This window comes from Zonotrichia leucophrys, chromosome 3 (assembly GCF_028769735.1).
Source record: "Zonotrichia leucophrys gambelii isolate GWCS_2022_RI chromosome 3, RI_Zleu_2.0, whole genome shotgun sequence".
Classification (NCBI taxonomy): Eukaryota; Metazoa; Chordata; class Aves; order Passeriformes; family Passerellidae; genus Zonotrichia; species Zonotrichia leucophrys.
The window spans coordinates 82,734,011-82,806,099 of NC_088172.1; the positions used below are offsets into that span (position 1 = coordinate 82,734,011).

The 72,089-nt window shown below is 44.4% G+C and overlaps 1 protein-coding gene and 1 long non-coding RNA gene across 2 annotated transcripts; both read right to left on the reverse strand.

Annotated features, from left to right (window-relative positions):
• Positions 1-11,957: 11,957 nt before the first annotated feature.
• On the reverse strand, positions 11,958-47,730 carry PKDCC (protein kinase domain containing, cytoplasmic). The gene is made up of 7 exons (XM_064709010.1): positions 46,852-47,730; positions 32,851-32,973; positions 29,523-29,794; positions 25,669-25,748; positions 24,722-24,829; positions 14,695-14,868; positions 11,958-13,133 (listed from the first exon to the last, which is right to left on the reverse strand). Exons 1-7 carry the CDS (start codon positions 47,509-47,511, stop codon positions 13,048-13,050), a joined length of 1,503 nt encoding a protein of 500 aa, XP_064565080.1. The 5' UTR covers positions 47,512-47,730; the 3' UTR covers positions 11,958-13,047.
• Positions 47,731-53,073: 5,343 nt separating this feature from the next.
• Positions 53,074-70,799, reverse strand: LOC135444978 (uncharacterized). Its single transcript, XR_010439401.1, has 3 exons — positions 70,734-70,799; positions 68,921-69,079; positions 53,074-56,076 (listed from the first exon to the last, which is right to left on the reverse strand). It is a non-coding gene; the product is annotated as an uncharacterized LOC135444978 (long non-coding RNA).
• Positions 70,800-72,089: the final 1,290 nt, after the last annotated feature.

A 72,089-nucleotide genomic window follows, 5' to 3' on the forward strand; every position in this document is an offset into this window, starting at 1 on the left:
TGCAGCAAGCCCATAAGACTTGGATGAAATTTGCCTCTTTTCTCAATATATGCATTTCAGTCATAACTCACTCCACTCTCTCAGATACACTTTTAATTTTTGACTGGAGTCACTGACAAGTGCATTTGGGTTGTGCTGTGTAGAGATTGGTGAAAAGGCCTAAGGTTGATTTGGCTCTGCTTCAGCACTGAATCTGTGAACTAATACATCCAGAAGATATCATTTAAAGTGTAAGTCAAAATGTGTTTCCTCAAGTTTTCCAGTAATCCACTTTCTGCAGATATTTCAGATGGTCAAGTCTGATCATACAAACATGGAAAGCGAACACCAAACAGCTGTGAGCCAAATAAATCAATTTCAAATCCACGGAGGACACTTGCAGAATTCAATAGGAACCATTATCCTTAGTTCCCAAGGAAAAGGGATCTCAGTTTCTCTTGCTGAATGTGTATTATTTGGTGCAATTAACTAAGAAGTTGATGTATCAGGGATTTGAGGCCCAAATCCAGGATATACTGCAAGGGTGAATAGTGAGGAATGTTTCTATCTACTTAAGCTTGGCCTTAGCCTGCAGTGCAGTGCAGTCACATGGAACACTTTCTGTATGGCTGCTGTGCTGGATCTAGAACTGTTATACAATTATAAAATATCATACAATCATTTAAATGTGGGAGATTTAAACCAGACCTCCTGCATTGAGTACTACTTCCAATATTTTTCCATTTCTTTTTTTCTTCATTTCAACTTTATCAACTTATTTATTTTCTCTTTGGCTTCTGGAATGTAATCAGCTGGAAAACCAGGCACAGAGAAAACAGTGTTGTGGGGCTTGCAGCCAGGCCCAGCAGTGCCCCAGGAAACGCCAGGGCACCGTGACTTTGCCTGGTATCAGGAGGCACTCAGCACCTGCACAGCTGGCCAGTGTAAATGAATGCTGGCAGCAGACCTGGACTCTGGGACTAAAGGTGACACATATTTAGTCCATATGACTTCAGCTGATAATAAGTGCAGGTAACTGGCTGCATTCTGCTGGCCCAAATGGCTGTCACCATGCTCCGAGGGCACCCGTTATCTGCAGAGGTTTCACATTTCATTTCAAGCAAGGAGTTATCCATTAATAAAACCAGAAGGCCATTACACAAACGTGCTCTCGGCCGGGCTGCCTAGCAGAGCACATGCAGAGCTTTTCTGGCAGTGCCTCCCCGCTGAGCAGCACTGCCCCTGCGCCTCCCTCTGCAGCACAGCCAGGCACGGGAGGGGCGCCCAGGGAGTGGCAGGAACGCCTGAGTAATTCACTGTGGGCAAATGCAACAAGTAAATACTTGAACTGTGTTGTCCAGTGAAAAGGAAACAAGACCATCTTGCGGTGGGAGAAGGGGCATGAAAAGATGTTAATCGCATGAGCAGTAATCTCTTTGGCTGCTCAGTGTGCCACACTTGGGCTTTGTTTGCCTTTACTTATCTGGCTTATTTACCCCAATCCGTGTGATCGTGGAGGTGCTGGAGGGCCTCTTCAAGTGTGCACGAGATCAGCTACTGGGGTAGAGCAATGAAACATTAAAGAAGAAAGGTGCTACCACTAAAAAAGCAAACTTCAAGGCCACCTATCTTGACAAAAGGGCTCAGACCAGCAATAAATGCAGAAAATCATTGAGACAGCAATGAATTATGAAGGCTATTAAAACCCACAACTGAATTTACAGAATCAGCTTCCCCTGATGTATTATAAAAATGCTTTTCCCCAGGAACTGGAGATATCCAAATTTGTATTGCACATTAATTACAGCTTTATTTAGCAGTACTGCAGAGGGGGAGTTCGGCTCAGTCAAAATAGCGTGGGTGTTAATAGTGTTAAACTTTCTGAATCTCATATACTGCCAGGAAATCATTAACATTACATTTAACAATTTCAGGTACTTCTGGTTTTGAACTCCAATTTTATTATTTATGGAATTTTGATTGCAGAAAAAACATACCCAGCACTTGTATTTAGATTCTGTTTACAAAGGAGCTCTGTCTTCTCCCTGAAACTTACATAAGAACAGAAAAGTAGATTATGTGGTTTCTTAATAGTTCTTCACAAAGAGTCTTCTGTTTCTGACAAATGGTTTATGCAAATGTATTCTCTGAACTGCTTTAAGCTGTACTCATGCAAAAATGACATTTTGCAAGAGGGAACAATGAATATTCAATGCATCATTTCTTAGGTGAGCTAATGGACAGCTTGTATTCTGCAGCCACTGCCAATTTCTAATTTTGAAATTTTGACAGAGGGCAGAGAAGTATCAACAGGCAGTGGGAAGTGAAAAGCACTGGCTCTCAGACCTTCCATCAGAATTCCAATAAAGGCAATTCAGGATTTTAAATTACAGGCTGGAAACAAATTTTCAGTTTCCCCAAGTTCAGCTAAAGAGCTGTTTTACAAAGGGCAGTACAGAGAAAAAATCTATCTGCATCCTTGAAATCATAGCTACTGCTGGGCTGTGGAAGGGCAAGAGGGTGAAGGCTTCACAAAAGCCTCCCATAGATATTAATCCCTGGTGTGAATGGCACAAAAAAAGAGGCAATTTGGAATGTACAGGCTGTATCTTACAGGCCTTATTCACAAGAGCAGGCACGCTGAAGTCAAAACCTTTGTTTGTATTGGGCTGGGACTCGCCTGAGAGCAAAGGCTGCATGAGGAGCCAGCATTTTGCAGTCCTGCTCAGAAAGGGTGGGCTGCAGGAGGAATTTGACCTTTCTATGACAAAACCAATTTAAGTGATCAATTCACATGCAGCTCCAATTTAAGTCATCAATTCACATAAAACTGCTGTATAAAAATGATAGTGCTAATTTGATAGAGAGAAAGAAACCAAAAAGAGGAAGAAGAAAGGCAAGTTAAAGGAGCTGGAATATAAATGTCTTAAGCCTCCTTTGCCTCTCATGCACCTCACATGACAGAGGTAAGATTTTTGAGTAGAGTTCCACTAGGGAACACAACAGTTCAGGGAAAGTAGCAGGCTTTGCTCTCTCCTCCTCATCTCTTTTCTGCACCCCTGCAGTTTTTCACAAGTATTTTTCTGGTTTGGAGATAGGATGCAGGTTGTTCTCAAGGGTTGCTTTCAAGGGTAAGGATATTTCATCCAATTCCTTTGTATTTAGCTCTTAGTAGTCTTCTACATTTACCAGAAAGCTGGATAAGTTTATCTGTGAAACTTAGACATTTAGAGATAAAGAATTGTTTAGAAAATCTTCATCCAGATTGAAAAGAGGATCAGATCTCTTATGCTTATTTGCAGCAAAGGTATTCAGCATATGAAGCAGGGTAACTAATACCTTTGATTGCTGAGCTTCTCAAATTCATCTCATTAAGTGCAACTAGAGATTGGAAAACAATTTCATGTACATAAATGTGTTCTAGTAAGTCCCTTTAAATAGCAAGTGACCTCAAAAGAGAAATTTTTGAACATGCTTTTAAACTCGGCCTTCCAAACAAGGAATTTAACAACATTACTGTAAAAAACATATACACAGTAGACATTGCATTTCCACACAGTCATCTCAAATTTACAGTCCAAATTTAGGGTTCAGTTACCTCACCATAATTCCTGAATTAGTTCAACCTATAAGCCTATGCATTCAACAAGGTAATTGTGGAAAAAACCTCAAAAACTGAGATTGGAGATCCTGCACTACAGTGTTGGATCACACTGAATCTGCCTCAGCTGTTTTTACAAACTATGCTCAGAAAAATCAGAAATCCACTGCTTAGTCCAGGTCTTTATAATAGTAACATATGCCAAAAAGATTGCAGTATTGCACCCTTTTTTAGTTCCATTAGCAGAGGTGCTTTCAAAAACTTTCTGAAATAACTGTTGGGGGGAGCAATGAGCGATTCCAATCTGCCTGTAGAAATATCAACTGCTAGACATTGAAATTAATCTTCCAGGATGGTGAAAAACCCTACCTTCTTTGTGGGGAGGATGAGGTTTTGTTAAACAAATGTTTCGAATGGCTTTCTGTGGACTGTACCTGCTAGTTTCAAGATTCCAAGCTGAGCATGGTTTCCAACTTCCTCTGGACAGCATTTCTGGCTAACAGACAAACAAATTCTGAAAGTAATTCACAGAGGAAAAAAAAATTGCTGAAAACACCAAAGATGTGTTCCATTTGTAGATTTAATTAAGATATCATGCCAATAGAAAAGCACTAAGTCTTGGTGCATACACAGCAGAAAATTGTTCTTCTGAGACTAAGCTGAAGAGCTTCTTTTCAAAGTGGGAGATACTGGTCCTGCCATAGCTGCCAAGAGAAGTGATATAACACTCTTACAGACAATGTCTGGAGATGGTTTAATAATTTAAGCTCCTGGAAATCCTGATCGGCTGCTTGACAGAGAGGAGGAGACTGTGAGAGGAAAGGTCAGCTCTGTACTTACTCTTCCCCTCGAGGTCAATTGCTGGACACTGTCAGACACTGCAGCCAGGGGCACTGGCTGATTAGTCAGCCCCAGCAAGGCCAGTTTGGAGCAGATGAAAGTTGCCTGCATGACAGACTGTCAGTGTCACCACAGCTTTGCAGCTCAAACTTCACGTGACCTTTCAAAATGCAGGTGCTGCTTAGTGCAGGGCAAGGAGCTGGAGTTTGTGTTATCTGCCCAGTTTGCTTCCCTGGCACCACTCAGGACAAATCCAATGCACAGCTACATGTAATCCATGGGGCAAAGCTGGGCTCTCCTCACAGAGTGAAGCCATGGCTGAGAATCTGCGCTGCTCACTGTGGGTCACAGCTGGGAAAGGGACAGACATTAGAGAGAACAGAGTGGCTTGCATATTTTTAGCAAGTAAAAGGCCAGCTAGGATATTTTCAGCAAATAAAAATGAATCATTAGTTTCATTGGCAACTTTCAGGGACTGTTCCTTCTGACAAATAAATAAATAGGTACGAATGAATCTAAAATAGTAAATTAATGGCCTCAATTTGCCCACGTAATTGCATATCAAATTGCAGCTAAAATATCTCTCATCTCTCCATCAGGGTGCTTTGTTTGTTAAAAATAAAACCTTGATGCACACAAAGCCAGAAAACACCATGTCCCAGTAATTCTCCCCAGTTAGGCACAGATAGGTCTTACCATATATGTTTGCAAATCACATTTCTGACACAGAGACTATTGTGAAGAAAAAATGGCTTAAAACTTGACCTGAATCAATACTGAGACTGCAAAAGAAATTGGAGTGTAAACTCAGGCTCCTAATATTGTAACCTCAAAGTTTCTCTCGAATTCCTTCTTGGAAGTCATGCTTGCACTACTGAGAAAGATACTAAAATGCTTCTTATATAACTGCTCAGGAAAAGCTGTACGTGGGGAATAAACTACTGAGCTGGCATTAATTTAATTTTACTCTAGTGCTCTGCAATATGGTATATTTCACATCAGCTCCACTGTGTAAGGTTCTTCTATCTATCAACTTGAAGAGACAAGTTTGACATTAAATTTATTTCTTGGATAAATTACTGGATGCTTCTGAAGTCTACACTGAAGCATGAAGTGATAGTGTCTGCTGAAGCCATCAGTTCTTATTGACAAGTCTGGTTAAATTATCAGGTTGTATGTAATTTTATTTGAGTGTAGGAAAATGAAGGTTATAGCCAAGAACTTGGTGGGGTTTTCTTTCCTGAGATGATGATTTATTCATTTTGGCTTCAATAGCTATGGTGTCAGGCGTATTTTATATTTTTCCAACTTTGACACTTCAAACATTTGATTTCCCTTTGCAACTTCCAGCCTAAAACATGTTTCCCATTATATATATTCAAGTGACTGCCTTGCACATACTGACTCATGAGGCTGGTTTTTATTTTCACAAAATATATAACCCTATTTGAATAAAATACAGATGGTGTCCAATACATTAAACACAGCAAATTTGCCATTCCCTTCTCCATCCCCTCTGTGTTCCCCTCCCCAGATTTTCTGTAGCTGCATGAAATCTTATCAGCCTCAGCTTGGAAAGGACATGGCAACAGAAATTTGATGCCATTCATGTATGTTTTGCTGCAATAAACAATGTGCATTTTTTTAATCATTAGCATTTTTCTGTAGGATTGTGCATTTGGAGCTTTGCTTTAAAGCAAGCTTTGTGCCTCTTGGAAGGTACTGAACAGGCAGCTTCACATTGCCCTGTGGTAGAGTTTGAATAAAGGACGATCAACATGGCATATGGCACCAAGGTCCCAGGTGACAGCTGGAGCAGATTCAGCTGCATCTTACATCACCAAGCAGCTTAGAGGGGGGAAAAAAGGCCATATACAACTGTATAGGAAATTACCTAAGTAAATTAGTAAAAAACTGCTGAAATTAATTGCAGAAAAACCCGTTCTAGGTTTGCTCTGAAAGCATAATTATACTTCATAGTATGGACACATGTAACATTTACTTGGAATGCACAAGGTTTGTGGTTCTAAACAAGATTCTATCAGCATCACTAGATGGCATTGGAGGGTGCTTCATCTCAGCATAAGAAAACAGTCTGTAGTAATTTTTATCAGGAACACAAAGTTTACACACTGAATTTATCCCAGGCAAGCTGAAGGCATGCTCTATGGTGAGGGAATTGCAACATGAGGAAAGGACCAAGGCTGGCTGAGCAGTGACAGCATTGCTGAAGTTTCCTTCTGTCACACACAAGGAGCCCACCACCTCTGAGCAAAAATGGGATGACTGGAACCTGGAGAGAAATAAATTGCAAAGGATACTGAAGAAACTGTGAACTGGTATTACATGGGCTGGTGACTTTGGAGAGGTAAGAGTTAATCTCCCCCTGAGATGTAGGGTGGAATTTTTGGACTGCATATTTGGTTTTCCCTCACAGAAAATTATACAATTATTATAAAAATAGTATTTCTGTTTTTCTTACACCTTTTTTACTATATAGTACTCATGTCACTTTCCTATTACTTTTAGAATTAGACATGTTTGCCATCCAGTGATTTTTTATTTTTGTTAGCTTCAATATCCACTTTGGAATTATTGCTAACTTTAGCCACCAATTCTTCCCCATTGATTGTTACTGCACAGAAGCCATGTGGAGTCCACTGCTACTCTGATTTCTGAATTGCAAGGGTATTGTTATATTCATAGAGCTCTCTTTTACTCCTACTCTTTAGTAGCTGGTAAAAAGAGTAAAAGAGGAGTTTGTTCACCTATGAATACACAATTCCAGGAGCTCAGTCTCTAAGAAATGGGCTGTATATCACAATAATTAGAGGCTACGGAACATGTGTTGCAATGTAAGACCCCAAAATGGTGATTTCTTTTCACATCTGCCACTTCGACCCTCAATCCAAGTCATTAAACTTTTCAATTCTCCAGGAGACAGTGCAGAGTCTCTTCACAAATTCATGGCATGAATGAGCATTATTTTTTGCCTCTGTAATATTCTTGCTGCTTAAGAGCTGTCATTGGCCAAAGTTTTATAATGAATCACAGATCAGAGCCATGTACAAATCAATACCTGACATTTAACTGAATTAACTGACATTTCCATTCTCTAAAGAGGCTTTAGGTTTGTATCTCATGGGGTTTTAAGGACAGGATGGTAAAACATGTAGAAATAGTAGCACGCATGATGATCAACAGCTTGTGCCCAAGAATGAGGCAGTCCCTGCCAGTGAGTCATATGGGGATTTTTCTTAGGTCATGAACTTGCAAAAACCCAAGGTCTTGTATAAAACATTAAATGCACCCACTTGTAAAAGTGCCACTGTGTCCCTGGTCATCTATTTGTCTGACAGGCTGCTCTGCATTCCTTTAGCTCTATTTATGGAAAGCTGTAATTCATAATTACCAATTTGTACCATTATCTTCATACATGCCAGGTACTTGTAGTATTGGAAACTGGAATATGTTCTTAGGGCATACTTGAAGTTGGCAGAAGGATGATAAATAGTGATGGCATTATACCTATTAAACACTGAGTGTAAATGTGTAGAATTCATATTGCCTTCCTGACATTATTTATTAAATAATATGTCTTTAATTTTCTGTATCTTGTTAAAGCTGCCATCTAAAAGAAGGACAAGTTTTCATGTTGTCTTTGTTTAAATTTCAGAGGAACCTACATGTGCTCACATGGTCATGTACATATGGGAAAATCAGTGTATTTTTCCTCACTTATATGGCTCAAACATTTAGGTCCAAAAGGAAGGTTTTACTGAGTTCCTTCTTTGTTGAAAATGTAGCAGTCTGATACTGTTTTACGTGAACATAAATCAAAGCTTAACTGATCTACACTGGTAAAATCAAGCTAAGTAAGATCAGATTCTCATTTTATCATTTCAAGTAGCCACTGGATAGTTTAGTCTTCCTTCAGCGCCTCCCAGTCATTTGCTGAAAAACTGTGGTTAGCAGGGATTTTTTGTTTAAAAGGCACAATTTCCAATAAACACATTGTGTGCCCTCTGGCTTGACATCAAAGACAGTTTCCTAATGAGGGTGGCTCCTGCTGAATTATATTTCCCATCAGTTTGAAGAGAAGTGGGGCACCTTTTACACAAAGGCAATTGTTGACTGTACACAAGCACAAAGGGACAGCATCTTGTTTCCTTCACATTTTTTTTAAATGCACCTCTTCAAAGCATTCATTCCAATTAGAAAAAAACATCACTTGTACTTACTCGTAAGAAACCTACTTGTCAGAGCTCAAATGCCAAGGCCCATGTCTGGGCTGAAGGAAGGACAGGGACTCTGTGTGCCCTGGGAGCTCTAGAGGAGGGTAGCCCAACATGTTTTGGTCCTGCTTAAAACACAGAAAGAGGAAAAAAATATATTTTCATGACCAAAAAAACCGATTCAGTGATCACATCTCAAAAAACATTAAGCAGAGTATGACTGTGAAGTCTTTATACACTGCATTCTTTCCACCAATGTTCCTCTTCTTCTTTGAGTCCCATTTTCTGTTTCTGCAGTCGATTGATGAAAACTTTAGATGAGTCTTTTCAACCTATATCTGTTTGACTTCTTTCAACGCCATTTCACATTTTGACCAAAAGGTTAGGGATAAGTTTTCCTCTAAAAAACTTGTGAACAGTCTTGCCACTCCATTTTTTTGTTCCCCTTCCATCAATAGTAGTTTGTAGCTCACAGAATTTCATGCTAAAGAATACAATATAAGTTCTCCCTACTAAATCTGAACATCTGTGTTCACATCATCACTGTTCACATTATTATTTCCTGACAGGTAACATAATATGATCCCTGGATATTCACTGCCACCTTCAATATGCTTTGAATTACAAATCTTCTTGGTACAAGTTGATAAGGTGAATTTCAGAGGAAGGGACAAGGTCTTCACTGTGCACCTACCATGGTCAGGTTCTGCCCCAGGTGAGTGTCCCCTGTGGTTGCCATACCACAGACAGTAGCTGCAACAGGAGGAGCTGCCTTCCTGCCAGGTTGCTGTCCTCCCTGCACCCCATTCCACCATTCCCACATTTCTCACAAACCTTTGGGAAACTTGATCATGGCTGGCAGAAGGACTAAGCAAAATGCCTCAGTGAAGCAGTGAGAGGCAGGGCAAATCACAAATAATTGTACCACACTGAACTCCTTGATCTCATGTTGAAAGTACCTGACATTGTTCACCAGCATCTCACTGCCCATCCAACCCCCTTCACTCCTTATACAAACTTACCTGAACCTCTCAGCTGGAAACAGAGCCCAATTGTTTTCAGGCTTTGTCTCATGGCAATGAATGCTCATGGCAGTATTACTAATTCCATCACAGATTTCTCCCAGATGTGATGTGAGTTGTGACCACCTGTTTGAAGCTGATTACAGGACACCTCAGCTTTCCACTTAAAAAGACACACTGAAGTTGGGGAGAAAGCTCAGAAAAATGAGCTGAGATAAAGCAGTAGGCTCAGACACGACAGAGAAAAATAGAAGAACACATTTTTATTTTGCTCTAAGCTAAGATGAAAACTCTTGGCAACCCTCAGGACATCAGGCTGAAGGTGATGCTGGCCAGTGCTTGTTTTATTGCCTGGAGCCTGTTCCCAGTGGTGGGGCTAGAACCACCTCCTCACCAAACCATCAGGAGACAGTGGGCAGCTCTTGGAGGTGCTCTGAGCCTCAGACCAGCCAGGACCCCATAGTGCTGGACTGGGCCAAGCACTCAGCACAGCCCCTCGCAGAGCTGCAGCACCCATAGCCTCACACAGCTCTCACTTCTCCAGATGAACTCAACATCCTGTTTAGCACTTCATTTTGTGCACAGGCAATTGGTTTTTCACAGAGGAAATAAGCTCTCCCTGTTCAGCATGACACGTACATAAATACGTATACACATGCACACACGTGCATGTGCACACACAGACAGCAGTCCTTTAAAGCCCTGTGGGTGTCTTCTTTCATATTTCTGCCTTGTGGCTTGAGGAAGCCAGGAAATGTAAAAAGCAGTCCAAAAGTTAGGGGAAAAAACAGATAGAAATTCCTTTTCTGCAGAAAACATGAAGCAGGTCCCAAGCTGACTGGCCCAGACCTGCCAACTCACTTTGTGCCTTGCTTCCTCCTCTTCCTCCTCCTCTGTGGCTTCTCAAGGGTTTCCATGCCACATGTGCCAATCAGGCACTGCTGAATCAGACCCACTGCTGCAAAAATCACTTTCTCCACGTAAATTCAGAATTTTGCCAATGCTTACTACAGCTGTTAAATTCTCTTATTGTAGTATCACACCTCTCTTACTAAGATTTTAATCAGCATTTCCACTGGAAAGCCTTACTTTCAGAGTTATAAAGCCTGCCTGTATAAAGTTGATTACCACTGAAATTTAAAATCCAGCTTCTTGGCTCACAGATATGTTTCTTTCTTGCTTACATTATCTCTGTTTGCAAAAGCTGATATAAATTGGTTTGGCAACTTTGTTTAATTCTGGGGATAAACAATTCCTGACTAAAGAGGCATTTTTTCCAGTGTACAGAAAGTGATGGAATGAAATTATTGAAGTTACCTACTACAGCTTTAAAGTATTACCCTGAATGCCTTTTTTTTTCTTTTAAATGTTGGCATTTTTTCCATAGGAATGCAACTAAAGGATTTAAATTTAAAGAACGTTTTTAAATGCTGAGTATTTTTGGAACTGTGCAGTGCTTAATGGGAAGGAAATCACAGGAGGTTAAAGACTTTCAAAATACATACCAGCACCTCAGTGCCAACAACCCATATCACTTCAATGAACTGTGCAGTGTGTGTTGGCATGATTTATGCAGCAATTTTAAAAGAATCCATAGTGTTTGTTTATTACCACAGTATGATTGATGGGTTCCTAAGTGCAGAGCGACACAATCAGCTGAGCTATTAGGGCTGGGAGTTTGATAATTTGTGAGTTACAGCCATTACAGGACTCACTTCAGCCAATTGCCAGAGCCATTAGGGCATCGGCGACCTCAGAGAAACCTGAGACCCACTGCCCGTGGTGCCACTGTCAGACCTCTCCTCCTGCACCCCAAACTGCTGCCCGACTTCCCCGGCTCTCCTGCCCTCTCTCCCTTGCTCTCCCTGGCAGGGGCTGCTGCCCAGCCTCTGTTTTGGCCCAAGGAGCAATTTCATCAAGTCCTGCTCTCACCTTTGCCCCTTCCAAGTGCTCAAAGGCTGATAGCAGCATAAGGCAAAGCACAGAGCAGCGAAGGCTGCTCAACCACTGTCTGCTAACTGTGACTCACTTTGTGGCAGGCAACCACATAGGCAAAGCCACCAAGTACTCCAGGCACCAACAGACCCTTCCCTGGGAGACACTGGAACAACCTCAGTACTTTCTGGACAAAATATCCCAAGTTTAAGTTTACATACAACACACTGGATTGAGGCATTTATTTGAAACACAAACACACAAAAACCAAGAATAAAAGAAATTTTATTTATCTTTTTTCTTTTTTTTACAAAAATAAACAATTTGAGAAAAAAAAAGCACATATTTTCCTGACTGTACAAACTACAAAACAGTATGACATTGGTCACTTTAGCATTTACTTCATTGCTTTCACTGAAAGCAAATTCTCTAGACACACCCTGCCTTTAAGATGCATTTTATATAGAATTAAGGCTAGCATTCATTTGACATCATTAAGGTCATTTACTTCATTCACTCTAGAATCAGCAAGCGATGCCTTAGAAAACCAAGACCTGATGATAAAAGGTACGAATAAGATAGTCATTAAATTAGTACTGTTCAACCAGCTGGACTGCTTTGCCAGTCTGTCAAAGATGTGGCTTCCTGAACAATTCAAACTGATTCAACAAAAGTCTTAAGCACAGGCTTAATTGTAAGCATATGCTCAGGCCTATCCAGCAAAGCACTCGGCACTTGGGTAAGTCCCTGCCCTTTCAGTGGGACTATTCATATGCTTATGTGATTTGCTAGATCCACAAAATGGCTCTTTCAAATTAAAAATGAAACTTTATGATAACATTGGAAGCAAAAATGAAAATTAGTTGCAGTCTTGCAATTCTAAACATAAGCAATTCCTTCCGTTTGACAAATATGCCGGCATTGCATATCCCATAGCTTGAACACAAATGCTGATTGTCCTCAGCAACGTTTGCTATTCAGCAGACAAACTGATACGCTTCAGTTCCTCTGTTGTGATTGTACGTGCCCAAATAAATACCAGTGTGGAGGATACAGGCTTCCCAGAGAAATGATCAGCTTTCATCCCTGGACACACATGTATAGGTCAGAAATGTTATGTTAACCTTGCTTAGAAAAGCCAGGGCTGCCAGCTGATTTATAACCAAAATTATGCTCTAACAGTGTATCATCTCTTGTACTTTGCTTTGGGTTGTTTTGCTTTGTTTTTAAATCACATTTTCAAAATCTTGTTTTATTGCACATTCATCCTGGTCATGCAGGTTATTTCTTTAAAGTTTCCTTTAGCACTCTATAGATTAGAATGAATAATAGTGCAATTATTCTCCGGCCACAGCCGCCTTCTACCTAACAGCTGCCTATATTTATACACAAACAGCCCTTTTCACTCACGTGTCAGACTGAGCCACTTTAGGTGTCAGTCTGTCACCTTCACATATGTTATCTTGTCAGGATCAGGCACAATATGATTTGAGGCCATCTTGAAGAAGACAAGCTGCCGACCTGCATTGAATAGGAAAGAGGGGGAAGGGGAGAATATTTAGAAGTGATGAGCAAAAGGTAGCCTACCTTAAAATGCAGACATTTCAAATTCTACTTCAACCTGTGCATTCTTCAGGCCATGCAAGACTGAACTCTCTCTTAACTCCAGCTGGTATAAACCTGAACTGTTTTTGTCTAAAATGACACCAAAATTCCCCTGGTTTCAGTATCTTTACTCTTACCTAATTATAGTCAAGATATATCTGTGCACAGCTAGGACAGTAAATGAAAGAAAGGTCTGAAGACTTTAATACAAATTCCATGTGGTCTTTAAAAAAGTGTTTTGAGACTTCCACTAATAAAAACGGGCTTGGGTTGGGAGTTTAAATGAAGGACATTCGTTTGATTGTACAGAAGCAGAATCATATTTGCACGCTTGATCTTTATAAAACTGGTCAGTGTAATGTGTACTAAACATGACTTTCTCTGAAACAGCTCTTGCTAATCACTTTGTAGCTCTGGGCTTTAAACAAGCTGGAACAAGGTTTCTAGTCCTCAGACAAAAAGCAGCAGCAAGTGACAACAGCCTGGGTAGCATAAGGTACCTGCTGCATTTATATCCAAGGCCAGTATATATTATATCCATTTATATCCTTGAATTTGGCAAGTTTCTTTGTTTGGTGTCTGTGGGAGCCACAGCACAGCTCTTCTATCTCCCCACACTCACTGACCTGGCACCTTGTTCACATTCCTGCCTCCCAACGAGCTCCTGCTGCCCCACAGACCTGCAAAATCACTGCCTTTCTTTGCAGCACAGAGATACACTCCATGCCTGCTGTACTTCTGCCTTCCCTCTCTAAACTTCAGAAAATCAAATGCTATTTGCTCCCAGCCTGCCTCTCTAGGGGGCCCCCATAACACTCTTTTCTTTAAAAGTATTGCATGGCAAATGGGATGCCTCAACTACTGAGCAAAATTCCAAGCTGCAAGTTTCAGGGACTCAGGTGCTCATGCCTCAGGAATGGTACGGCAAAGGGAATGACAAATAAGACTACAAATAGTGCTGTCCCGTTTGCTTTTAATATTGCAACCTGAGATAGGAGCTGCTCTAAACTTGCTATGAATTTCCCTGTGCCAGAATAAATACTTTTTTAATATATCAATTAACTGCAAAATTCCAGCTACAAACAGTCTGACATGATGACCTAGTAGTCACTAATTAGCTACAGACAAGGTTTTAGATTTTTCTTGGTTCCATGGAAGCGCCTGCTCACACCTCCCAGAAGCACAAAAATGCAAAAAAATAACAGATCCTGTGGTTTGGTAACCTGAGGTCCACGTGCTTAGCCCTCTAGTGCCAGCTCCTGTGAGCCTGTGTGTAATTTCTGTTCCCCTGACAGCTGGCAAAGAGAAGCCTCACCAAAGAGAAGCTGCCTCAGCTGTACCTTCAGAAACTACCTCACTTCCAGTTGCTGCTGGTGGCTCCCCCAGCCCAGCACAACACACTCCCCAAGCTGTATTAAAACACTTAGGAAAGCCAGAAGAAGTGACTCAGTTCTGTTCCACAGCATCCAGGACCTACCTGTCCAAGTTGTCTGGTTAGTCAGGACGAAAGCTTTACACTGGGAGTAGCTGTCACAGATCTCAATGGCTTCGTTGACATCAAACACGGAGAGGAGGCAGCCCTTGTGGTGGTAGGATGGCCAGCATCTGTAGTTCTCATCAGGAATATAGGCTTCAGGCACCCGTCTGTACTCTGCAAATCAGAGCAGAGCAGTGGTTGGAAAGCTCCAGTAAACTGGTTGTTTTTAACAGGCAAGGTTTATTAGAGCAGCTTAGGAGCAGGATATATGATGGAAAAGCTGACGGTTTAGGCTGTACCAGCTCTGGTTTGCTCCCAAATGTGTTTATAGCTCTGCACTTTCCTTTCCTTTTCCTTCCCACCTTTCTTCTCCTCACCTTTTTCTCCAGAAAGCGTCTGTAAATAAACAGTCTGTGCACAAAACCCCTTCCCCTTCCCCACTGCGGAGGCAAGGCTTTGGTTTTATTAGGAGTTTTACAGGAAGAATGTCCCATTGAATAAACAGCGTCCACTTGAATGAACTGACTCACTGTCCTACTTCCCAACAGTGAGCAGGATTGTCGGGGTGAGACCTGACCAGGCGTTCCCAGCCCTCCCTCTCCCTCAGAAGAGAATACTATTTTTCTCTGGCTCCTTTAGAGAATGAAGAAAAGACAGGCTTTTAATTAAGCAAACTTTTTTTGCTTGCTCAGATTAGGACAAAAGAGGAGTCGCTTGATGGGCCTCTGAAGAGAAGGGAGGGGGGAGCAGCGGGAGCATGTCAGCGTGGTCCTGCCCAGCCGCGCCTCCGCTGCCCCACCGCCTGCTCCTCTCCTTGGCTGCCGTTCAGTCTCACTTGCCTTTATGAGCTGCCTCTTGTTCTCTGTTCACTGCTCCTCTCACTTTCCCAGCCACTAACGCGGCTTTCTCTAATGAATGCATCAGCAAATTCAACTGATCATTTATAAACATTTCTGTTTAGCCTCCAGACACACAAATTAATGGTTCCCTCCTGTCTCTCCTCCCCACGTCCTATTCAAAAAACTAAATAGATTCTATATTTCTTCTAATTGTGTCTATTATGGAAACCAGAGCGGCCTGCCCTGACTCACAGTCTATTCTTAAGTCACTTTGGTTCAGGCATTTTCTGCCTGCTCTGCTGATTCAGCCTGCTAATATTTCATACGGCACATTGTATGAACAGCACTGAGTCAAAGGCAACTGTGTCTGCTACTCCAAACTGTCAATATTTCAACTGGAAAAAGAAGTGCACATTCATGAGCGCTCATTCTCACCACACAGTCTGGAATAGTGGGAAACAAATGTAGTAAATACATTCTATTTTAAGCCCTAGCTCATTTAAAGTATCATAAGAAACATTCCCAAACAAGAAGCAAAATCAGAGCTGATCATGTCCCAGTTAAATCAAAAGCAAAAAAGTTTTTTTGATTCAGGAAATGCAGATTCATGCACAAGAAAAAAAAATTCAAAATGTAGTTCCACATTATGACTGGTCATTTCTCCATCAAAAATACTTATGCATTTCTTCTGAAGAGAAGTCAGAGCATAAATCAAACTGTTGGCTAGGTAAAAGTCCCTTTTTTCCCCAGTTTCTGTATCAACTGGAGTGTAACAATAATTGAATGTAACAGAAAATGCTCTTCACATGGCAACTGCTGAGTATTGATTTGTACCTCACAGCCTAGGTCAGTAAAATGATGTGTACAAATTAAAAGCAAAAAAAAAAAAAATCCATTCCCTGTAGTTAGCACTGTATGTAACCATTTATATCAGTATACATGCTATGCTGACTGGATGTAAAATGTGATTATCCACAGCTCCTCTTTGCACACCACAGAACAGCCACCTCACACTGAACTGTGCCAAGCCCCATGCCCCAGGAGGCATTCACAGAGCAGGAGATGAAGCATCTGCCTGATTCTCTGTGACAGCAGGGAGCCTGTCCCAGCCCTTCTCCAGGGCACTTTGGGAGTCTGACAGGCTCCACACTGGGGCTAGGAGGAAGTGCAGCATCCCTCAGCACACCATCACTGCACTAAGAGAGCAGCCCTACATCATACCATGTGCTTTTCTTCATGCAAGGGAGAAGCCCACCTTGAGGACCCTTATTTAATATTTAAAATATTTAAACTTTTGAGCACAGATATGCCTCTTAATAGGCCTAAAGTGCTTCCCTTTTCCTCAGCTCCCAACACAGCTCTCAGGGATTAGGCTCTCAGCTGACATACACACTTCAAAGGAGCAGCAGTGATTCAGAAGTAGGAGATAAAGTTCTCCCTTTCCATTGCCTTTTTCAAGGTGACCAAGCCTGGTAAATCATCTGGGCAGCTCAGATACATTAATCAAAAGAGTTGGGCCAGCCAGGACCTTGCCAACTGCGATGGCAAGGTCCTGGTTTGAGTCTGCAAGCGAGGATGGAAACAGCCATGCAAGGGTAGTGTCACCACTCAGCAGAGCCCTGTGGCTGTCCCTTCTTGCTGCTCCCTGCCAGTTCTGACATGAGGGAAAGCCAAAACCATCTCCAATGACTCATGGGAACAAGTACCAGGAACATAGCAGTGTGACACAGATGCAAAGAGCATTTTCCTTTGGCTGGGAGATCACCAAGCACCACGCGGGTGGAAACACCGCCACTAGAATCTGAGGGAAGGCACACAGTCACACTGGCTGGGCTCCACAAGGGCAGCTTCTGACAGCACCTCCAGCTGGCAGGAGCCACTGGATACCTGCAATCTGGGGACTGTGCTGCCCACAGGGAGGGGAGGATGCAGTGAGGGGAATGCAGAAAGGCAGCCTTTGTCCCCGCTAGCATGGCAAACAGCAGCGATGGCTGCCTGGGGGTACCTTCCCTTAGGAGCATCCCAATGGAAGGCAGCCACAAGGAGTGGAGAGCAGCGATGGCCCTGCACCTGGTTCCTGCTCCCACACCAGCCAGGCACTCCTGCTTGCCCTGGGAAGCCAACATGGAACCTCTCTTAAACTATTACAGTCAGAGCTGATCAGAAACTCATTGCAACACCAATCAAGTGGTGGTCTAAGCAAACTGCACTTCTCTTCAAAACTCACTCCATCTCCAGCAGAGCAAGGCAGCTGCCTTGTCCATTTGCATGGTAAAGGCAAGTATCCCTGGAATCCCTTCCTTGCATAGTGCTGATTTAGGGAGCTTACCCTTTAGCCCTTATTTGTGTGACTTGTGAAGAAAGGCACTCCTCTCACATGAACAGGAAGGACCTTCCTGAGGATGCTCCTCCACTAAGATGTTTCCCAGCAGTGACATTAGGCCCAGCCCTCAAGAGAGCTGGGCTTCCCCTACACATTTAAATTGGACACCACAGTGCAGCTACTCAATTAAGCAGTACTCCAATGGTTTAAAGACAGCTCCAGCCCAAGTTTTTGTCCTGCCAAGACCTGGAACTTGCTTAAATGGAGTCCTTGGAATTTGAAGGCTCACAGCAGTAAATCACATCATAAAAAGGTCAAAGTTCTGGTCAATTTCCAGACTAATGGTGTTTAAAACCAATAAATGCTTGCCTAATACTATAAATGCAGCCATAAATTTACACTTTTGTGTACATACACATAGCTTGACAGAGAGTACATAAAGTCTATCAAGGTAATGGCAAAGAATAGATCAGAGAAATGCAAGGCATCCGTACTGGTATCAGCAGAAAAAAAAAAACCTTTCCTCCATCTACTAATTTTGAGAGGATTGAAGCAACTAAATGCAGTGCAGTAAGCCTGATCTTGATGTCATTTACAGTGCATTTACTCCAGAGTTTAACACAGGGGAGGTAATACAAGAGCTCACACTTACACAGATAGATTCTACTCCAAAGCATTTTTTCTTGTAAACATTTTGGAGCTACAAGATACCTTGCTATGCTGAAGCCAGGCAATCCTCAGAAGTTTTGTTTTGTGATAGCTTTTATAGTTTTAAATATTTTTACACGGTTGTTCTGATCAATCAAAACATGCTGCTTTGATCAGGCCAAAATCTCAGAAGTTTCTTAGCGTGTTAGCCGCATCTCCATGATGGCCACACTGATCCTCAAACCAAGATCACCCACTTGTTGTGACAAGTAAGAGAGGCATCTTTAAAAGCAATCTGCAGCATCATGGTCCAGTGCAAGAGCTAAAGAAAAAAAACAGCCAATGCTTTAAATTCTTATTCTATCTTTTTTTCCATCAAAAACCACCTGCATTGTCCCAAAGCCGACTACAATCTATAAACATACTCATTTTCACTGTACTAGACTGAATCATATAAAGAGCTCCACAAGTATATAATAAACTATGTGAAACCGCCTGCGGTTTCCCCCTTTTAGCCTGTCTGAATCACCCTAAATCTGACTTTAATCAGTCCTAATGACCATTTATTTCAGCCACAGCAGCCAGACTGCATTTTTACTACCAACTACAGCTACTTGTTGGAGATTTGCCCAGTTCTCTTATCACCTGCCAATACACTGTGGGTTAATGACAGAGACACAACCACGTACATCCTTGAGAGAAAAATAATGTTGCTCCTTTTTCTCCATCCTTTATTCTTCCAGTCTCAGGAGGAACACTGGCAGTCAGCTCTGGAATTGCTTTTAATTGCTTTGCTCACAAGTAAGCAGAAAGAGCCTGATCTTGCCAATAGCAGCAAAAAGTGGTATTGAGCAGCGTTTTGCTCTACAAACAGGCCCCTCCTGATTCCCAGGGAGCTCTTGGAGAACAGCACTGGATCCAAAATAGACAATAACACACTGATGTTTTTAGTATGCTTCATTTTACTCTGAACTTTTCCTCATGTTCCAATACCTCACATTTAAACATGCTTCTGACAGCAGGCCCCACAAAGCACTGTGCACGGTTTGCTAAGAGATTGACATTTTGGTGTGCCTGAGGGAGTGACGGGCAGGCCTGTCCCACGGGCTCTGCCTTCAGCCAGGCCTGACACATCCCAACTGCTGGGAAAGCCAGGCTGGCCTGGCAGGCATGGCTCTGCCTCAGAGCAGGAGAGAGCCCTGCTCCTGTGGGGAGCGTTCCCTCACAGCAGGACAGAGCCCTGCTCCTGTGGGGAGTGTTTCTCTCTGAGCAGGAGAGAGCAAGAGAGAGCCCTGCTCCTGTGGGGAGCATTGCCTCAGAGCAGAAGAGAGCAGGAGAGAGCCCTGCTCCTGTGGAGAGCATTCCCTCAGAGCAGGAGAGAGCCCTGCTCCTGTGGGGAGCATTCCCTCAGAGCAGGAGAGAGCCCTGCTCCTGTGGAGAGCATTCCCTCAGAGCAGAAGAGAACAGGAGAGAGCCCTGCTCCTGTGGGGAGCATTCCTGTGTCCTGAGCGTGGGCCAGGCCAGGCCTCATGGCTCTTTGTGCACTCCCACTGTGCCGGCAGCAGAGCCGAATTTAAATCAGCATGCAGACCGTCGCCGAAACACAAATAAATAACCAGAGGAACAACATGTTCCCTTACATTTTATTCCTGTTAACATGACACAGCTGGAGCACTTTTCCTGCCTCGTGCCACACATCCCAGGAAGCTGTTTCATACCCACAGCCACCTCTGTGGCACACACCAATTTACCAAAGGCAACAAGCCCAAAATGTCCTACAGATGCTTAAACATTGAATGTGGTCCACCCAATCATAAAAACAAGGATGCTGATGATGGACAAGCCAGAAGCTGCCTAGGGTCACGTGTTGGGTCATTTAAGCTTGAAGACAGAGGCCCACAGGATTTATAAAAGACACTCAGCGACTTCTTTAGTGTTCTGGAAGGGAACCAAGGACCTCAGCAGAAAGCATTTTGCTGTGCAGGGCCAAGTTGGACAGGGAGAAGTTCAGCAACAGCAAAACATTACTCAGGGAACAGGGTAAATGGCTTGCACAGTGGTGGAGACACAAGTGAGCAACAAGCAACTGGTTGTGGTCCCTGCAGAACTGCACAGACCCACATGGCTGCAAAGAAACCTGCTCCTGTGTTCCTGTGTGCTGCCATTGTCTGCCTCCTGATGTGAGAGCCCTCCAGCCAGGCAGGGTGCAAAGGACACTTTCTGCCCTGTGCTCCTTTCCCCCTCAGCCCTGAGGGCACTGGGAAAGGGACACCAAGGGATATGAATAAAAATAATTTAAAAAAATATAAAGCTGACAAGATTTATTATAATATATTTTGATAGAGCAGGAATCTGGGCTGCAGTTTGTTCCTTATTTCAATAATTCTTGGGTAGATTTACAGATTCCTAAGCAGGTTGCTATAGTGATCCTGCAGAATATTTTTTTCAAAACACTGTTGTACTGTAAATATTTACATACAGCATAATCCTGCCAAATTGTCTTGAGACAAAGGAAAACACAATGTGTCTTTGCTTTATGTCCAGCCTTCCAGCTTTTTTAGCTTTGAGAATGTGCTTTAAGCTAACAACAGCAGCTAATTACAGCTTTCTGTGGGCTTGCACACCCCCAGACCTAATAATGGGTCATTTATTAGCTTTAATGAATAACAAAGCTATCCGATTTACGAGTGTTAGCTGATTTCACGCATTTCTGAGTAAATTCTGAGTTAACTGAAGGGCTGGGGCTTAGCTCAAGGGCGAGATACTTGGTACAAATCACTGTCACTTGATTGAAGTAATAAAAACCTTGATACTGGGGCATGACTTTACTGATGAACATCAGTAGTTTTTTTATAGTCTCCTTAATCTGGATAATTAATGGAATGATTTAATCATTTTTAGATAACATATGTCAGAAGAAATACATGGTTCCTGTTTTAATTCACATTCTTCTGGATTCCAGCAGGAGAGGCCAACAGCCAATGGAATATAAAAGCATTTGTTCCTGGTGTTGTTTTAAACGCTGCAATGTTCCCATATCAACGTGAACAGCAGTGTGATTTATGACTGCAGAACACATACACAGCTATCAAATGTCTCCCACGCCTCTACTCTAGGATACTAAACCAAAGTCCAGAGCATAATATAATTTACAGCACTATAAAATCTTTACAACTGAAGCACAGTGAAAGCTTAATATCCAAGACCTTCTGTAATATGACTATGTCATCTTGTTAAACTTTATTTATGAGAACACTAGGCCCGACAAGAACTTTCTTCGTGCCACTTCCCTACTGCTTATCAATATCACCTTTCTCACTTTGTGGTGTTCATAGGAGGAGGTCTTCCTTTCAAAAACATAAGTTCACATAGATAACACACTGTTTCCTCAACGGTAATGTTTTAGTTATGGCCTTACGTGACTTGCCCAAGATCATGATCTTGTCTTTCCTACTATGAATTTACAATAGTCTATCCAAGATAATGCCTAATTCCAAGCATTTAAGACCTAAGACAAATTCTGAAGCTCCATTACCTGAACCTTCTGTAGTTTCTTCTCAAAACTACAGCAAAACAAAACCTTATAATTCTTGAATCTGAATTCTCCTCCTGTTTTTTTAGGTTTTCAAAACAGGTCATGCACCAGAAAGACCTTATTTTGTCACTAAACCTTTAGATGCCAGGAGATTGGCATCACAGGTTCCTGTCATTTCTACTATTTGTGAGAGCAAAAGTGCCGGGAGTGAGTCACCTTGTGAGAGTTCTATCATCTGGAGCAAAATGGATGTAAACTTGTGCCTCCCCCATCTTGGCACCCATTAGGGTATGAATGGAAAGATGATTAACTCCAATCTGGCCTGAGAATCAAATAATCACCTTTCATTTAATCTTAACTTGGCACTGGGCAGAAAAACACCCTTCTTAAACTTTGTCTATGCTGCAGAGCAACATAGAAAGCATTTTAAAAAATCATACAATCTTAAAAACAGGGCCAAAGCAGGACCTCAACCTACAGTTTGGGAAATAATCCCAGTTGTTCCTTTTCATCCCTGTCTACCCCTCTACCAAGATCTACGCACAATATTCCATCTGCTCAGCTGTTCAGCCTTGGTTTCAGTGGTGAGGATGCAATCTCAGTTGGGAACATCCTGCCAGTAGAAGAGCCTGATTCCCTGAACACCATTCCCTTCCAGGACACCTGTCACCCTCTCCTGCAAATCCACTGGACCACAGGAGAGTTCTTCATTCCATTATCTCCAAATAAATTCTAATTAATAATTTCCAATTCCATAATCTCTGGATTGAAAATTTTAAAAATGATTTCCAACACAGTATTAGTATCAGATATCAGTTGAGGAAAGATAATGGTTTGAATTAAAATTATAAAAGTGAATATATAGGCCCATTTTAGCCCTCGTTATATAACTTCTTCATATTTGCCTGGCATGGAAAGGGAGTCTTAAAATAGAAATAGATTACAACACCTTTTCTGTTTGGTTAATGTGCCCTTAAAAACAAACTAGAAACAGGCCTGCACATCTTAAAGGCATGGCAGCTAAGTCTGAGAACACATCTAATCTAAGTGTAATTTCTAGTAACATATCCAGTTCCTCAGGCTTGTCCCTGTTTGAGAACATTTTCCTATCAAGGAATTCAATATTACACTCAGAGTATTTAATGTACATTATCCAATACGTTACATAAAGCATCTACAGATTTTCAACATCTTTGGTCACACTGTTAAGTGCCTAAGTCCATTAGCAGTGTCCTGCAAATAAAACAGGCTCCTTGCAGAGCAGGGCATTACCACCATGAACATGGGGGCAGTGGATTCTGTGTTACATTATCAAGGACTCTACAGAATTAAATTAACACAAAAATGTGTAATTATTACAGTAGCTAAATATACACAGAGCTCTGCTTCGTATCGATGGAAACCTGCACTGATACTCTGACTCCTGCTGTCCAAAGCTTCTCTCCTTGTGAGTCTTTATAAACATGACAGATATCTAAAATTCAAAACCTTCACCTCATCCTGATACAGCAGTGAAACCTGGAATCAACCAGCATCACAGAACAACTTCAGCTCTCCTGGCACTTCTTCAACAAAGGACATGTTTGTACTATTGATTGTACTGCTGAAAATAATTTTGCTGTGTTGACAGGTATCACTCACCACAGATGTGATGAAAAGCTGAAAATTAGAAAGTTAAATGAACACCTGCAACAATTTCTCTGCCAATTTTACAACAAAATAAATATTGAATTATTCTGATAAGTGGGTCAAATTCATCCCTGGTATCGTGGCCCTTTGAGGTTAACAGAGCCTCAACCAGAATGAATTTGGCTCCTGTGTCTCTTTCCTGAGCAAATGCTTCACTGAACTTTTCAAACCCCCTGTGCCAACATTCATCTTCATTTGGAACCCATCTTTCCCTCTTTACTGAGCTTTTGCAGCAAAGCCATAATTTTCCTATCAACTTGCAGTCAATTATGTTGACAGTTTGACATGAACATTGTACGTACACAAAAATAATTTGCAAAACAGCTTTTACAATTGTTGGGCTTAACAGTCATTTCCAGCACACATAATATTCTTTGACATATACAATTCCACAGCTGTCCTTCTAGGAAGAACATGCACCACAGCTTGAATAGCATAGAGACATGTTATGAAAAAGATACTGTTATTCAGCCTTGTTTTCATCCTGTTCTTTTTTTCTATTTTTTCATTCTATTGCTGGCAGAAGATGAGGGACACACTATTTTTCCTTTGCAAAGGAAGTACTAATTTACTTCCTCTTAGTCTTCCAATCAATAAACACTTATGTAACAAGAAATTCATTTAAAGTCCCAGGAAGCCCATGGGGGGTTACAGCCTCATGACTGGATTCTCCCCAATATAGGTTCAGGCAGGTTTTGGTACTACAACAGCAGTGTGTGGATGTGGTGAAACACGTTTTCCATAAATCTGTCATGGAGAACTCCCTTTGGATTTCCTTATTCCCATTACAGCCTGCTCACACTTATGGATGTCCAGCTACATCACAGAGTGAGAAGAGTTACCGGAGGCTCCCAGGAAGCAAAAAGCAGATAAAATATTATCACATGCATGATTTCAAGGACCACCAAGCTTTGCTTTCTGCACATTAGCCCTTGCAAACCCCACAACAATAACAAAATCTCAGATTTTTAGTTTCAAGGAAGATGACTTTACCAGCTTTTGGCACCCGGGTTGTGTTCTGCAGGTACTCCCCACTCTTATACAGATCCAAAACTCTCTCCAGCTGAGCAGCTGTCTCATCTATTCCCCAGTGCAGCTCTCCTTTAAAAAAGCAGAGGAAAAGAATTACTTAGATGAGGAACATCCTGCACAGGACAAAGCAAGGTTTTAGTTGAATGAAGCCCTAAGCTTGGGAGTCCCATGGTGCCCTGCTCCATGGCAGGGTGGTGACGTGAGCAGGAAATCCCTGAGTTCCTACAGGTTCCTACAAGTCACACACCTGACATGGCCCAGGCATTCCAGAGGCTGGCTCATCCAGCTGGTAGCCTCAGGCCTGCAGGCACAAAACATTGAGGAGAGCTCCCCACAAGGGATCAACATCAGCCAGTACAAGGAGCTCCAAAGCTTTGCTGGCTCATTAGCTATAGCCCAGCATCATTTATTTTCCCTTCAGATGTACACATGGAGCAAGGCACTGAAAAACCTCAAATCAGTGTCACAGGCAACTACTCTTGTCTCAAAGCCACTACTTTGGTAGTGAAGATCTATGGAAATGCCATTTGTGCCGCTGGCTTCTGAGGTATAAAACACCACTGATATCATTGACAATGAGAAAGTATCCTGGTTTTTATGATTAAAATTTCCCTTTCCAGGGACAGAAGTTTTTCCAGACCCCACATGGAATTGCCTTCTGATACAATTCACCCTGAGGTGTCAGAATGAAACATATATTTCTGTGAAGCCTAGATAAAAACTAAAAATGGGATTTCTCTGATGTATGGGCCCATTCTTGCCTTCTTGGTATGGGAGCAATTTCATTCTTGATAGAAAAATAATCTAGTTCTATTGCAGTGAGCACAAAAGCAGCATCCTCCCCTCCCAACCATAATAGTTACACTAAAAAAGCAACTACTTGGCATTACCATGTTTATTGTGATTACCTGTTGCATTGACTATCTTATCCAGCAATGGTCTCAGTGAGGATGGAGCACTGTGTGGAAGAAGATAGGTAAAAAAAAACCTGCAATAGAAAAGTAACCAATATTGACTTTTTTTTTTTTTTACAAGAGTTTACAAACATCTGGTAACTGCAGAACATCATGAGGAATAAAATTCCTATTGCTTATATGCCACTGACCTATACAGGAAATATAATGGTATTCTATACTCAAATAAATACATAGCTGAGACTATTCACACACAGCTGTCTGGCATACCTAGACCACGCTGCTACATACAAGGCTGCCTTGTACCTATGTGTAAATGTTCCATTAATACAGCAATTTGCTGTGAAGCCCCAAGGATTGTGACTATTTGCAAAGCTGTCTGTACTTCAACAAACTAAAAGGATGCCATCAACCCCATAAATCTTGGGCTTGTTTTTTTTTCAAACCTTGAAAGTGCATAAATTCAATTTCTGTTCATTTCTAATAAATGAAATTATTATTTTCTTTACTACAGTTTTCTTAGATTTTAAATTAGGTGCCAGGAGAAAGCCACCTTCTATTGTTTAACGCTGCTGGAATACAGAATGTCCTCTCTGTTCCTATCATTTATCTATAATCAAGGTATATTCATGTAGGTATTCACTGGCAGAGGTAGAATCACAGAATGGGAGAGGCTGGAAAGCACCACTGGAGGTCAGCTAGTCCAGCCTCCCTGTTCAAGCAGGGCTCCCTAGAACACTTAGGATTGTGTCCTCGTGGCTTTTAAATATCTACAGAGAAGGAGATTCCAAAATCTATTTTAATGGTTTTTATTACAAAAGAAAAAACAATGTGCCATTACCTTCCCTTGAAGTACATTTAGTTTTCATATTCTTCCTTCAGAGTTCTACTACTCTGCCAATACTACTACCTATTGTAACTAACTCAGGGTCACTGAAACCTAAGATGGAGATGGACAGGTCAGGATCTGGCAATATAAACAGAACTACCGGACATAAATATCAGCTAATGAAAAGCACAGGAACACAATTGGGAAATTGCCCTGCTTCACCTCTAACTTGCAAAGCAAAGTAAACAGTTTTTCATATACAGAGGCCATGTTGTCAAATGGAAACCCCCAGGGACTCATGCTCAGGAGGGAGACCAACAGATGCTTTACATAAACACAAATTAGAAAATTCAGTTACTGATACCAAAAATTGATCACAGAGGCAGGTATTATTGAGCTGACACTATTTATACAATGAATTGCTCTGAGAAGGTTACTCCCTTTTCCATCCCAAACCAAAATAACGTTTATGGTTTTCCCAAGTGGGGTAATCCACTGGCAGGTTTTCCTGACGATGAGTATGAAACAGCCAATGTAAATACATACAGAAATCTGAGAGCAGCAAAACATTTGTAACAAATAATTTGTCTGGTAAACTTGAGCTCATTGTTTTTGCTTAGAGATTATCCCTAAAGCAGAGTCCAACTGATTGTGAATAGTTCTTTGCTAAAATTCAGTAGCTGTCACTAAGTTTGCTCAATGCTGGCTGGAACCAAGTCACGGAGGTTATTGTTTTTCTGTAGCTACAGGGCCACAGAAACATGCGACTGTTCTGCTGCAAACACCCACATCTGAGATCCTGACATGTACAGACACGGCAGTCTGCACAACTTAATTGCAAGAACATTTGTTATTCATCGATTCCAGGGCCAGTGGTATCCCCTGTGATCTGCATAACACACACTGTCAGATCCTTTTACATTCATTCCTACAAATTGTTTCTTTTTGAGGACTATCTGATACTAATTTAAGAATTCTCAGTGATGGAGAATTCATCTCAGCCATTGGTTAATAATTCAAAATATTAATTTTGTTTACTTTCAAAACTGTCCAGTGCTTTGAAAACTGTTCCCCCAAACACTTGGAGGAAAACACAGTGAGACACATTTGTGACAGGAGGTAACCATCTGAAAGTCAAAACAGACCAGTTCTTGTAGAGGTTTCTCCTAAATGTTTTCTCTCCTTTAATTATTTACCTCATAAAGAAACCAGTAAGATAGGCTTAAACATGCTTTCAAGGTTAGGGTGTGCTCTGTTTTAAAATTACAGAGCACTCTTTTAAAAAGGGGTTTATGCATTGTTTGACATATTGCTGCTTTTGACTTCTATCTAACAGCTTCAGAGGGCAACCTCTAAGCCTACAGCAACAGAGTGCACCTTTGAAAATAACAAATTTAGCAGCCTATCCCTAATGAAGTGAGGATTTCACCTTCTGAGACAAGTGCATAGGGCTTGATGTAACTCCTTAGCATGGGTGGTCACAGCCTCCCACACCGTTCAACAAAACCCCATGTCTCTACGGAATTAAGGCAAAGCAGGGCCTGAGAACACTGGGGCACTGTGCATGAAATACACACTTGAGAGCAATTCAAAGGCAATACTAAAAACTGTATTAGAAAAAGACCACTTCCTTCAGCATGACCAGCAACCTGCCACAAGCCCACCACACCACAGACATGTCCCCACTTACAATCGAGATGGATGGGTGCCTATTAAAGGCTTCTTACCAAGAAACAGTAAAACAGTCTTAACCAAAAGCTAGCAAGCTAAGCAAGATCTTTAAGCCAAGCAAATGGAAATGGAAAATCTTGCAGGACACACTAAATACTGTGCTGCACCACTGCAGATGACTGTCATGTGGTGCAGCCCATTTCAGTGTGGTCAGCTAATGCGACACACATGCTGGTGAGCGCCCTGCAGAACCAAAGCAGAAGGCTCTCTTTGGAGCAGCCTCTCCTCACTGTGGTCTGGAAGGCAGTGAATGGCATGGCACTTGAAAGGGACGCCTAAGAAATGAGCACACTGCTCTGAGGTCTCCATCCTCCCATCTGGATCAGCCAGGGCGGCCGCCCAGCCCAGCAGTGCCCGTCAGACAGAGCAGCAATGGCAGGATGAGCACAACACTGAGCATCCACTACTGGCTCCCTGGAAAGCAGTGACATGGCTCCCCCAGCATCCCACACTACCCTCTGGGGATGTGATGGTTGATGGGGGAGAGTCAAGACCACAAACACAAAGCCATGGCCCAATAGGACACAGCTGTAAAGCTGGACACAGCTTTAGAATCAAATTTGGAAGATTTGCAATAGCTGAACACTTCCTTCAGCTGACCAACTGGTCCAGCATGGCCCACTGCCTACATGTCCCCCACTGCAGGCACAGCACTGGGAGTCAGTCCCACAGCACCTGCTCACACAGATCCAGGGCCGAGAGGGAAGGGCGAAAAGACCACCCTTGCTTTAAGAGGTTTGAGCTTAGACCCAGAATGTCAGCAGCTGAGGGTGGTCCCAGCAGCTCCAGGGACACACTGGGGCTGTTTTCACCCTACCACAGCAAGCTCCAGCAAGGAAAGGAGCACTGAACCAGAGGGCAGGATGTGAACTGAGCTCTAAGTCTCCCTCTGAAGCCAGCCCTTTGCTCAGCTGGTGGTGCAAAACTTGTGATGACCCCTCAACACACACCAAAGAGCCGCTGCAATTGTCGCACCACAGAGCTTGTGAGCCCCAAGCTCCAAAAGTGCTTATGCTTCACTCCTATGAAAATCTCTGCTTGAGAAGAATTCAGTGGGCTTCAACCAACACAGAATTAGACTGAGTGGTGAATCACACTCAGAGTATGCAAAATATTTCAAACGTTATAAATGCCATGTATTTTCACAAATGAAACATATATTCATGCCTTCACTTACTCCTGAGCACTGGTTCTGAGACAGCACGTGCTCATTGATGTGAATAACTGTAAAGGATGCTGGAGCTCTAGGCCCATCCTTAACTCTATATGGCTTTATCTGACCACAGACCTGTAGGCATTGTAGAGATTCCTCTTTTCATTCATGCTCTGACACCGTCCCTCAACCGAGCAGGGCAGGGTAAAGTTTCTCGCAGGGAATTCCATGAAGCAGTCACTGTTACTGGTGCAAGAGCTCTCCTCAACACTGGCATCATCCAGATCTGTCACCTTCAGCTCCCCATCCACGATCACAAACTGCCGAGGGCGAAAATCCAGTAATGTCACTGAGCCAAGAGGAGAGTGAGCCAAGTAATGCAGAAGTCGAACTAAGCTGAGACAGATCTGAAACACAAAAACATGGGTTCCTTACATTGTTTTCTCAGTGCAAAGTGTACAACAAAATCACTTTAGCTGAAGATATGCTTATAAATTTATGACTGAATATAAGCATTATAACTTACCCTCAAAACCAAATGTTGCAACCAAGGTATTTTTCACAGGATTAGCATAGCTGATTGTAAAACCCTGAGAGACTTGAAACAAAAATAAGCTTCTTTACAAGTGCTTTCCCACACTATTCTTGAGGCAGAGTTCATTGTTGCTATTCTTACTTTTACCAGAAATAAAAGCATTAACTTTTAATAACACTTTATGCACAGGCATTGACCACAGAGTCTGATCCTGCTCTTTTATAAACTCCAGGTCTGGAAATTTTGGCTGGATTGCCCTGCACCCATGCCTGGAGCTCCAACTGCAGACAGTGTCTGTATTGCCTCTATACTGATCCTGCCTCTTGACTGTTTTTATAATTTTTTTCCACGGTTTCCTCTGTTTTTTTCCTTTTTCCAGGGGAGAAGGAAGCAAATTCCCAGGAAGAGGAGCTCCACAGGTCCAGTGTAACCCTGCACCATGCCTCAGGTTAAGTGTATATGTCTCTCTGCCTTGATGGGTCTGCTGTGGTGCACTCTCTTGCAGCACACTGAGGCTGAGGCGGGAGCTCTGTGCTGATGTTTCACTTTTCCACTACAGATTAGAAACTTGAGTAACTCTTACTAAGCAGCAGCCCTGATGAATTTTGAATTCAGCCTCCTTACCAAAGTCCTGTTTTCAATTCATGCATTCCTTTAGAGTCCACTATGTAACCTATTAATTCAAAGGTAGCATGAACACAGTTAAATACTGGAATTTTTATTTTATGTATTAAATAAATAACAGGTCATATTCAGTTTAGCAGGCTTTTTACTTTCTATATATATTCTTTGTTTTCTATTAAAAGACAATGTTATGGGCATGTGCATTGAAGTAGTCAAACTCAAATTCAGTCTAGGAGCTTAAACATTACACTCAAGGGTGCACCTCAACATGTCCTTGGTAAGAAAGCTGAGCACAGCTGAAGTTATCCCTCAGACCCTTCACCTGTGGGACATTAGAACCATCTCACTCTTCTACCTAATCCTTCTCCTGACCAGACAAGAACATTTTTCTCCTACTTGCAGAATACCATAGTTCATATGGAGGTGCTTGTAGGTGCATCCAAATGTAATTATGGGATGCTAAACTTGACCACCCTTTACCTCCCCTTGGAAGGACACAGAACTCATGTCTGTGTTATCCTGCAACACACTGTAGAGAAAAAGCCCATCCAGCCCAAGCCAACCTATAATATAGGTATCTTCAAATGCCAACAAACCCAGAATTTAGGTTGAGCAAACCCACAGGTTGTCACCCAAAATTATTGCCTTTTCTCAAATGTCAAAAAGCCCCCTGTTCCCACACCAGCAACCTCTGTGCCCAACCCCAAGAGGCTCTGCTGTGCAGACCTGCTGCAGGCTGGGACTGCAAATGCCCCCTCACAACAAGCTTTAAGCACACAGGTGAAGGCTTTGCTCTGTGTCACACACCTATGGATTACTCAGCTTACTGCTCAGCCCATCCACACAAGGAAATTGTCAATTGTAGGAATGACCTCATGGATTTATGCAGTCATTTTCAGGACTGGACCACAAACAGGTCTCACATATCAAGAAGACAATTTTATTTCCTTCCTTTCTGTATTAGTTGCATCCAAGACAAAGGAATGAGCATGACATTATTTAGGACTTCATTACAGTGGCCACAGGAATGTTTCACCTGTAATTCTACCTCTGTGAAGTTTTTCATCTAATTCTCCTTTATCTTCCTCTGCAACTGCTCACTCAGAAATAGCCACACTGGAAAGAAACTTCTCTTTTTATTACCCATAATCTCTTGGTCATTTATTTTGTACATAATTGCTATCACAGTCCATTATTTGCATTCCCTGGATGAGATGAGCTAAAGGCAGGTGGTCCTGTGTTTTGGGAACCTTGCTGAGTACCTCTGCTGCTTATCAAGACCACGATTCTCTCAGGAAAAGGGAGCTGCAGCTTAGTGCAGGCAACACAACTTGCTCCAGCTGAGTACTCATACTCCAGTATGAGTAAAATAAACTCTGCCAGGGAACATTCCTGGGCACAGAAACTTAATCCCCCATGCACACTGGCTAGCATGGTCTCTGGCGAGGTCTGACCAGCACCGAGGCTGTTCTCCTACACTGTCCCCAGGCAGGATCCAGACAGCAGCATGGCCCAGAGACCATTTCCAGCAGGTTCCAATCCTGCTCACAGCCTGCAGAGAGGGCAGGAATGCAACAGCACAGCCGTGGGCTGCACCTTGCTCTTTCCACCCGGAGCTCACTCAGGCACTCTTTTAATTTTCTGGCACAAACGTAACCAAGCAATCCAAAGTGTGTTAGATGGAGACTCTGCTGCCTTTCAACGTCCTAGGGAGTGAACCTCAGACAACGACACATCCCCACACACACCAAGCCAGACAGCTGTCTTGATCAAAGCATTGCTGCAGTCTGGCTTCATTTTGGACAAATTAAGTGTGACCTTCGAGCTCCTGGTAAATTGCCAGTGCGCTGGACAAACTGGGTTTGAGATTTGTGTACGTTTATTTCACTCTTCCCCCAGGAAAAAAATGAACAGAGCAGGAAGCAGTAGAAAACAATTATAAAACAAACCTATGATAAGGATCAGGAGAGAAATGTAACATCCTTCTATTGTTTAAATCCCGGTTGCAGAGCACAATGCCAAAACTCCTGGGCCCCAAGCTTTAACAAGTAAGAAATGTTTTGAGATATCATTCAAAAACCATATAACTGGTTACAATTAGATAATACTGACAGACAAAATAACACAGTGTCTTAAAAACTACAGAAGGGGAGTGCTGAATACTGCTTCTAAACCAAGATGTAATCCTATGCAAAACAAACATTTAATAAATGTGAATTGTGCTGAAGAGTACACAAGTTCTGCTTAATAATATTATTTATTTTTCGCTCTTCTAAAGATCCTTATAAAACAGCTGTTACTCACCCGAAATCTGTCTTCCCAGGAAGTCTGTAAAAGCTGAATCATCTCCAAAGGCGAGCCCAGTTCAGTGATGGTGGTCAGTGTGTCTGGGATGTCATTGCTGTCTTGATAGCAATAGCCATAGAGCTGAAAACAACACAACCAACATCAGTGCAGTGCACCTCGGCAGGAGGATTCCCAGAGGAGGCTGTGGGCAGTGCTCCTGGCAGGATTGGTCACCCTGCAGGGAGCACAGGCTGAGGGACTGCATCCAGTGGGCTACATCCAACCCACCCTGGACTAGCTTATGAAGAACTGCAACCTGTGGGAAGGTCTCAACACCAGAGGTGTTCATGGAGGAGTGCCCCCCTGGGAGGGACCCACACTGGAGCAGGGGATGACTCTCAGGAGTCCTGTCCTGAGGAGCAAAGAGCCACAGAAACAGCCTATGGTTAACTGACCACAGCCCTCATTCCACTCCCCTGAACTGCTCAGGAAAGGAGGCAGGGAAATCAGGAGGGAAGCAGAGCCCAGGAAGAAGGGAGGAGTGGGTAGAACATGTTTTTAAGAGTTGGTTTTATCTTTTATTACCCTACTACGATTTGATAAGCTAAATTATTTTTTCCCTAAGTCAAGTATTTCACCCATGACATTAATTACTGAATGATTTCTCCCTCTCCTTAACTCAATCCACGAGCCTTTTAAAATACATTCTCTCTCCTCTCCAGCTGAGGAGGGGAGTGAGAGAATGGCTTGCATCCGGATAGGGTCAACCCCTGACAAATATATGTCAAAAAACAAGAATAATAATAATTTAACATATCTATGAATGCAGAAACACAAAACTATCTGAGGAGAGGTAATTTAACCTACACAATACCTGGCTAAATAATACTGACTTTATACTTAAAAAATACTGTAAACAGTTGAAATTACATTTTACTGTTTGGGCCTTGAGTGGCAATGTGTAGTTCAATGACACATCACCTTGAAAACGTTTATCTTTTGCCAGTCAGAAATTGCCTCTCTCTATACCTGATGAATTTCTGTGTAAATTATCATTAAAGCAGGGCAAATATTCCAAAATACCATCTGCCACAATTGAATCTGCTTCTACAATTTAAAAGCATTTAAATGGCAATTTCAGCCATGCTTCAGCTTCTTCTTTTATTTACTTTCCATGGATTTTTGAATGATTTCCACTTGCACAAATAATTGCACTAGAAGATTATTTAAAGACTGTGGAGGAGAGACTGTCTTGCTTTATATGGAGCGGGACAATGTCTGACAGGCTGGGGGACAGGCTTTTATGAACTCCCTGCCAAGCCCTGGCAGAGAAGATATTAAATGAGCCAGATAAGATCTGATCACAACTTTCCAGCCAGAACAGCATGCACATGAAATAAAATTAAATGTAATCTCTGCCCCCAGTCAAATAAAACATACAGTAAAAGGTTTGATGTGAAAATGCAGCATTGAAAAAAATGCCCTGTTGCTACTCCTCTGCTGCCCTGCCTTGAGAAATTTGATTTTTAAGGAAGATGACAGGGGTCTCCTCAGTGCTGAGGGCACTGCAGAGGAAGCCAGGCTCAGGCAGCCAGGACAGGAACTAATCCCGAATCAGAAAATTTGGGATCTCAAAGCAGAGTGCCATGGCTGGAGGGAGCGGCTGAGGCTGCACACAGCCCCTGTGAGCAGATTCCAGCACCCAGCACATTCTTAGAGCTTGTGACCTCCCCAGGCAGAAAAGCAAAGACCAGCCTAAAGTCAGCAAATATGGGATTTGTTATGAGCCATGCTGCTAGTTTTGACTGTAGCTGTCTACATTTAAAGGAAAAAAGGGTGCCAAAAAATGTAAAAGAAGTAAACAATTTTTCTTTTTGGTGTAAAAATGGCACTGTATTGCAAAACAGCTGCTTAAACATGGACATTAACCTAAACAAAAAAAAAGGAGCTAAAATATTTTATTTTAAAACAAGCCAAAAAGAGGATTTGTGATAGATGCCAACATGAACATTTCAAGTAGGAAAACGGACATTTGTCTTTACTGCCACAACCATGACAAAGATATTAACAGCAATAATTTCTCCATCTAGAGCCACTCAGACCACACTTGGGCTTGTTCCTTATCATCCGTGGCACCACTTTTGTGCAGTTTATTGCCAGGAGTTAAATCTTAGAGGATCACACCAGCACAACTGTTAAAGCAAACCAAAAGCTGATTTAAATGAAAATATTTGCTACAATATATATTATTTTCTCAGGGAAGGTTGGATTCTGCAGTCCTTACCAGCTTCTTCCCACCCCTCCTGTGTGTGGGCACACTAAGGAGATGGGCTGAAGCTTGGTAAATTTGAAAACTCTCACTTTTGAGTGTCAAAATCTAGCATCTGTTTCTGTATCATCCGCAGAATTCAGTTCTTGTCTTTAGCACAGTAATACTATCCACTGGGAAAAAAGCCATAAGGGAAATTAGCAAGCAATCCAGACTGGGAAATGACAGTATCGCAGTAACTGTTGGTTCACAGTAACACTGAATACAAAAAAGGTATCAATATCCATCAGACATTGCCAATATTTGTGAAAACAACTCTGGGAATAGAAATACAGAAGACAAACAACCATTATCCATTTCTTTTGATTATACAAACATAATACATATATATATTTACACTAAAAATATTGAGAAATGAGTCTCACTATCTATTTATGTGCATGTGATCACAGGAGTAGAAATTCATTACAGTGCCTATTTTTGTCAATTATATCCATGAATGTCAATAGTAATAACAAGTTAGGTTTGCTCTCAGGTGGAATTTTGCCCACAATTATTTCATTTTAGTGTCCAGTTTGTACCTTGGCAAAAGTCTTCACTGCCCAAGTATCTGACTACATCTATAAACTAACCTGAGCTCTTTATTGATTTTACTTAAATGAAACCTCTCCAGATACAGTGTTACTACATAATTATAAAGAGTTATAAAAGCACAGAAGTCTGAGATAGGAAGGATTTATTGGGCCGCATTTATACTTTTCCAAATGAACTCCTGAAACTAAATGCAAAAATGCACATGTAATTACATGGCCATATTTGTATGGGCAATTACCATGATTACAAACTGGGCAAGTCCCAACAGCCAGTTAAGCATCTGAAATGGTTACATTCATCCCCTGCTGATGAACCACCACCCAGCACACAGATGGCACAAAGTACAGAATATATTTGGATGCAAAATATTCCCAGGCAGCAATACTGAGGCCTTCCATTTAAAAAGCTGACTTACACAACACAAGAAACAAGTACAAGGGTACTACCCAAAACATTTTTTTAACTTCCTTTTGTTTTTGTCCAATCCATTTTAAGGTCAGAAATGAGACAGAATGGTTTGTATTCCCAGACAGTGAAGTAAGAAGCAGATAGCTGGTGCATATAATAACAAGAAAAATAACCACACGGGGAAACTGAATATAGCTGGAAGCAAAAGATGAGCCAAAATATCTCCTCTATCTGAAATTCTATTAGGTTGGACATCATTCTCAGCGTCACAAAGCTACACTTCAGACATATTGAAGAGTGATGGTTTTCATACGCTTTTTCAGTATGGTTCCAATTAAATGAATGGAAAGAAATACAATCCCACATCTTTTTGCTATCTCGAGTCACTGCATTTAAATGCCACCCCAATATATTTTTGTGTAGAATCTAATAGCAAACAGTCACGATACTGGGATGCCTTTCTGTCTGTTTAGAAAAATGTATGCCAGATATGAAATGTTGACCTGTTCTCACATCATGTGCTGTAATTCATTTCTTTCGAGCAGCCCCTTCACCAAATTATTCCCTTGCTGTTTGGATTTTCTTGTTCATAAAGGCTCAGTCCTGCATTAGTCTTTCTGCACCCAAAATCCCCACTGACTCCCAACAGTTTTTAGGTACACTGGGCATACAGGTTCAGCCCTGTGAAAGTTACATTGCATTGCAGGAGCCCGTGTCCCTACAGCCGGCCAGTTCACCTCCCTTTACAATTCCCTTTTACTACAAATTATGGGGACAGAGGTGCCCCTTTCAGAGGAGCTGGGGCAGCAGGGGAGGGCAAAAGCAGAGGTCAGCCTCTACACAAAAGCCAACAAGCTTACTGAATGAAAACACAAAAAGAAGAACCTTATTAAGCTGTCATCAGCAGGGTAAGTCTGTGCGAATGATGAGCCCTCCTGCATTGGTGCAGACACCCCAGCTGGACTTTCCGAAAAATAAATGTCAAAATAGAACTATTGCCAAAGTGTTACATTTCCTTTGTGGAGGTTATTCAGTCACAAACAGTAGGGTCCACCTTTTCCAAACAGGTCTCCAGCCACTTTCCCGAGCGGGGGCTCTGCTGGCTAAGCTCAGCTCTGCTGCCTGGGCTGGGACAGGACTGCTGGAGGGCAAAATGCCCCTGCACAGATCATAGCATTTTCTTAAAAATTACAACACACTGTGAATATTCTTTTCTCTTTACAACCACAAGAACTGGCAATTTCCCCCTTTTTTCTTTAATAAACATGAGATTTCTGTGAGTCCCAGAATGTGAACTTCAAGCACACTGCTACCAACTGTAATATAAGTGACAGGCTCAACTGCATTGCACCAGAAGTAAATTTCAGAAACCTAACTCTCTTCTCTTTCAATTTGGGCTGCTATTCTCTTTTAATTTTGACTACAGTAGGACCCAGCTTCTGCCCACAATAGAAAAGTGCCATGAAATACAATCTCACATGTACGAAGAGTGACAGTAGTCAACACTTGACACAGCCTTTCTTTTCAGAAATACATGGGGACAGAGTTGCTTAATCAAAACTGGTTGTGTTGAGATTGTATTTTGTAGTGTTTTGTGGCCCAGGGGAAATAAAAAGCTCCTACTAGCCTTTTTCTATGAGCTACTTTCTTAAGCTGCTGTGGTTCAAAACCAGAACAGTACATTTTAGAAGCTCTTACTACTTTATTGCTAAGTTAATGTAATATTTTTAAGCAAGCAGTCCTTGGATTCACCTTTCATCCTTGAAGCACTCAGACAGTACATCCCTGCAAGAACTAAAATCCCCAGCACAGCCTGATACAGCTACAATTTACCAATACATGATTTGAGACGTTTCTGTCACTTTAAGGTTTATTAATCATTTGTATCTTAAAAATTTCCCCTCCTTGCTGATGGTACATACATCTATAAATAGACATACATATACACACAACCACATAAATACACATATTTTTTGTATATATGACATATATGTATATGCCTGTTCTGATATCTAACATATACACACAATATTTGCATGCGTATTTTAAAAAGTTTTATATATTTTAAAAATACATACTAAATATTTGTATATATTGCCAATCAGCCCAAAAGCACATGCAAACCTGTAACATGCAGGGAACCTGGAAAACGCAAGGAATTCAATGTCTAAATTCACTAAAGATCAATTCAATGCCCATTTTCCTGCTATAGAATATATAAGATGGTGTTTGAGAAGTAAATTGATGTTTTCCCTTAGAGATCCAGCAATCAAGCCCTGCAAAGTGCTGAGTTTCACTGGAAAAACACTCCCACAGAACATTCCCAGCACCATGCAGAACCTTTTTAGAGTGAGACCCAAACTGTGTGCTGACAGTTGTGAGATGGGATTTTGTCTGCTGGATTTTGGAACCGAGAGAAAGCAGTGGATAATTCAAATATTAAACTCTAAATTCACAGTTCTGCCTAGGCTTTGTTTATAAATGTATTATTATGATTAGCACTAAACTCCAGGAGAACTAAAAGGAACAAGAATCTCATTCCTGGCACTATTACTAAACATCTTACCAAACATTTTCATTAATAGAAAAATTGGAACGTAGTACTCAGAAACAGAGCACAATGTGTATTTACCCATATCTGTTGCTATAGCCATGAAGGTCCACAGATATCTCCATATATTTTAGAGGTGTATGTGTGTATACATATCCATACATACCTGCTGTTCAGACACATATTATGTTGGCTATAATCTTATGATTTAGTAACTTTATCTCCCTTTTACTCTCCCTGCTTTCCTTACACTCTGAAGTGGAAAATTCTTCTACTAAAAACATTTACAGCACTTTGAATTTGCATTGCACTGCACAAGCTCAAGGCCCAACCCTGCAAATATTTAGTCACTGAAGCAGCCTACTCTTGTAAAGCCTTACAGCAAGACAAATGGATCACTCATACAACCATGATTTCAATGGAAACAGGCTGATATCACTGGAGGCATAGTTCATTATCTTGTAAATAGCCAGATCAGAAGCTCCCCTGACCTCTATTCACAGCCACAGCACTCAGTTCCACTGCACCACAACTTTAACCCTGTCAGGACATGATTTTGCATTACAAAACTGTCAAATAATCTCTGTGCATCACATGTTCGGAAATGCTTGTCTTGGATTCATTATAATAAATCCATCTGTATAATTTTTCTTTCTTAGGTATGAGTCATATAATTTTGAACTTTATCATGGCAAGCTTTAAAATAAGCTTGGAGTCTATCTGCAGCTTCACAGTCCAAGAAAAAGGCAAGTCTATCCAAACTAACTTGTTCCAAATTTGGCCTAAAACAATATAAAATACCCATGTCTGGTGTCTGTTACCTAAACTGAGCAGTTCAGCTGAGTGTGATGAAAAATAACAAATCCTTTAAAATTATTCAAAAGTCAATATTAATATTAGCAGAGTGCCTGTGAGAACTAGTTCTTGTAAAGTTTTTCACAGTCGTCACTCAAGTGAAAAATGGCAACAGAAGATACATGTCATGGGGCATCTACCTGAGCCATCGGATGACTGTGTTGGCACAAAAATCCGTAAAAAACAGCTTTTTAAAAGCCCAGCTTGCATATTTGACACAGACACTTCATAAACCAGGCCTGCAACACTTCCAAGCACAGCCTGAGCTGATGACTGAATCCACCAACACAGTGTCCATGCCCAGAGCAGGACAGAGGAGCAGAGCTATGCCAGCCCTGGTGTTCCCTTCCAGGGGTCCTCTCCTCCTCCCTGTTCAACCACCACATCCCTGCCTGCCCTTCCCAAACACAGCTGCAACTAGAAGACAGAGCATGTGCAAGGGGGCCACAATGATCCAATTCAGGGATAGGATTGGACAGGATATTTCAGCTGGTCAGTTGGAAGGGACAGGAAATTATGTAGTCCAACTTCCTGAGCATTTCAGGGCCAACTAAAAGTTAAAGGATGTTATTGAGGGCATTGTTCAAATGCTTCCTTAACACTCATAGGCTTGGGGCATTGCCCACCTCCCAAGGAAGCCTGTCCTAGTGTTTGACCACCCTCCTTATTGTCAGATCTCAACCTTCCCCAGGGCAGCTCTGAACAATTCCCATGTGCCTTATCACTGGATACCAGGGAGAAGAGATTTACCTAGCTATCCTACTCTGGGGGGCAGGGGGAATGAAAGGAAAAGTTACAAAAACCATGTGCTTCCCTCTGCAATTCTGTCCTGGTCATAACTAATTCCAGGCCAGGATATTGACGGCCCAGAATGACCTCGTTCATTCATTGTTGCTCCCATGAAAAATGGCAAGCAGCAAGGGAGAACTTGATCATACCCACAGCATCCGGTGGTGACCACTGATCTCTCCAAGCCACTGAGCAAAAGAAGCAGTGCTGGGCTCTCCTCAAAGAAACTGGATGAGGTTGCAAGTCATCAACTCCCATAAAGGAGGCAGAAATTCAAACCAGTCTTCTGGAGTGATTTACGTGGCACATAAAACTGAGAAACAACCATAGAAATCATTCAACAAATGATTGGGATTAGTTTTATGAATGCTACTTTTAAAAGGAGGGACAATGTAGCCCTTCTAACTTATGTGATGACATGTGCCTTATGGAAAGTCATTCCTGCCAGCAGCTTCACAAGTTCAACACCCTCTGCCATCTCAAGGAATTCAATGGGGAAAAAAAAATACTATTTGGTGACTTCAGCATCAAGATGTGCAGCTTGCCTTCCAGGGACAGGAACAGTTAAGAGTGGGTTTGCAATTGTATCAGCCCTATGCTTCCAGCAGCTCTGGAGTTCTTGTTAACAGATCCTTTCTTCACTCTTAAAAGTGCAGGATAACATCTGGGCCTTTTGGGAAGCAGTCTCACAATAAAGAAGCACTTTGTGTAATTCTTCTTTCCTCGCCAAACCGCATCTGTCTGCTCTCCCTGCCCTTCTCCACTCCAGCCCGAGCTCCTTGGGGCTGTGGGGACATCTGTTAGCAGCAGCAGATGTCTCTGCCGAGCCAGCAGTAGGTGGCACTGCCTGCTTTTTTCTCTCACCACATGAATGCCCATCCCAACACCTTCTGGGACCACCACTAACCATCTCCAAAGGTGCCCAAGAGAGCTAATACCTCATCTCCTTCAAGGTGCACCTACAATAACGTCAAGCAACGGATTGACTGGGGCAAAGGAGCCACTCCATCACAGCTCCCTAGGCAGTGGTGGTGGCAGCAACTTCCAGAGGAAGGAGGTGGCCAGCAAGAGGTGTCAACCTCCCCTGCCGCTGACAAGATATGACAGGCTCATCTGTGTGGGAGCTGAGGTTCCTCTGATCCCAACACCAGTTAAACAGTCCCTATCAGCCTGGTCTTGCACCCCGTGGTGGCTTCACGAATCTTTAACAAACCTGTCCCAGCTCAACTGAGGGAATTTAGAAAAACATCCCAGTCTAACATGAGCTTCCTGCATGCAGCAGTCTGGGGCGCATAGTCAGAGCCCATCCAGCTCCAAAGGTTAAATCTCATTAGGTATTTGGTTTTGAAAGATTTGATCCCCAAAAACTGGGAACCTCTGCTGCCCCATCCGAAAATTAAGAATGACAAATTCTCCATATGGACTCCCACCAGCTGTTATCAGCAAGTGCAGCACTTTCCTCAGGTCAGGAGTTCCCAGAGTCCTGATGGCCAAACTCCAGCCAGACACGGATAAGACTGGTTGCTGGGAATCCTGCACCACTGCCACCACAAAAGGCATTCTATGCCCACCCGCTGGCAACAGGGAAGAGCCCTGAGTAGCTGTTTCCACAATAGCACAATCTCCCCTTCCCCCCTGCCTTCTGTGAAAACAACACTAGATTCCTGCAAGAGGGATGGTGAAGGACCAGACCTTCAAGACTCCATACAATCCCTATGCAAATAAGTTTGCACTGGAAATTAATTGTATATTGACTCTCTTCACACTTGGAAAGATTGTCTACTTCCACCTGGAATAAGCAAACCTATACAAAGCTTTATTATTTTAATTCTCGCATTGAAATTAAAACTGCCCTATCCCCTTGGCTATGCATATGTATAGGGAAACCATCAGGGTAAAAAAAAATCTCTTAATTATCACATGTAAAGAAAAGAAAATTCTGTTTAAAAATGGGTATTTAAAAATATTGTGATCGGCTAGCACATCTTAAGTCTACTTGTCAGCAGTAAGTGATGTATTATTTGCAGTCTATTTTAATCAACTAATTTTCCAAGAGACAAATATTCTCCCTGTAAATCATGACCATCTTTTAAAAAATCAGCTACAAATACAATAGAGCTAACTGACACAATCCATACAGAAACCGCTTCGATATTTGGATGGTGACTTTTCTAGTGCAGATGCCACCTCAGTATTTCAACCACACACTTCAGTTTCACACTAAAGCTAAATAAGCCAAATGAGCTGGCCTCGTATGAGCAGCCAGCAAGCCACTGGTGCTGTTAGTAGCTAAGTGTCTTCCACAAGCATCAGACAAAGCCAACCTCATCCCTGAGCTTTCGTGTGTGTTTTTTAAAAGAGCAGTAGCTTCTTCTTAAATGAATCATTGTAAACTCACAATGAAAGTGCTGATAAATAGCTGTCACAGAAATAAACTTGCACTTTTCAAAACGTCTGCAGTTTCAGACCTTCCCTCCCTTCTCTTCAGCAATGCAAAGACGAAGAAAGAATGGCACCACCCTTAATTCTGATACTCCAAGGCTATAATTACATTATTACAGTAAATCAAACATTGCCTTTGTGTCACTACAATTGTGCTCGTTGTTTGAAATTAACTGCAAATGGTTTGGTTTTCTTTTCTTCCTCAAATATGGGTAGGGAGGAATTAAAGCACTCTAAATCATCTCCCCCACTAAAATGCTCAAAAAGCCAGGATTCAGACAGCAGCATTTGAACTCTGGAAGAAAAGAAATCGCAGCACGGAGTGAAAGGAAGAGATCGGGCGCTGCATTCGACAGAGCGACTGCAAAGCAATTAGCGGGCCGCTAAATCCTCTGTTACAACAAATCGGTGACCCAGTTCCCCCTCTTCCCCAGTGCCCTTCATTATAAAATCAGCTTTAATGAACTACCCCTCTCTCCGCCGCTCCAAAGCAAATACATTTCCACTGCAGCCTGCACCTGCCCTTCCCAGCGGCTGCCGCCCCAGGGAGCCCCGGGCAGCCCCAGACGGCGGGGACAGGGGGAGCGACGGCCCAGCGCTGCCCCTCCTTGCAAGTGACGGAGCAGAGCGTGGAAATGAAAACAGGAAGGCAAGCTGCCGTCGCCTCAGCACTGCCTAATGCGAAACCACTCTTGCTAGTTTTCCGTGTTTCTTTTGCTAGACTTGATTCACCACATCTGCCAGAGCTGACACATCTGGCTCCTTCCCCGGGCGGAGGGCACGGTGGATATGTCAGCATGTTGTCTAAAGGCACTGGTACTTTCTGGAAAGAGCTCTTTTCCCCTCTATCATATATCGTACAACAATCAAGTCTTTTTAAAAGGATGGCTAAAAAAAAAAAAAAAAAAAAAAAAAGCTGATTTTGACAAGAGACAGGCCAGAATGAGAACTGCTGAGACAGTAAAGAACAAGCCTGTTATCTTACAAACTACACTTCAGGCTGTCAGCTGCCAGAGATTTACAGGAAAACCCCCTTTCCTATGACTGAACCGACACGAAACTTTATTTTCAGCAAAAGAAACTCATGAAGACACCAGGCCCCGACCGGGGATACCCGGGAGGGCTCCAGCTGAGGCAGGGCGGCTGCCGCCCGCCTGCGTGGCCGCCTCCCCGGGGTCGCTCCCGCCCACGCCCGCGGCGTGGGGAGGCGGAGGAAGAAGAGCTCCCGCTCTCCTCCAGCGGCCCCCCTTCGCCTCCAGCGCCGGGCAGCCGCCGAAGAGCGCCCCGGTGAGCGCCGCCGCCTGCTCCATCCCTGCCGGCCCCACTGCCCCAGCCGGGGCTGCCGCCAGCCCTGCCCCATCCCTGCCGGCCCCGCTGCCCCGGCAGGGCACGGCACCGTGACAGGAGGGTGGCACGTCCTTCCCGCTATTTATAGCAGCCGGATCGTGTTTGGGTATGCCGGGAACCTCCGGGGAGGGGGGGAAAAGAGCAAAAGGTAAGAAGCAAAGGCAGGGAAGCCCCCGGGCCTCGCTGGCCCAAAAGATGTGGCACAACGCCTTTGGCATCTGCAGCCAGCGCGGTCCTCCCTCTCCAATGGGAGCTGAAGCGCCTGTCAAAAGCCAGAGGATGGGGGAGACGCTGGGTTTTGAACTGACTCCTCTGCCTCGGCAGCAAACCCTGAACAGTGAATTCTAAGCCCAGGGCCGGCTTTTGCTGAAAACAGGTTAAAAATCATGAAGTCAGCCGATCCTGTCCTGTGTGAAATTTTAACAGAGGCATAACCAATATATTTGATGTTAGTCCCTGGTACCCCATATTCCACATCGGTTCCATGGCATTACATGCTCCTGGCCCATAGCGCTGTCCCGACAGTGCCCAGATAGCGCCTGTCAGGTCGATATCCACCGTCTCCTTCCAAGGTAATGCCTTATCACCCTGACTCAGGCCGCAGCACCCCGGCCCCGTGCGCCCCATAACGCGGGGCATTAAACAACAAAGGGGACACGTCCGGGGCTGCGGGGTTCCCCTCCCGGCTTGGCAGCACCGCGGGAGATGCTGCCGCAGGAGGGCAGGCGAAAGGAAACACAATGACAAAATCGGAACGAATCTGAAAACATGTTTCTGCTTTAAGCGTAATCTATTTTTAAATGGGGTGGCATGTAAATATGAAGCCCTAGCTAACAGACGGGATTTTTGCCCATGAGAGCATTTTCCCAGCACGGAGGCTGGGCGTGTTTCTCCTGGCGCTGGTGGAAGTGCCTGCTCATCCTGCAACTCCTCTTGCCCCGGCCTCGCCTGCGCTCCCCCCCTTTGGAGTCCACCTGACATCCCGGACCGGAAAAGTAAATTACTGCGGCTCCCCCACATTATCCCGAACCGGAGAAGGGAATTCCTGCGGCTCCTCCAAGGTTTGCTGTGGGGGGAAGCAGGGCGCCGGGCAACCTCGGCAGCGCTGCCACAGACCCCCCGCACCTGCGGGGACAGACAGCACACCCCACTTCCTTTTCATGAGAAGGACGGCTCCAAATTAATGCCAAATTAATCCTTCCAGAGAAGAAAACTACAGATGAGTAAAACGGGAAAGAAATGCTAGTGCCTACCAAAACGACTCAACTTTAAAAAACCCATGCTGGCCAACTCTCACTAAGAAAAAAAAACATTCAAAACAATCTTGGGGGAGAAACAAAATCCTCTCAGAGCAACCAGTAACGATGGCTGCACTGAAGCATGGCTTTTCCAAACTGAATTCATCATAGCTTAAGAGGAAAAATTAATACCTTCCAAGGAGTGCACGATTTTGTGGTTTGCAAGACGTTGTTGTCTCAATGCATTATAGTTAAAACTTGGCCCCTCAGAGGAAGGAAGGAAGGAAGGAAGGAAGGAAGGAAGGAAGGAAGGAAGGAAGGAAGGAAGGAAGGAAGGAAGGAAGGAAGGAAGGAAGGAAGGAAGGAAGGAAGGAAGGAAGGAAGGAAGGAAGGAAGGAAGGAAGGAAGGAAGGAAGGAAGGAAGGAAGGTTGGTTAATATCTATTTTCTTGTAGTGGATAAATCATGACTAGCCTTTCTTTGAACAGTTTATGAAACTCGAGAGCTTTGATCGCTGGGATCTGAAGTTCTCGTGGGGGAGCTGGTACTCCTGCTGCAGCTGCTGAAGAAGAAACACAAAACTCCTTTACCCGATTCAGTTCAAAAAGCACCTACTGTGAGACCGTCTGGTCTAACGTTCATTTTTTATTCTACTGCAACGCTCATGCTATGCGAAACGCAATAGGAATTTCCATACCAGCATTTACATCCAAATGGACCCGCTGAGATTCATGCTGATGTGTAACAGCCCTACAATGCAGCCCCTTCTGGCAAGTGCCGCGGTGCCGGCGCACCGGCCAGCAGGGCTCCCACCCGGCCTGTCCTGGTGAGCCCCCCGGGCTGGCCCGTGTGCAGGGGCTGCGCGGATTCAGCTGAGCCCGCCGGGAGTCCCGGCAGGGGCTGCCAGGGGTGATCCCACCGCTGCCTTCCCTCCGGGGTACCGGAGCCAGCGGCGCTTGCAATCAAGGCGGCCTTTACTTCCCGCATTCGGGGGGTGATTTCCGAGTCCTTCCTCAGCCTCCCCCTGGCCGCTTTCCTCACCTCAATATCAGTTTAGTTTACGAGGAAGCGGGATGAGAGCGCACGCCGCAGACCCGGCCGCGGCGGGGGGATGCCGGGCAGGAGGGAGAACGCGCCGCATCCCGCACCGCTCCCGGCCCTGCCCAGGGCCCGGGGCGATTCACTTGTCGCCGGGGGGTGAGCACCGCCGCTGCCAGCGGAAAGCGCCCACGGACGCGCCTTCCCGCGGACACGCGACGGGGACGGGAGGTACGGGACCGCCGTGCCGGGGACAGAGACATCTGCCCCGGCGACCGCGACCCCCGCCGCCCCTGCCCACGGAACGGGTAACGGGGGAGTGTGTGCGAACTCTCGGGATCTCCCCGGCACGGTCTCGGCCGGCTACCCGCGCACGCCGGGAGTGCCGGCGGCAGCTCCGACAGGTTGCCCGCAGCGGGACTGAGAGCGCCGGGGAAAAGCAGCGCGACCCACCCGCCCCGGCGGAGCTCGGCGGCCGGACCCGCGTACCTGCAGGACATTGGCGTGGCGCAGCCGCTGCAGCAGGATCATCTCCTTGACGATCTTGTAGGCGGCGAGGCGGTAGCAGTCGCCCAGGGCGGAGAACTGCCGCACGCAGTGGGCGATGTCGTGCCCGCCGAAGTCCACCGCCTTCAGGGCCACGGCCAGCGTGCGGTTGAGCACCGCCTTGTAGACCGCCTTGGTGTAGCCCGAGCCCAGGTACTGCACGCCGCTGACATCGCGGATGTCGCGGCAGCCCAGCAGCGGCGGCTCCAGCGAGAGCTCGGCCCACGGCCCCGCCGCCGCCCGGCCCCGCGGCCCCGGCGGCCGCGGCTGCTCCGCCGAGGTGCGCGGCGGCGCCAGGTCCATCAGGCGCCGCTCCCGCGGCCGCAGCGGCCGCCGCCCCGCCGCCGCCGCCGCCCGGTGCTGCCGGTAGCGCAGCACCTCCTCGTAGCGCTCGCGGATCTGCCGCGCCAGGGCGGCCTGGCCGCCGCCGATCTCCTCCTCCGGCGGGTAGAGGGGGGCTCCGGGCGGGGAGGGGGGCGGCAGCTCCTCGCGGGGCGGCGGCGGGTGCTCGGAGCCGCCGGGGATGAAGAGGAGGTTGAGCAGGGTGCCCAGGAGGAAGGCGAGGCAGCAGCCGGCCGCCACCGCCGTCTTCCTGCGCCTCATCGCCACTTCGCTGACGGCTTGTCCAGCCTTTCGGGCTTCTCTCCTCTCGCCCCTTCCCCGGGAACCAGCTCCGAGGCTTTTTTTTTTCCTCCTTTTTTTCTCCCCCTTTTTTTTCCCCCTCTTCAGGCTATGCCGGCGGCAAAACGGCCCCGGGCGCTCAGCCGGAGCTCAGCCCCTTACGACGCGCCCGCATGACACTTGCCTCCCTGCTTTTAAGGCTCTGAAGCACTTATTATTAGCGGGACACGGGGCGGGCGGGCGGGGGGATCCCCGTCCCGCTGCCCCCGCCGACGCGCGCTGATTGACAGCCCGGCCCTTCCCGCGGCCCGGCCGAGCAGCAGGGGGGCCTGGGAAACGTAGTCCCCCGCAGCAGCCCCGCCGGCCGCCGGCGAGCCCGGGAGCCGGGACTACATCTCCCAGGCTCGGCCGAGCCCCCCGGCGGGGAAGGCGCGGAGAGGGGCGGGACGGGCGGGCGGACCCCCCCGGCGGGCGCTACCGGGCAGGGCGGGCTCGGGCGCTGCCGCCGGGCGGGGAGGGAGGGAAGCAGGCAGCTCTGTGCCTGTGGCTCTTCCCACGCGTGGCACCGGGAAAGTCGCGCCGACAGCGGTTTGGGCGGGATGCCCTTATCCCCCTCCCCGCAGCCGAGGGGTTTGGGGGGTGTGTTGTACGAGCATCCACGTATCACCACACAAAGGGTTCGATGTATTTTCCACACGAAAATAAAGCGAAAGGAGGCGGCTGCAGCCCGGAGCTGCGGGTTCGCCATTCGCAGTGAAAATTGTAGCGGTCGCGCCCCCTCCAGCCGCGGCAGAGCGCGGAGGAGAGCGGAGAGGGGATGGGACTGCGTGTCACCCACGGGAAAGAACAGCCACAAATCACGGGCTCGGCAGGGGGTAGCCCCTGCCCCGTTGGAAATGTGAATTGCAGGGGTAAGCGCTAATGACATGGTTATCCATCAAGCCCACATTACGACGCTGTTAGCAACTAATTAACAAATACAATCAGCCCGCGAAACTTCCACAAAGGAGAGACCATCAACAAGAGAAAAGCCGTAAAGAGTCAGGCGAGGCAAAGTTCACCACAATAGAAGTGGGAAATCATTTCCAATAAGGGAAAGGGACGAGACATTTCGGTAATACACATCGGAGAGACCGTAGGGGGAAAAAACAACACCAAAAAAGAAAAAAAACTAAAAAAAAAAAAAAAAAAGAAAAAAAGAAAACCAAAACAGCAGCCGCGGTTCCCGGTAACTAGAGATCAGTGATCGTCAGCCTTTCCTCCAGCACTGACAAAAAGCGGAGCTTGGGGTAACTCAGTCCTCAGACTCCGCCCGTCCGCTGCCGGCGCCCAGACCCGCGGGGAAGCGCCCGGGGACCGGAGGCAGCGGCGAGACCGGGAGGAGGCAGCCTCGGCAGGGGATGTGGAGACCGATCGTCTCTCCAGCAGCCTCGGAGCCTTTCTGTCGCCGCTCCCCGAGAGCCCTCCGCAGGCAGCGGGAGCACGGCCCACCCGCGGCCCCGCACACGGGGCGGGCAGAGGCTCGGGCTGCTGCCGGACTGGGCGCCCATCCCCGCGGGACTCCCGAGCCTGGCACCAACCACCGCCGAACAGTGACGGGAGGGAGCGTAATCACCAATTAAAATAAAAATAACAGCTGTAGGAAGGGGGGGCTGTCTGCCCCCGAAGGGACAGCGCGCTCCCTCCCCGGCGCCCAACCCAGCCCAGCCTCCGCGGGCGCGCCGCTGCCGCATCCCGCTGCGCGCTGCCCCGCGGTGCTCGCTCCGCCCGCCGGGGCGGTGCCACCTGCCCTGCCCGCGGGTGCGGACCGCGGCTCGGGGGGAGCTTTCATGGATGGGGTGGGATTTTTGGTTGGTTGGGGGTTCGGGTCTTCTTTTGTTTCTTTTTGGGGGTTGGAAGTTTTTTCCTTCCCTTCATCGTTTCTGCTCTTACCTATCGGGAGCAGCGTCTTACTCTCCAGAGGCAGCCCATCCCGCTGCTATAAGTGGGATTTTCACGGGTGGCAAGCCGTTTTTATGGGTTTCTTTCCAAAGCAAAGGCGTTCCTAACGGCAGGAAATGCACTTCCAAAGACGTTGTGACACCTGCAGCCCTCCAGGTTTTCGGCGGGATCCCCCCAGTCCCCGCAGGCGGCGGGAGGCTCGGGATGCCTCCCGCGGTAGGTGCGGGAGATCTGAACGCACCGGCCTCCCCCGCTGCCAAGCCCTTCCTCCGCCGGCCCTGGCAGGGCAGAGGGCTCCTGGAGGGACTCGGGGCATTCTTACCCAGCCGGCCAGCCCGTACCCAGCGCTGCAGCCAAGCCAGCGCCGAGGGGCCAGCGGTGCGCTCCTCCCGCTGCCCGCCGTCCTGCGGGGAAATCACGGCGATTTGTCCGTGCCTTTGAAACGTGCACGCTCGGCTGGATTTACGGCTTGGTTGATACGAGCCAACACTTTTTATTATTGCACAGATAAGAGTCAGAATATAGCCGCGCTCAGGCGGAGCGCTTGTGCAAGCCCATAGAGGGGGCGGCCCTGGGATCGTTTGGAATATTGTTTACAGGCCAGACCCGAGGCCAGCGGGCTCATGGAGCGAGGAGCCGGCTTCTCCGAGGGGCCATGCCCGCAATGAGAGCGGAGTGTGGCCCTGGGGATGCTGCAGCCCCGTGAGGGCGGCTGCAGGGCCAGCGCGGAGAGAAGAGAGATCTTGCTTTGCCGTGCACCCCGCACGGCACCCGCAGCAGTGTTTGGAGGAGGTGCGCATCCCCCGAGGCGGGGCAGTGCCCCCGTCCCTTGCAGGCCGGGAGGAAGAGGGTCCGCAGCGACACGAGGGCTCCCCGTGAGCATCCCGGGCTTGTGCACCCTCCGTGTTTCGCAGTTTACAGGAACACAACCGGACTACAAAACAGATGCTCCGCAACAGCGGGTCACCTGTTTTTCACATCATGCTCGGTCTCAAAGCCGGTTTTCTTCATTATATCCTTCCCGACAGATACCATGAAATACATCACTCATTTAGATATGGGAGCCGGCCTCTGGAGGACGACTTGCGCGCGGCGCTTTGATGTTGAGAGACAGATTTCAAAAGATAGAAAGCCCCTTCGATGTTTCTAATTACCCCGCGCCCGGGGCCTGCCACTGATTAGGGCGGCGGTGCCGGGGCGGGGGCACGGCCCGGCCCGGCCCGGCCCGGCCCAGCCCGGCTGCGAGGGAAGGGGCGATCCGCCTCCTCGATCCGCCGGCCAGGGAGAAACACACGGCTGCACCAGCAGCGCTCCGCTGGAGCCATCAGCGAGCGAGAAGGGGCAGCAGCCTGTGCTGAGCGCCCAGCGCCGCCCCGCCGCGGGAGGAGGTTTGGGAGCAGGCGGGATCTGCTCCCGCAGCCAAGGCCCTTCTGCAAGAGGCTGCGCTGAAAGCATTACAGCCCTTGCTAACACTTCTGCTCACATGCGAGCCTTTTATCTCGGCAGCGCTGTTGGAAAAGCTGAATCACCGCGGAGAAAGTGAGGACTGAGGGGTATTTTTTCATATGCAACAAGCTGCTCTTTATTTAATCCTCACAGCCCCTATTTCTATCAATATTCCTAGAGCTGAGAGATCAAACACGGAAAAATTAAAACCATGCTACCACACTAAATAAGATTAAGATCGTGGCAATACATTGGCTTCTCCCTGGGGAAATAATTTTTTTGCTGCAGGAACCATGGCCATCCTGCAGGCAAAGCTTGTGTTTAAGGAATGGGTGATGAGAAAGACAGTTGGGAATTGCCTCCAAACCCAACCAGGAGCCACTTCAAATGCCCAGGCTGCTGTGCCCTTCTGCTCCCAGCCCAACTGCTTGGGCATTATTTCTCAATGGAGTCAAATAAATTTGCTATGCTCATCTCCATTATCCCTGTTTTATTCTCACCTGCAGGCATCTTCAAGTGAGTCCCACTGTTGGTCTCAAGGGATTTTGACTCCAGGCCCCAAAAAAGAAGTCCCACATTTTCAAGCATTGGTAGCTTCAAGATCTCAAAAAACCACAAATGGAAGCTTGCAGCTGGAATAATTCAGTTTCTGCTGAGAAAGCTTGTTCTTTCAGAACTGTCCTGTGCTCACATGATTCCTCTTTGATACTTAAGGAATTAATTTTATTTTAAATTTTAGATTACATCATAACCTTCTGAATTCCTGGCCATCTATTCTGGCTGCTTATGTGGAAGAAGAGTTTCTTGTAAAGTCCACCCTCAGACATGAGGCCAGAAGTCTGTTGAGAACAGAATCTACAGACTGCATGCCTTTTCGCTGAGGGGTCTTCCATGGCCAACCTCTCCTTCATCCCCTGCTTTGCCAAGGACTTGTCAGCTTCCAGGTCAGGGTGGAAAGCCTCTCTTTCCTCAGGGATGTGGGGCCAGCAGTGGACCCTTGCACACATACATTTTGTAGCCTTCTTTAAGTTTTCTTACAATCTCTGTCGTGTTTTTTACTTTAAGCAGGATCTCTTTTTCTGATGTTCTTTCTTTTCTCTGAGGAAACCCATTCCCTTGTATATTTGAAGCTGAGATGCAGCCAATTGTATTAGTGCTGGCTGGAGCAAAAATGCATAATGAAACACTGGATGTGTGGTATGAGTCCAAAATAAATGGTCACTAGCAGAGCCAGCAAAAACCTACGAGCTCAGATAGACTGCAAAAAAAAAAAAAAAAAGAAAAGCTTGGATTTTACCTGCAGTGCTCTGCATTTTTCCAAAGGGAAAAATGTACTTTGGAGTTTAGAGAGCTTGGGAAGAGACACTGGGGTACTGAGCCTTTTTCATTACATTTGTGAATTGTGATGATTCTGGCATTTTTCATGAATGCAGCATCTGTAAGTTGAAGAAAGTGTTTTATCTCCTAACCTGTTATTCTCAAAGCACAGCAGCTTGGGTTTTATGTGCCAGATGTCAGTGTGCCCTGATTCTTCAGGCAGTTGGGATTAAAGCTTCCCTGTATCAGAGAGGTGTTATAAGGATAACTCTGTTAATATATGTGGAAATCTGGTACTGCAGCGATAAAGACCCTGTAAATATTTACACAGACAGACGAGCTCATGGAAATTTTACATTATTAGCTTAACTTCATTACAAGGAAGTAGTTGAGAAAGTCAGCAGTATATTACATTAGTTTTTTTTTAATTAAACATTGACAACACATCTGGTGCTGCTTCAAGCCACTAGATTTAGAGGGTCACTCTTTTAAATATTTTACAATCTGCAGGGAAATATCAAGTCTCAGGCAAAAGAGAAAAAGAAACATAGCTGCTATAAGAATAAATCTTGCCAGTCAGACCTTTTACACTTTTAAGAGTTAATAAAATAGTGAGTAAAGAACAACCAGAGAAAATAATTTATTTGGACATTCAAAAGCCTTTTGATAAACACCCATACAAGAAACTGTTAAGGAAACTTGGTAACCACAAAGTGAGAGGTAAAGTCCTGTCATGGATTAAAATCTGGTTATAAATGGGTATGGAATAAATGGCCAATTCTCTTTCTCTAGGGAAAGAGATTAATAATGAGGTGCCCTAGAGAGTGAGACTCAGACCAATATTGTTTAATGCTTTATTAATAATCTGGGGGTGAATAGTGAAGTGGCAAAAGTTGATGTCAATAGAAAAGTACTTAGCTTAGGTCAGGAGCAACTCCAGAAGAATTTAATAAAATGGCAGGACCATATGCAGAAATATGAGGGCAGCTTGGGAAGTGCCTTCAGAACCTACAGCAGTTCTCTTGCTCCTTCTGGCCCACGGGTGTGTTCTCAAAAAAGCTGGGGGTAGGTAGCCAAAGGACAGGCAGACATTTCCTAGCATCTCAGGTACTTTCTGACTCTTTTCAGTTGCTGTTCAGCTCCTCTGGTTATGCCATGAGGAAAGAGTGAGCTCACACATGGCCCCTCTACCAGTCTCTGAGTAGTATCTCCACAAGCTCTTCCAGTAATTCTTAAAAAAAAAACAATTGTGAGTTTCCATGGCTGATCATTTCCTAAGGACATGCCAAAAAACTCTGGAGGTCACTTCTCACAGGCATTTTAAAAATTATGTGTTCGGTCTGAGTAGCATGGCATGGTAACAAACCTCAGGTCCACTTAGTCTGAGGGTGTAAGTTCCTAAGTGGTGCCTGGCACCTGGAAAAACAAAACCTGCCAGCACAGCTGGGGTGCAAATATCTGTGTGAACATAATGGTCTCTTTATCTGGTGCATAAAATAAGTGATAAAGGCACAAGCAGCTACCTGGATAATTGGGAGAGCTGTTTAGAGTTGTTTACTCTGCGGCTTCTTCTTCCCACTGATTTCTGTGCGGCTGCCTCTTAACTGAGCTGTGCTGATGTGAATTGTAGCACCCTGAGCTGGCACAGGCCTGGGCTCACCCTGCAAGGTCTGTGTTTGAGCCTGCTGTGCAGACAAGTGTGCCCACAGCACTCTGCATGGACCATGGCACCTTCTGTCACCTCAGTGCTGCCAGTGCTCAGTCCCAGCTGCTCTGTCCCCACAGTGCCACCCAAACACAGCCCAGGCTTTTGGAGGTAATGACATTCATGACGGTTCAAACGGCTGGTTTTCACAGGGATTTAGTATTGTTTTGTTTTTACCCAGTGGGCCATTTCCAAGGATACTATTCTGGAAAAGAAAGCAACTCATAAAGAAAGATTTTTTTAAATCCTCTTGATATGGCTTGTAAAGTATTTTGAAGTACCAGCAACAAAAGAAATTATTTTTAAATCCCCTCTTTCATTTGACGACTTACATTACATTAGAACTGCCCTGTGTCCCCAGCATTGGAACCCCAGAGGAGTAGGTGGGGCTCAACACCCAAGGGGAGCTGGAAGGTGTCACACCCCAGGTGAGAAGTCCACATGCTCATGGGAAGTGGCTTACCTCTGATCCTGCAGCACCCAGGAAACACCCCAAGGCTCTCCCCTCTCAGTGAACCACACTGCCTTGCCTTATGCCCATATCTGTAGTTCAATCCAAGCTCTCCATGGCTTGTAGGCACTCTTGGGATTCTTACCTTTACTTCTTTTTTTTCATAGTCTGAAATGGAAAACCACGCACACATGCACATAGCATCTGGTCAGCCTAATAAACAATAACCTAATACTTTAATGCAGGGGATGGGCTCCCAGTGTGAATGGGCTTCCTTTGTGGAGCTCCATGATTTGACATCAAATGAGATGAGCATTCTCCTCTTCTGAAGAAACACCTTCTTCCTTCTCTTCTGAAGAAGCACCTTCAGAAGTGCTGGTCTAACCACTCAGCATGTGGAACCAGGGTTCTGCTGAGGATCACTCTGGACAGGAGCAATTTTACAGGCCATGGATGGGTGCTGTGTGTGCTCTTAAGCCTCTGACTGTTAAGCCACAATTCTCTTGTGGCCATGGCTCACACAGTGTTATGGGAGGCAAAATATTCAGGCAACATCATGGTAATGTTTGCAGTAATTATGATATTACACAAGCATAGTGTGCAAACATGAAGGTCACTAAATCTCTTGGGATTTATGGCTTAAAATTTGTACATTTCATCATTAGCACCATCACTTTTCTCCATACCAAGATAAGATTTGGGACCTTGTTCTGGGAATCAGGACAGGCAACCTGTCCTGAGTCTAGGGCAACCTGTGGCCCTGGGCAGCTGCAGAATTGAAGCAAGAAGGACTACAACTCAAGTGGGTGACTTCAAACCACTTAGGCAGAGCCCTGGCATTTCTTGGAAGTGTCTGCCCTCTGTCTGCCTTGCTGCCCTGATGTGGGGGGAGGTATGGCTGCCTCCACAGTGTCTTTACCGCTCATCTCTTCAGGCTCTGCTTACGGTCTTCTTGTCTTTCCCATCTTCACCTCTCAGCCTGCTTCTCCCAGCACACCCCCTTTTTCCTTCATGAAGCACCCCCTTTTTCCTTCCTCCAGTCATCTCTTCTGATCATTCCTCCTGTCAGAGAGAAAATGGGAGTTTCTCGGCCTCCTCTTCCTCTGTTCTTTTGCAGATTGCAGTGACTGCTTGCAGTGACTGAGCCACTTCTAGCAGGGCAGTGCTGGTTCCTCTCCTCCTTACTCTCAGAACAATAAGCAAAGGCTGGCATTTTGTTAATCCAGGCATAATTAATCACCAGCAGTGTTTTTATTTTAATTCATCTGTTTACATAGCATTGAAGAGGTTTAGGAGCTGTGAGCTTTTAAGCATGATTGTAGAAGATAGAGATACAGATATTTTGCCAGGCCATGAAATCCTTTGCAGCAGTAGTAGTTTTTTTAGGGGGCTTAAACAATCTTGGATAGAAATCAGCACAGAAATAGAAGGGTCAGATTGGAGAGGTACAGAAGGCGGTTGGCTGAGTCTTAGTGGTTCCAGCAGCACAGAACAATGGAAAGGAGCAGAAGCAGACTATTCTGTACTCAGAAGATGATTTCTTGCTGTCTACCAGTTCCCAAAGACATGGCAAAGAGGAAAGCCTAAATCCGTAGTTTATTCCTGTGCCTTTGGTATCTGCCTCCAAGGATGCTGGCAGGCAGGATAATTGCAGTGGTGATTTCTAGAGATGGGAATACAGTGCTTTCTGTGAGAGAAAAGGAAAGATGTCAGGTCCCTTTACAGCCTTTCCTTTGAATAGACAAGATGTTTGAATTGTTTCTCAGAGTCACTTAAAAAAAAAGGCATGTGAAAATGTCAGAGAATTTCCTCTTTCCCTTTCCCACCCAAATACAAAATAAAATAAAAGCAAACACATGGGACACAAATACAAGAGCAGCCCCCTCTGCACGTATTCGCTGTGATACACAGGCTGTTTCCAGATGTATGGATTAGATTTCATCCAACTACTGCTGAAAGCTCAGCCTAACAGTACATACTGACCAAGTTGGAAACTTCTCCAGAAACTAAAGCCCTCAGTGGTCAGGCTCCAGCCTTTGGAAGTGATATTGGTCACTACATCAACTTCATGACCCTTTTGCCATCTCTTCATTCCAATTAGACCATTTTCAAGCCTGCTAAAGCCCCTGGTGTGCAATTGAAAATGATAAATAAATTATGTGGCGTTTTTCTGTCTTTTGCTTGAATATTTTTAAATCAACTGTTGGCATAGTTTAGGGAACATATAGCCCTGTTAGCATGAGCAGTGAAGTACACTCACATGAACACTTCATCAGTGATAAAAACCAATTGCATCATGTTAAACAACCTCACAAACAGTTTGGGATTTTCATGCATCATGTGGATGAATATCCCACAAAACTGCTTTTACTAATTGAATATTTGTGTGTGTGGTTGGACCCTGGATGGGAATTTCTCAGACATAAGTCTGCCTTCAGTAATAGTGAGTATATGGGTAAAAGGGATCACATGTACAGACCTGATGTCTGAGGCTGTGATTATTACTGCCTAGCTTGGTGCTTAGTATTTTTGGTCCTGATTCCAATCCTGGTGGTTAGGATTGTCCTGCAATCCAGGAGACCTAAACATCTGAATCCCAGAGGGACCAGAGTTATCCTTTGTCCCTCATTTCTTGCTGGAGTACTCTGGCAGGAAACTACATTATGCGTTTCCCTCCACCATGAATACTCATAATGGGCTGAATATTCAAAATTATTACAGAAATTATTCTGCACTGCAGTATTTTTTATCAGTTGCTGCATAAAGGCATTTAGTCAGTCCCTGATTCAATATGTATGAAAGAAACAGACACTCAGCACCGGCATTTCCAGCAGCTGGGGCAGGTTTAACAACACAGAAGGTGGCTTTAAAACCCATTTTGCTGGTGTCCACCTTAGGACAGTTAATGCATGGACTCACAGATGGGGGAGATGCCCAGTGGGTTCCTGCCTGGCCAGCCTAGCCCTGAATTGGCTGCAGAGTGAGGATGCTCACACCTGCATGGCTCAGCACGTGGCCACAGGAACAGGAGCACCCTGCTGCCTTGGCTGGTGGGGACTGACCTGCCAGTAGGGATTGGGCACCCCTGGGTCAAGGGTTAAAGACATCTCTGAGGATTCTTCACACTATAGGCTGTTATTCAGGGGAAAAATAAAACAACACCCCCTCACACCAACCCCCTCCAAAAATTTAAAAATTGTCTTCATCCTCAAATCTAGGTTAATTCTGGAGCCACCTCTGAATCTGGCAAAACCCACACTGATCTCAACTGCTTTGACAGAAATGCTGAGAATTTTATGTTCTTTGAGCACCCCAAAGGGTTGAAAATATTCCTGAGAGATTATTAGGCTCTCAGCTACTGCTCCAATTCACAGAAATTAAACCTTCCATCATCTGGTTTTTATATTTGGAAAATGTCAGCTATACTTCCTATCACATATATTGTTGCTTCAATGCACTGAACCTTCTGTGAATTTCAAAACACATAACTCAGCTCTCAAGCATTTCTTTTGTAAATATTGATAATGGTTTCAAGTTCTTTATTAAATAACTTTTTAATGAGTTTGAGGACAAAGAACTATTTTTTCACAGTCTCACAAAGATAAGAATCATAACATATCTTTCTGTACCATGGAACACATGGTTCTCAATACCCCATTGTAAAGCATAGGCTTTCCTCACTTTAAAAAAGTTTACTTAAACAAAAAAAGCCCCACAATTATGAGAAATAAAACCTAAGCAGGCCATGCTTAAAGGTCCAAAATTGCATGCAAATGCTATGTGACAGCTTTGCAGGAAAAGTGTGTGCTGACATTGGAGCAGCCTTAGAAAGCTCCATTTAGTCCAACAGCAAGAAGAGCTACAAAATGCCACCATCACTGCTTTATAAGTTCAATGTATAGACCTCTCCTTGCTCAGCATTATTTATTGCCTGTGCTTTTGCCAGAAAGGATCCCTGTGCATATGCTTAAGATCGAAGACAATAAAATATTATGATGAGGTTCACCAGGGGAATTTTTCAGGGGGAGGTTTTTTATCAGTTTACAGGCATGGTCAAAGTCCTGCAGGAGAGCTCCTCTTTGGAGCTGGCTGTAAACAACTTACATGGAAAGGTAATAGGAAGCCTTTAGGGTGCCTTGGAAAATATTAAGTTATAGAAGTTCTGACCTCTGTCTTCTAGACCTGGCCCAGAGGACTGATGTTTACTAGCAACTATGCAGCTCTCTAGGAAACTGCACACTGTCAGTGAAAGAAGGGTTATTTTTTTTAATATATTTAAATTAAAAGTTGGACTGGGTAGCAGTATACTCAATCAAGTATGTTGTACAACTAATTTTCTCTATAAAAAGCCAAATGTTTACCTTTGAACTTAAAAATGTTGCCTTCAGGCAAATCGTGTTCCAGCCAGCTGTAGTTTAAATGCCTGGTGCAGGTTCTGTAGCTTGCTTCTTCATTCAACCCTCAAAATCATTCATGTTTGCTAAGTGGAATTAAAAGCCAGCTAGGAACAGATTACTGGTCCCCTGATATTAGCCTTTCTTCTCACACATTCCCTTAAAGACTTTCGGGTCTAATAATAACACTTTCCTGTGCTGCTCCTATTGACAGCTTGAAACCTTAATGACGATCCACTTCAAATGTAAATACCTGGTTTTACTTGCATGTTTATTCGAGGGAATTTGTATTGAATCACTTGGCTGAGACTGAAAACAGAGATCAAGCGATAAACAAGAAAGTTTAGGTGATTTTAGATGCTGTTTTAGGCCCAGCCCATGGCTGGACATGCTGTCAAAGTTCTGCTTTCCCAGCGGGCTAAGAGAAATATCTCAGGGTCTCCAGTCTCCCCCTGATCAATTGTTCTTCTTAAAAACAAAGACACGCATTGGCATTGCTGGTTGGGATGTTTTGGGTTTCTTTCTTTTTTTTTTTCCTGCAGTCAGGATGACAACAAAGCCACAGGATATCTGTATTGAACATGAAACCGAACAATAAGGATTGGAAGAGGAGCTGTTGTTGATTATCAGCTAGCAGGTTCTTATTTGCATCTATCATTTTAATGATGTTGAGATGTGCCTTAAGTGTTTAGGATGTGCTAGGGCACCAAGAGCATTCCAAGGGTATCCTTCCAGCCGTTTCCAGTCAAGAAGTCTGTATTACTGAGTTGTGAATCAGAAGAACCATTCAATCTTCCATCTTTGTCATTGTGCCAACACACAGGAAATGACCTCTTCCTAAAAGCTGAGCACCTGCAACTCTCATTAAGATCAGTCCAATGTCACCCATTGCTTTTCAGACTCCAAAAAGGGCCTCTTACAATCTACCTGTTTCAAATTCCCTGAGGATTTATTGGCTCAGAACATAGATTACTTGTCTTGGTATCAGGGATTTCCTTTCTTTTGAACAGGAACATAAAAACACAAAGAAAGCCTAAACTCAAGTAACGTGAAAATATTGTGTTTGATTCCAACCCATATATTCAAAGTTACAGATGAATGCCTGACTTTAACTTGAAATGTGATGCCTTGAGTCTGCACATGATCTTGCTACATATAAAACGTTTGGAAGCCTTTGAAAAAACGGAAATATTCTTGGCTTTGGTTGCACTCTTATTATTGTGCTTTCTTTAATGTCTTTATAGTTGGCTCAATAGATCTTTAGGTATATCAAGCTTGGGTAGCAAGTTTCAGGACTCTTGAAATCTGTGTTGTTCCTGGTTGTAATGGCAGCACACAGTTGTGCCTGTTGTGCACTTTACACACCTTGTGTCTTTAGGTGATACATAAATGGTATAGTCCAAAAGCTTGATCCAAATCTTCCTGAAATGTACAGCATGGAAGTTTATTTCACTGACATACTGGACTAAAAGTTTGAAACATTGAGCTCTCCTTTCTTAAGAAGTGAGCAGTAAATTACAGGCACCTGCAACTTTACACTGACCTGAAATTGCCCTACTTTTGCCCTTTTAAATTCAGACAAAGCAATAAAATTTAATGTGTACATGCACTTACTGCATTAAAATTAATGGTTTCATTTCCAGACTGATTACTGACCATGAGCTTAAATGAAATTAGTTCTCCTAAAAGATGACTAAGTACCCTGAGCAGCGAATACTGGTTTTTAGACATTGTTAAAATGTACCATAGAGGGCAATGAAAATTTCATGTTTAACATGCTCAAATGCCTTAGTGATCTCAGGGTTTTTTGATACGTTCTGACAAGAAATAATCTCTGAGCTCCATTCAACAGCTCACTCAAATCAGAGTTAAAAGGGAAAATACATCAGTCATCTTGAAAGGTTTAAATGTAATCCCTTCTAATGAATATTTTTTTTCCATTGCTGTATGCTCACTTATAATCCTATCAGAAGTCTTCTGTAAGAACACCTGAGCAACTTCATACGTGGCTTCTTTTAAAGATGTTTTACATTCATCGGGCATGCTCAGCAATGTTCTCCCAGGAGTGACTTTTGTGTTATGAGAGCAAAACTTTAAGCACATAATTAATCAGCAGTCAGAGCTAGCTGAATGTGAATGGACACAAAGAGCTTGCAATCAGAACAAATTAACAGGCAGCACAGTGTTTGCAGTGCCTGACACTCACAGTTCCATTCAGGCAGATGCTGTGTGACTCCAGGAAGGATACAGTCCCTATCCCACAAGTACTGGAAGGAAACCCTTCACATTCTGTGATCTTCCAGGATTTTAAGCAACCCAAAAGCTGACATTTTTAGCTTGATCAATGCTGATCAATGGTTCACTCTTCAATTCAGTTGGCTTGAAAGGCATTGAATTGCTCCAAGGCTGTAGTATGAATCAAGAGGAATTACTGTGCTCTCAGACAATAGATGGGAAATGGTGTCTGAACTAGGAGATGAATGGAAAACATGGTGTTAAATAACCTTGGACTGTGATTTCACTGGGACCTCAAAAGCCCTGAAGCCAAGGCTGGTTCCACTGAAGGTTGTGTGCTCTCACAAGTCTTATTCAAAATCTGGCAAAGTATTATCTCCACAGCTGGTCATGGTGGGCAGCGGAAGGCTGATGGCAATGTTTTTGTGTGGGGACTGTTGCACTTGCAGCACTTTCTAGTACAGTAATCTTTGCTCAGTGTTGCAGTCATTACATGTGCTTTTAACAGAGGAGCAAAGTTGCAAAGTGTGAGTTGGATATCCAGCTTCAGAGACAAATGAGAATACAGGGGCTCTCTGTGAGTATCTTCTGCCTACCTTGTTGACAGGCTTACATGTAGGCTACATACTTAGTAATCAACATCCAGCAGCTTTTGCAAGTTTAGCTATCAGCATCTGGAAAGTTGGCAGAACCAAGCTTGGGATTTGGATTACAGTTTTTTTCACAAGGTGTGCAATTGTCCTGGCAAATAAAGCCCTTAAGCCCCATAAGGAGCTTTAGAGTATGCAATTACTTTAAAGGAAGACCATTTAAAGGACACTGAAAGCCTCACAAAGTTTTATAGATTTTGTGGCAAGACCTTCTGACTCCTAACTCCAAAGTCAATCCAATGATAACCATTTGTCTTCTGAGGGGAAAAATGCCCTGATTTCTAATCCTGCACACAGTTCAGCAGCTGGGGATCTATGGGTGGGATAGTACAGGTTTTTATTTAGTTCTTTCTATTAGGTACCTGTCAGGGAAAAAAAGAGTTGTGTAGGTAACCCAACATTCCCCTTCTTTTCTCCCTGAATATGAGCTCTGTAGGGCTGCCAGGGAACAGAAACATCTTTATGTTATATTGCAACAATGGACCAAAGGACATATACCTGAATCTAATCACCATATGTGAGAAAGGCAGCCTGGTGTCTAGGAACCAGAAGGAAGGAGCCCTTTTGTAAGATGTTTTCTCATGGAAAAGATTTTTAACAATGCTGTTGAGCATCTAGTGTCACATTTACTTTCCTGGTTTTGTTTCAGCACAGACTATCTTATGTAAAAGGAGACTCCAACACACTCACCTGGCACTTCTTGCCTGAGGCAGTGAATGTAGAAATTTCATCTACCAGTTGCACCAAACCACAGCACACTTTTCTAAGCTTAGTTTGCTATTGTCTCTCAGGCTGCAGAATAACTCAGGGCAATGGAACAGTTACTGGCACTGTAAATGTTTTCAGACACTGAAGCTAGTAATATGCAACCTTATTTGAATTAAATTACCTCTTTAAGAGAGTCTGAAACCGGATGACTTCATATAATTCATTATGTTTAAGAAGGCAGTTTAGTGTGGCAAGTTAAAACCCATTAAATTACTCTGTAGTTTTCTTGGCTGTGGTTGTTTTGCTTAAGTGAAAGTAATTAAACATAAATATTTACTAATATCCCAGGCTGTGAAACTCTATAGCAAGAGGAACAAGGAGAACCAACCCAGTGCTGGCTTCCTGCATTAATACCCTACACTGGCTGAAACATTCTTGCTGGCTTTTGTACAAACAGGGCTGGCTGATGTGGAGCTCTGATGGGGAAATGGAAGCTGAGCAGTTGAATCCATTTGAACGAGAGTAGGAAAGCACTACTCAGATATGATTTCTTTTTTATATTCAGGATTCATGCAGTGGGCAGTAAGACAGCACAGGTAAATTGGCATTTTCCCTGCTGATCCTGGACAAAGACCTGCTCCAAAAGTCTTCTGTCAATGGAAAAACTCCACCAAGTTGCACCAAGGCAGCATGTTTGTTTGTAAGCTCTGTGAATGAGCACATTCTGCTCATTCTGCTCTCCCACAGAGGCAGAGATTCCTTCCCCTGCCCCAGCCACCCCACCTCACTGCTGCTCTCCCCACCAGCACGAGCATTCCTGGGGCCATACAGAGAACCAACACCAGCAAAAATACCAACCAGGGCTGCTGGCCCCAGCTTAGCCCAAAGTTTCTGCAAGTCAAAAGCTCCTTTTTGCTAGGTTACTGTAAAGCTGGTGAGATGACAGACTAGTAGAAGCAGAAAACTCTTGTTAGTCTGGATAATACAAACTCCCAATGTGTGTGTTCCTGGGGGATCTGTCAGGACACCAGCAAATGGGTCCAGACTGGCCCAGTGTGCCCTGTGAACATCTCAGGGTTAATACTCCATCTGAGAGCTCTTCAGACCTGATTTTTCAGTGACAGGCAGAGAGGATTTAGCCTTGAAACAGCACCCGATCCTCTCTCTTTATACCCCATCTGAAACCAGAGGCCTCTTGCAACTTTTTAGAACTTCAAGGTAACGCAATTAAGCAAGCTTAAATTACATCTATTGCTTATTGAAAGTTGATCTATGGACAGATTTTTGCCCTTTCTGCACAGACTGGGTCCACTTTGTGCTTATGTAATGACCTCTTTTCACCAGCATCTGATAAAAGAATTCTCATAAAGGACCCAAGACCTCCTGCACTGTCAGAAAAGTATGGACCTGCTTTAGCTTGAGGAAGATATCAATTGCTGACCCAGGGGCACTACTACCATAGTGAGGTACCATGCACTGGGAAAAAGAGCAGCAAACCCCTAAAGTGGGTGGTGATTAGGGTCAGCCTTGTACTCCATCCTCCACTCTCTCTGTCCGCGCTGCTTTCTCTCACATACACATGCTGGGATGCGAGAGCAGTCGGTGCCTCACAGCACCAGGCTGGGCCAGCACAGCCTCTGCAGTACAGGGGGGACAGGAGGCTTCCCAGCCCTAAGGGTGGGTAATGGCCCCTCTGGCCCCAACACACCACTTCATCACACAATTTGTGCTGAGACACCCCAGGATCACAGCGACCCCCATTAACTAAGGGCCAGTCAAGTAACATTATTGAAAATACCATGGAGCCTTAAACACAACAGCTCAGCTGAAATAGGTGTCAGGCAGAAGAAAGCTTGAATTACATGACTGGAGAGATTTATCAGCACACTCTTAGACTGAGAATTTACCCAGAGATCTTGTTGCTTCATGTTTAACACTGAGCATACAGCTGTGCCTTTTAGGGTGAGTGAGGAAGATGGAGTGGCTGCATTCATGTTTGCCATCCACATCCACCCAGAAGGGGCTGTGGAAGGTTTTCTTGGCAGGGTGCTCAGGCTGTTCCTCTTCTCGGGCAGAGAAGAGGATTAGACCAAGGATTATTAATTTGTGGAGCGATGTTTTTGTGTCCTGTGAGTAACAGCCCTGTAAACTCTCTCCCCTGCCCAGCAAGCAGATGTCCCATGAAGGGTGATGCAGCACTCTTTCACTCCTCCCTGCTGACCTCTCAGAAGGCACACTACGAGGGTTCAGGTCACCCCAAAACCAGTGTTTCTTTACATCCCCTGCCAAGCAGGGTGGCAGCTCACACAAAGCATGCTCTTAAGGCACATGATGTATTTCAGTCATGCTTAAGTCCAAAACCTTCTGCCAAGAACAAGCTTGTTAAAAGCTGCTTTAGTCAAAAAGATGGAATAGTAAGCTGCCTGCCTTTACAAGACAATTGCTCATAGGAGCTGAAATTCAGACATTTTCCTTTGGAATAAGCTGGCTGGATCATTTCAGTCTTTTGGGGGTATAAAGCGCAAAGAAACTGCCAAAACAATTTTAAAAAATGAGTTCTAAACGTGGCTGGGAAGCAATCTGTATGTTCTGCTGGAAGAGGCTGCCCCACACGTGCCGGGTGCCTGCAGATCCAAGCCATCCTCCTCCTTGTGCTGGAGTGCTGTGCCCTTGGCTGCTGATGGGCAGAGCCCTATTTAACACAGGGCTCCTGGGCTCCTTGGCAGCACTGGAGCAGTGGGCTGGCTTCTCTGCCAATAAGGGCCAGTGGTAAAAGGGAATAGCTCACATTTGCTAAGGATGTTGGGTATATAGGAAGAAAATCAGTTTAAACTGTATTTAGCAAAAAAAGCCCTAAGCCCTTACCTAATTTATAAATCAGGCAGCCAGAGCATCCTCCAGCCATATTACCCAGGCTGAATTTTTGTCAGATTTTTGTCACCAAATCAGTAGCATTTGCTCAAACAGAAACATGCAAGTTTGACATGCAAGTCAAACTGCAAAAATAATTAAGGTCCAAAGTCATAGTTCAGTAGATAGCATGTTTCTATCCAAGTAAATACAACTAAATAAATATCAAGAGGAGGCTTAGTGCTTTTATTTGAAATCTGGAAGACAGCTTTCAACAGTCTGAGAACACAGTCTTCTCCTTTTAGCCTTTGGCACACAAAGGACTCCTGGAGTCCCAGATGCTTCATGGAACCATGGAATTGTTAAGGTTGGAAAAGGCCTCTAAGACCAAGTCCAAGAATTAACCCAGCCCTGCTAATTCCACCACTAAACCATGGCCCTAAGTGCAGCATCTACACATCTTTTACATCCCTCCAGAGAAGGTGACTCCACCACTTCCCTGGGCAGGCTGTTCCAGTCACTGAATTTTGGTAAAGAAAATTTCCCTAACATCCATCTTAAACCTCTGTGGCACAACTTGAGGCCTTTTCCTCTTGTTCTATCACTTGTTACCCAGGAGAGAAGTCTGACCCCAGCTCACCTCAGCAAGGTGTGGGATTGCTGAGCCAGATCTGGCTGGCTGTGTGCTGGTGGCCCTGAGAGCATTGCCATGGCAGTGCTGGACAGAGCAGAGATAAAATCTCTGCTAGGTCTGGGAAAGCACTCATGATTTTATGTCCCAGGCAAATCTGGTTCCCAGTGCAGCCTAACAGAGAGTGAACTGCTTTTTTTTTTTTTCTGATTTTCTTATCCAAAGGGTCTAACAAGCCCTCAGTAGGTGTTGTAGCAAATCTGATGCCAGCAAATGTGATAATTTCTGTACCTTCAGGGATTCTTCTATAAATTTATCCTTTTACTCTAATTGCTGTGGATATTTCAGTCCACAGTGTAATTCAACAGAGCAAATCAAGGAGAAGGCTGAAAAGGATAAAAGTTTCTTTCCATTGCATTCAATAGGGAGTTTCCCCACAACCTGTGTGGCAGTAATAGGCTTAGAGTCTTATTTGTACAGTAATGCTTGATTTACTTGTTTCTCCTCTTCTTCCTTTCTCTTCCCATGGTGGCACATTATTGTTTCAAACCACTGATCTTTGCTGTGGTCTCTTGTTTCCCGCAACTTGCATTGCTGGGATGTTTACTTCCTGGATTTAATTCTAATTTAGCTACTACACTAATCCTTAAATAAATCTTTTTCAGTTCAACTCTTTCCCTTAGCCCTATACACCAATGTTTACACTAATTTAAATAGGCAGGATATTAGATTAAAGTTAATTGAGGGAGTCAACACACTAATCCAGTTTCTACAGGTTTGCACCCCTGAAGGAAATATTAAGAGCAGCCATATAAATTTCAATTCCTCATACAGCAAAGGAGAATATATTTAGAGGGTAACCCACTATTTGGTTTTAGAAACCCAAATCTTTTGTATCATAAGTTTTGTCAAGTAGTCAAACATAATGTAAGACAACACAGGCAGTTGTGTAAGCTGAATCCTCTTGCTTTCCCATTCCAAGACTCAGGAAAGCTGTCTGAACATAGCTGGAGAAACTATAGGTATCCATGAGAGCGAAACACAACATATTATCCAAGTTTAACAATCCATACAGTACTTCCAAACAGTACAACTACAATTTAAAAAAATCATTCTCAACAACTTGAGTTAAATGCTGTGAATGTCATGTTTTTTAAAGAGACAAGGCTGAATTTTTAAACCAGCTAATCTAGTAGTTTGATTTCTAGCTTCCAAGTTATTAGACTGTGGGTGCAAATTTTCACCTATGATCATGCACACAATTTAAAGTGTATAAGTATTTTTCTAAAAGCTGATACAGTGATACCTAAGCAATAGAAACATAATCAGATTAATACAGGGAAAAAAACCAAAACAGCAACACTACCACTCAAATGTTTTAAAAAATTATGTTCCACAGATGGTTTTTTTTCTGCAGATTATATGTGCTCTGTGTGGGCTGCACGTTGTAGACATTTTCTTGCATTGTGAGGGCACAGAAAGCTATGATGGGAACATGGATGCTGGTGGGTAATTTTTTATGATGTAACACTGGCATTGAAATAGTAGATTCCAGTAATAATTTCATTATGTTCCGTATTGCATGGGTGCAAAAGAATAACTGCAGCTGTGTATTTAATTTCTGTTTTCAAGAGTTACAAAGAAATTTAGCAATGGAGAGGGAACAGAACTACACATAAAGTCCAAAACAATACCTGTGAAATGTCTCCTTTTGAAAAAAATGAAAATCCATTTTTGACTAGGACAGCCTGGAGTTCCCAGAGCTGAAAGCCACATGGAGTCGCACCCCTCTCCTTTCCAACTGCTACCTTTCTTTCACGTCTCCCTGCAACGAGTTAGATGCTGACTTAATTAATAATGTGACCCAGGGTGAAAGTCAGCAGTCAATGTCAGGAAATCAAATTCTGAACTCCTACCAATCACTTGCCCATAGGCCAGGCACATATTTATGTAATAAATCCACTCACTGTACTACGTCGAACGCTGTTAAAGCCCAAATGCTCTGGGGCAGGAGTTGTAGCCTTTCCCTGCCAGGTAGGTGTTTACGAGCCTGGTAGCACCAGAAGCGTTTCTGGAGCCCACAAACATAATTTAGCTGCAGTAATGTGAAATTACTGAGCCTGTCTCGTGCCGACATGTGTTACACGCAATTGTAAAAAGGAAAAAACTTTAACAGCTTAGCCACAAAGGAATGTTTATATCTGATTACACTAACTGCTAATTTAATGGTAGTTAATCAGTGGCATGTAATACAAGCCGAGCAGCCCAATGGATTTATTGATGAATGGCATTTAAAGTTGTTGCTGGAAAAGCAGTGCAGCAGTGGGATTTCACAGGCAGGCACAGAGCCCTATCGAGCAGCAGTGCCTCTGCTGAAGGCAAAGTTCTGCTGCAAACCCTGAGCTACCCCAAACTTCCCTGAACAGCAGGGCAGCCAGGAAGCTCAGGCCCATTCCTGCACAGCACAGAGGAGATCCCCTGGGGCCATTATCACTAAGTGCCACACTGCTGAGATGAGCTCTGAATTTCAGGGAAAAGCAGGGACCCCCCACAAGCCTGTGTGTGCTCCTGCCCACCTTCCACCAGATGTTACCAGGGCTACAATTTGAAGCTTAAGGACAGGGTGGGATTTTTATTCTGTGCTCCTCGGGGCTATAGGGTCTGTAAGCTAGAAGGGGCACACCTCTGCCCCACTGATGGCACAGGGGCTGAGCGATGGAGGCAGCCCCAGTGCAAATGCAGCATTGGCAGCTAAACAGCAGCATCACCTCCCTGCCTATCCCTGGGCTGATGGGGTTCAGTTAGGGGCATGGTAAGGAATGGTACAGCTGCTTTAAGCCCTCTGGCAAGTATTGATTAACCTGGATGCACACTCTTCAGCCCTCCAAACCCGACCCCCACAGCTGCCACGTACCATGGAGCTCGTTTTCCCTAGTATGAAATAGGAGCAAAGGGAGTCAGTGAAGCAGTGCAGGAAGCAGATTATCATGGAGTGTATCTATGCCCAAGATTAAAATACAGAGAAAGACTTTTAAAGAGGACCAGACTGAACCCTTTACTCACAGAGGCTTCTTGGAGAGGCTGCTGCTCCCTGCTCTCCCCAGAGTGCTGCAGCATCCAGATATCCATCCTCAGCCTCCTGACCCTTTGGCCAGCTGAAATCATCATGAATTTTTACTCCTGACTTGGTCGGGATGAGGCCAGCTGCCAAGCAAAAAGCATCTGTAAAGGAGTAAAAAGCTGGAAATTATGTCAGTTATTTATTAATGGGAGGCAGTTTACTGAATGCTGCCAAAATTTAAGAGCTTCTGTTTCTTTGCAAGCTTCAGTTCCTTCTTGTGCAACTGTCAGGAATATGTCCAACAATGCCTATTCCATGAGCAACCTCTTTTTATCATTTAACTGGAAGATTTCAAAGACACAAGATGGTGAATTTTCAGACTATTAGCAATAGCCACATGAAGAATTGATAAAGAAAAACTATTTTACTTGGAGAGATCTGCCAAATAAGGTGCCTTTAAACCCAGCACTGTAGTGACAGGGTATTGAAGAAGGGCATACTTGAAAGATAAAACCTCATCACAACCTTGATATTGTATTAAATTCATCCTGATGATATTACTGCAGGAAAAGCAGAAAAACCAGCATAGCAATAATTTTTTGTTCAGAATTAAGTGCAAGCCAGCCCTGAGAGGAGACAGTCCATTAAATCATCTCCCAGCTCCAGGGGAGGTATGGGGAGCCCCAACAGGCTCCCAGTTTCTGATGGAAATAGGAGGGATGCTAAACCACTTTTACCCTCCTGGAGCTATTCATTTATTTATTAATAAAATCTGGCATTAACATTATAACTCCTGGAGATTGTGCATGCATCCTCACACAACCCAGTTGCTGCTACCCTCCTTAGCAGCCCTGGTGAGGCTGGTGCACTTGGGAAGGACTGGGAGAGGTGGAATGAAATTCCTCTTCCTTCTTAGGCACTGAGAAGCCAGATACCTAATTTATCTACACATCCAGGCTTCCTCTGTAATCAATAGCCCCCAGATGAGGTGGGATGAGACCCTTGTCAGGTGCTTTCTGCTCATTTCTATCTAGTTGGAGGAATCACCAACAGGAAACTCTCCTCACCAGTGTTAAGGGCCCAGAGCTGACAAGCAGGAGATGAAACCATTCCTCTCTGGGTGGGTATCACTCAACCTTGTGCCCTTTCTCATTGTGTTCTTCCTGAGGGCCACAGCTGGGAATGCACACAGGCAGCCACAGACCCCAAATCAAAAGAAAGTCAAATTGCATTTGGAGTTAGATGTCAAATGAGAACAAAATTGCTGAAGTGTGCAAAAAAAAAAATAAAAAATCAAGCTTGCATTTCCCAGAAATACAGAGATATTTCTGATCTTCCAGGATCCACATACACTCAGCACAGAATTAACGTCCCCAGCAGTATCTGGACAGTCAGCACCTCTCTTAACAGGTTTACTGGGACCAGCAAGATAAGCAAGTTAAGGATGGGCTTTCCCCCTTGTCTTGTCTCCAGCAGGGAAGACAAGGGAAGACTTATTTCTGGGAAAGTGCAGAAACAGAGGAGGAATGCCATGGTGGTCTGTGGGGAGCTGGGGCTCCAGAAAGAGAAACACCGAATAATTTAGTTTGGAAAAGACCTTTAAGATCATCAAGCTCAAAATCCTTCACTTAGTGTGAATCCCATAGGGATGGACTCTGGCAGCTCAAATCAGTGGAGCACTGCTGAAAGCAGCAGGACAGAAACCTCCCTTGTCCCACAGCCTGACAGGATCCCACTGATCCGTAGCCAAGAAGCTTCTTAGCAGCACTGCAAATGTTTATCAATCACATGAGGGGTACAAACAGCATTACTCACCCAGGGCAGGAGAGCCCAGCTCTGCACATAGCTCTGTCAGAGCAGCCCATGAAGTCATCCAGAAGAGAAACATTCCAATTAAACACAGAAGGCTTTTCTTGTGTGGAGCTGGAGCCAGCTGCACTGTGAGCTAAGCGCAAACCTGCGTGTGCCACTGCACCAAGTGCCCACAAATGTGAGTTCTGTCACCCTGTACACAAACATCAGCTGGGACTCTTCACTTTCCTCTTGGCTCTTCCCCATCATTTGCCATTCTTGTTGTGCTGATCCTGTTCTCAGCGCTGCACATTTTTGAAGAAAACACTAAATAGTGATGGTCAATTCTGAGGCAAGGGACAGTCCACAAACAGGAGGGTTTGTTGCTTGCTGATTTCCAGAGCCAATTTTTTTATTTCTTTCCAGCTCTGCACATAGAAAAAGCAGCAGTGCTAGACACAGAGTGTGCTGTGGAATTTGTTGCTGGTTGGGTATAAACAGCCTGTCCTATGTATTGACCTAATGTAAACAGCCAGTAGCCTGTATAAACAACCAGCAGTTGAGCTCAGGCAAAATGAAACCCCAAAGTATGTTTGAGCAGCAAGAAATGAAATGTCAATACATATATTCCTAACTTGCAAGCTGTTGTTTTCTGCTTGCCAGAGAGAATGATCTTTTTTGAAAATTTCTTGGAAGTTTGGCATTGTGTTGTTTGTTTCTCCATAAAACAGGGTTGCCAGGGGGATGTTGCTGCCGTCCCACAGTTCTGTGCCCATGGCTGAGCTTCTCCCAAAATGGGACTGCCAGGGAATGAAGGAACACAGCAGCACCAAAGGAGCCTCAGAGGAAGCAGATTCAACCCCAAAATCCCACCAGAAATTTTGCAAGTTTCAAAACTTTCCATTAGAAAAAATTAAGACAAAATTATTTGCTAGATCAAAGCAAATATGAGTATCCATATAGTCATCTTGAAGAATAACACTGCCCTGAAAAGTTGTCTTGTTTCTTACAAAACTCCTCTTTCTTCAGGGTAGAAGTTTATCAGAAAGCAGCATCCATTCCAGAATTATGCTCCTCCTTCTCTTTTTTACCTCATTTGAGAGGCAGATTTCTTTGAAAATTCCAACCATTCTTACAGAAATGTATGAAATACTCTTTAAAATTCAGTTCAGAGATTAAGTTTAACCCTTACTGTAGATTTGACCACATGAATATTATGCTGCTTTTCTGAGAGGGAAATATTGGACTGAGCTAAAATTAAATAGACATGGTGCAAGAGAAGGGAGGGGGTGAAAAGGGCAAAGAGATAAAGCAGAAAGGTGGACCCTCATAGAGATATACTTAGCAACAGCAGGGAAAAAATAAATAGGTGCAGTTATT

Coding starts and splice junctions, on each gene's coding strand:
- PKDCC (XM_064709010.1), bottom strand. CDS start 47,511: ATGAGGCGCAGGAAGACGGCGGTGGCGGCCGGCTGCTGCCTCGCCTTC. Junction 25,749..29,522: donor AATCTCTACAATGCCTACAG/GTCTGTGGTCAG, acceptor TTTCTATTGCAG/GTTTTTTTTTACCTATCTTC. Junction 24,830..25,668: donor TAAGATAGTCAATGCAACAG/GTAATCACAATA, acceptor GCTTTTTTAAAG/GAGAGCTGCACTGGGGAATA.